Here is a 72,089-nt window from a genome sequence, read left to right as displayed (position 1 = left end):
GCGTCCGGGATCGGAACCGGGGCCTCCACTGGACTAACCAGGCTTGCCGGGGGTGACTCGGGAACTGGGGCCTCCCCCCCTGCCGCCCTATTCCTGGCCCTTTTACCTCTCCCAGCGGGGACTACTCCCGGCAATGCTGGTCCGATTACTTTCTTCGGTCTGCCCGTATTGTTCATTGCCGCCATCTTTTTTTTCATGCTCGCCATATCCTTCATTAACATGCGAAGCATCTGGTCAGTCCCTGCCTTCTTTCCGGCCTTCTTGCCAGGCATCGTTGTCAGATATTCGATCCTTGTTGCTTACGAGGTCCTGGATCCGAGGGTACGGAGTCGCTGAAAGAGAAACACAAAAATTACAAGTTCTCAAAAATTCCTCCTTGTTCCGTCGAGGGCTCACGTGCAACGAGAGGATGCAGCTTCCAAGCACAGGAACAAGAGGATGCTTCTTTGGATTGTTGCTCCTTTTATTCTTCTTCGGGAGGGCGTGTATCCTCCTCCGGTACGCCTACGGGGCGTGGCCAACGGTGTAGGTGTCTAGGACAACCCTTCTTGGGCGGGAAAAAGGCGCGCCCCGGCTACGCCGCTTCGGGCATACCAGCCGAGACACGCCCCCTCCCAAAATGGTTTCCCGTGGGGATCCGGGCCCCCTACCATACGTTCGGGGGGACCGAGTGGTCACCCCTTTCCAATAGTAATTTAACCGATTGCGAAAGGAAAAGAGACAATATGTTTTTGTATGGTCATATGCTTATCAATAAGATCTATTAATTGACGATCTTGAGCGATTTTAACATGATATTATTTATAAATATTTATATATGTATTTATTTATATGCCATGTTGCACAGAATACCTTGCGTTTTTGCACACTGCATTTGCACTTTATCTGCGCACATTGCACTTTCAAATGACAGATGACCATTAGATATACTGTGCCTTTAAACAATGCAATCTATTGAATCAAAGCATTTATGCGGATATAATGTGTCACTTTAATTGGACACTCACAGCACTTGTCCTGTATGAATTTTACATTGTATCAAACATTGCAACTTTCTATAAAATGATTGCAAGATATCTGTTAAATGATATGTAAATATTGGAAAAAATACTACCTTTTGCTCCACTTTTCTATGTAACAACTGTGGTTTGGAAAACAGACTCTCTAGGTCGGCCATATGTAGTGTGTCCTCAGTTTTTACTTTTTAATCACATGGTGTTGCAAATGAAGAAAAAAATCACTAATTGAATTTGTGCAGTGTACCATTTAAAAGGGATGTCTTTTCATTAACCTGACGATCTGTGACCAAGGGCGGATGCCCGAAACACGTCAGATTTGGTAAACTTTCCTTGTTAATAAATCTGCCGAATGAAGATTGGGACTCGTGTGGTTTTTCCTATTCTCTGCCTGCCTGGTAGTTATGTGGTGAGAGACTACTGTTCTTGAATACAATTTCGGAAGGAGGTTGCTTCCGAGGCGAGTCCACCCCCCACAAGCTGGCTGTCTACATTCAACCTTTGCTTTTCGTTTTCCAGGATGGAAACTCTTTAGCGACAACCCCTGCACAAACGGGAACCTTCACTGCACCTAAAATCATCTGTACAGCAGCGACGGCTTGAGATAACACAGACGGCGTGTTCTGCTGAAAGCGGAAATCAATCTTCTGTTTTCCGCGGTGGCAGTGTTTCCGCAAGAGTACGAGGCTGCTGTGTATCGGCAAAAATGAGAGGAACTAACAACGGCGGCACGTCTGAATCATGAGACAGTGAGAAACGCCGAGTACTTTCAGCAAAAGCAGTGGTGAGTGTTCCCATGCACACGTGCGGTGTGGGGGAATTACAAACGGCAAAAACGGTTGGACTTTGTTTTAGACCGGTTAAGGTCCTCCGCTTTGTGAAAACATATATCTGAAGGAAATCATAAGCATACCATAATATCAGAGGAAATTCTAAGGGGAAGAGAGGCAGCGGCAGATGCCCTATATTCTCATCTCCCCAAAGTGACTTTGAATTCCACAACAAGTGGCAAGAATGTGTCGAATGAACAAGATAACACTGAGAAAAATCGAATAAAATGGCCTTAAAACGTTTAGCAAAATGCATGCGCCAAGAAATGACAAAATGGTGGGAACATAAATCTCTCACTAAATATCTGGAGGAAGGACGTGTCCCACGTGGTTTGCGCATTCTTCTAGCCCCAAGCTATGAGAACCCTAATCCCGAAATGTTTAGGGAATGGGGCAGGACCAATCTAGAATCATCAGCCAAGCTGGTTCAAATCCTCATAAAATATGCCTCTATTGACAGAGTTATTTTAATGAAGGAAATCAATGAAATCAATGAATTTCTGGAAAAATTTGAACCAAAAGACATCATTACTAAAACGCGCAAAGAAATTCAAGAAAGACTTTCCAAACAGGAGGAAAAAATAAAAGCGCGCAAAATATACAAATTTGCCCGAGACAAGGAAGATTATGCGCAGGGCAGGATTTATACCTTTGCACGCAAGTTTGAGAAAGCCAAAAGTAATAAACTTGCACAACAGCAAACAAAATCAATTCAACAAACCAGCCAAGCTGAAGCCACGACATCAGTGGCCACTGACTCCACCAATATCATCAGTGATGAAGAAATACTCACTAGTGGTCCATCATCTGAAGATGGTAACTATATTGCAAGAAATCCAAATGCCATGATTCTGGACTTGGGAGAAGAAGTTGATTTTTTAGTCTCGGACCGCCTACAAACACTCAGGCCTCTAACGAGGCAGCAGAAAAAAAGTCAAGACGTAACAAAAGGAGGAGGGAGCACAGAAAAAAGCGCAAAGTCGCCCAAAAAACCAAAAAAACCAAAAAAGTAATACTGGCGCAAAAAGCGGTAGAAGATAATGCTATAATTAATCTATCCAGCCTGTCCCTCAACAAGGCTGAAAGACAACTACTCAGCCTTGGCCTTACCTATTGCAGGCATCAGATTTTAATCATGCCAAAACCCGGGTTGACGTCTACTGCTATATTAGAAAACTTAAACTACAAAAGTTTTTTAATATCAAGGACGGTTCATCAGGCAACATACAAAGCAGCAACACCAGTGGGGCCACCACAAATTTAAATGTGCCTGCTCGAGACGCCAAGGCATTTCTTACATTACGCCAACTGGCCAAAAATGACACACCCAACACTGTTCCCACCTCTACTCAGGAAGAACTTAGAGAGGCCTCTGTGGCGCGAACAGTAGTCCATTTAAACCCAAATCGAAGTTCATGCCTATAATGCCAAGAGACTCGATTGACGGTTTGTCATGACGTGGTTGTGTGAGATCTAAAACAACTGCATTATAAGATCAAACATAAAAAACGCTACAAAAGTCAACAGGAGGAACAATATCTATCTTTCGTTTCTAAATTGAGTAAAGACCACAAAAACATCGTCACCACTGCAGACAAGGGAGGCAATGTGGTTATTTGGCCCCAGGATCCCTACATTGAGGAGGCCATGAAACAACTAAATGACTCCTTGTGCTATACCAAATATACAGGCAAGGATTATAATCTGGCCAAGGAATCACTGTTGAAATTGCTCCACAAGTGGAAGAGGGAGAGCATGATCTCAAAACAAGAATTTGACTTCCTCTACGTGGAATTCCCCATATTACCTAAACTCTACCTCCTCCCAAAAGTACATAAACAGGTAATGCCAGTACCGGGTCGACCCATCATCTCGGCCATTGGTGGAATAGTAGAACATGTTACCGAATACATTGATTACTTCCTACAGGACTTAGCGAAGGAATTACCAACATATATGAGAGACACAGGAGACTTCATTGCTAAAATCAAGGATATTCCATGGAGTGATGATCTACTATTGATCACTTTAGACATTGAATCGCTCTACACCAGTATCGTGCACACTACTGGTTTGGCAGCACTGGATAACTTCCTTGGGAACAGACCTGTGGAATGCTATATGCATAACAAGATGATCTTAGAACTTACTGGTTGGTGTTTGAACAACAATTTCTTTTTATTTGGCAACAATATCTACATACAACAAGCATTTGCAATGCAATAGGTCTCGCATTAGGAAAGTTTGAGCTATTGGTATTGTAACTGACAATTTTTTTATTTATGTGTTGGTTTTGAAAATAGCGAAATGAATAGCTTTGTCATTTACAATGTCAATAGTTATACCTTTCGCAAATGTGACACCTATAGCATTTGTAATGCAATATGTGTTGTATTTACGTGAGTTAGATGTATTAATATTACAAATAACAATGGTTTTTATTTCTTTTAAATAATTAATACTTAAAGTTATTGTAATTTATAATGGCAATAGCTTAACTTTTGTAAATAACTTTTGTGAAGATAATGTTCAGTGTATTTTATTGTGACGAAAATCCAAGAACAGAAGTGAAATATTAACTTTTTTTGTGACATTTGTAATAAAGCTTGAAACATTGAGAGAACATATTTGAACCAGTTGTTGTTGAATGGTTGCACAGATTGATGCTGTGGTGGCGCTGAGTGATGTTGTTGTGGTGACGAGTGGGGGCTAATGTGTGAGGGGGCAGTGTGTGAGGGTGCAGTGTGTGAGGGTGCGGGGTGTGATTGTGTTGTGTGCCCTAAAGTAGTGTGAGTGAGCAATGTGTGAGGGGGCAGAGTGTGAGGGGGCAGAGTGTGAGGGGGCAGAGTGTGAGGGGGCAGAGTGAGAGTGTGAGGGGGCAGAGTGTGAGGGGGCAGAGTGTGAGTGGGCAGAGTGTGAGTGGGCAGAGTGTGAATGGGCAGAGTGTGAATGGGCAGAGTGTGAATGGGCAGAGTGTGAGGGGGAAGAGTGTGAGGGGGCAGTTTGGAGTGGGCAGTGTGTAAGGGGGCAGCCCTATAATACTGAGGTCTAAAGTAACTATTGTTTAGATGTACTACAGTTTATTTATAGTAGTAATTATTAGTTATATATATTATCAAATACTTAACATTATGTTAGGACTGTCCAAAATAATATTTCAGCCCAATACTTTTCTAAAGCGAATTTTATTGGAGCCTCTTTACAACGTTGGCACGTTTAGCTATCAACAGTGCCCGACCCCTTCTCTTGTGCAGTGATCTCACCAGCATGCCAATCATTGAAAAGGAAGCCTCGTCACCACTGCAAACATCCGACAATTTCTATGCCAACTACCATCCAAGAGACATGTGACGCATCACAGACTTGCAGTACAGGCTAGCATTCAGCTACTCCAGAAGAGGGAACCCCTGTATCCAATTAACATGACAGCAGAACCTCGGGACACTTAATGACAGCTGTGGAATCTTACATCCGATTACAAAAGAGGAAGTAGTTGTGGTGCTTTAGACCCACTTCAGTTACATTTTTTCTTATTAAGGACCCAATGCATGTGAAACATCGTAAGCCAGGTTTGCCATGCATTGCATCTCACCTCCTTAATAAGCGCGAGCCGGCACTCCGGGGCTCACGCCCCCCACTTGCAGTCTTCGTCCGGCCAGTACTTCGCAGCGCTAGAGCCCAGCCCAGAGGCCTCCTCCGTCCTTGGGCCCCTACACTCACATCCACGGAGCACAGCGCAGAAGCAGTTTCAGGACACGTTTCCAGGTACATTCCTCCCTCTTCCTCTCAGTCACCCCCGCCCCAAACCGGGAGCGCAAATGGTGTCTGAGTAGAAAGTTGCGTAAGCGGAATGGAGGCCTTACGCATTTCAACTACACTGCTTTCTAAACACCTGTACATCTTGAAAATACATACATGTAATGTGACTGTGTACCGCTTACATTTATAACCTTTGTCTATGTGCATAAAAACACAGGGTTCCACATAGTAATAACAACGCTGGCAGTCCTGCCATCGTGACATTTTTCCGTGATCCTTTTTCAAAACAGCCACAGGCACAGTGATAGCTCTCCCGCTGGCAGGGCCGCTTTCAGCACGGCACTACAAATCCATCCGTAATTACTCGGAGAATGCTGCTTTCACCTCTTCTTGCAGCGCGTTTTAAATCCCAGGCCTTTTGTTTGTTAATATAAAAATACACAGGCATCTACCAGTGCTGACATCAGCTGATTCGTGCATCAGGTGCCGGTACTGGCATCTTCCTTCCCAATGCACGGGAATTCCTGTTTTTACTTCCGGGAGAGGGCATAGCAGGGGCAATTGGAGTGCGCGGTCTGGCATAGAAAAGAAAAACCCTGCACCGACAGCTGTCTTATAAACCAATCTCCACTGGCAGGGGGGCAGGGGGGGAGGAGATGGGAGGTGGTAGCAGGAAGTTAGAGGTAGTATGGTGGGCATGGATAAAAAAGGCTGCCGCATTAAAAGTACACACAAAACTCGAGGCACTTGTCTTTATGTTCAAACGGCTTGGAGTGTTTGTCCTCACTGATTAGTTGTATAAGACTTCGTCTTAAACACATTCTTTTGTGGAGAAAGCTGGGACGACTGTACTATGCAAACGTTCAACCGTGTTTCACAAGAATTTGCTCAAATGCGTTCTAAACGTACCAAACCATGTTTAGATTTGTTCCAGTGGAAATCCTTTTGATTATGTTATACACATTAGCGGGTGGGTAGCAATAGGGAGCTCCGGACAAGTGTTAAGTGCTCCAGTAGAAATGTTTGCTCCCTCTGTCTTCAAATATTCATAACCCCACACTGCATGGAAGCTCTTATTAGTTTGTCCTTTGTGGGATGGGTGCTTGGGGGTATGTGTTCTTGTGTGACGTGTGCCTGTGGGATGTGTTCTCGTGTGATGTGCGCTTGTGTGAAGTGTGTTCGTGGCACGTGTGCTTGCGTGTCCTGCTCTATGATGGCCCTCTGCAGACATGTGGTGTAACACGTGCCTCTCCCTCCTGCCGCCCCACACAAGCCCCTATGCCGTGCTCACCAAGGACACCATGCCGCAGACCTACAAACGGAAGCACTCCTGGTCCTGCGCCGTCTTCTCCAACCTGCAGCGGAAGTGCCAGGAGAAGGCTTTGAGATCCAGAAGTACGTCACCAAGCCGGACAGGAAGTAGCTGGGGCTCACCGACGCGCAGGTGAGAGATTCTTGCTGCGTGGGGCGACCTGCGGCGCCACACTGGAGAGAACGAGGGCCTTGCAAAGGTGACGCACTTTCTCTTTGGCCTTAGCACGCCACCCACCCCCCCCCCACCCCCCCCCCCCCCCGCCGAGGCTGAGCTCGGCCGCCAGAGCCAGAGCTGCTCAAGCCGCTTCCCCAGGCTCCCGCACCCCGGTGCCGCCTCCGCTGCTCCCCGGCCCCAGCATGGTGATGGCCGAGCCCCCGGGGCACCCCCAGTGCGGCCCGGTGTGGGTGGCCTTCTACAACATCGAGAGCACGCTGTGGGTGGCCTTCTACAACATCGAGAGCACGCTGGGGAAGGGCAACTTCGCCTTTGTGAAGCTAGTGAGACACTGCATCACCAAGAGCGAGGTGAGTGCCTGTGAGGACCTAGAGAGGGATTCCTATGCAAGCCGGGCCCCTGGATCACCGAGAGGGAGTGGAGTACACATGGGGAGCGAAAGAAACAAAAGCGGACACTTTGAGGGAAATGAATAAACATGTGTGAAAGTTGCAGGAGGTGTGTGTGCGTGCGCGGGTGTCTGCGTGTGCACGTGTGTGTGCTAGCCTTCGGTCGGCCTGCGTCGGCGCGTCCACAGACCCTGGTCGGCGCGTCCACAGCTCTATGTCCCTTCAGAGCGAACTCGGTGACAATAGGTCTACGAGACCTAAAAACGAGGTGTAGCGATGGGGGCCTGTTTCTCCTTCAGCTATGCGTGTTTGCACGTAGGCTGGTGGGAGGAACAGGTCCTCCTGCGCACCCATAGCGCGATGTACAAAAAACATGTCATACAGTGGATGCGTTTTATAGACGATGTTTTTATTTTGTGGAGAGGAAATTCGGAAAGTGTCAATGATTTTCTTTTATGCATCAATGAAAATCAGGAAAATTTGAGATTCACTTCCAATGTAAGTGTAAATGAAGCTGAATTCTTAGATGTAAAAATATATGTCAAGGATGGTCGTCTTGTAACCAAACTCCATAGAAAGAACACTGCTGGCAATAACATCTTGCACGCCAGCAGTGCTCATCCTCGACACACTATAGACAATATCCCATTTGGGGAGTTGCTCAGATTAAAAAGAATCTGTAGTACTGATCATGATTTGGAGGTCGGTACAAATGAAGCCCTTGATAGATTCAGATGCAGGGGATACAAAGAGTCAGTCCTTAAAACTGCCATCCAGAAAACCAATGCTAGAACTCGTGAGTCCTTGTTTTCCATCACCAATAGTGAATCAACAACAACAATTGATTCAAGGGATGAACAAACTCCCAGGTTAATTACCGGGTATAGCAAACAGGCCAGACAAATTAAATCCATAATAAAACAACGCTGGCCTGTTTTAAAAACAGATTTGGTTCTGGCCCCCAGGCTTCCAGACAATCCTGTGGTTACTTATCGGAGGGGACCCTCCTTCAAAATCCAGATCAGTCATGAATTCCCTGAGCTTGCTAAACAAGAGGATTGGTTGAAATCCCGGCCGGGATTCAAACGTTGCTCTACTTGCAGAGCATGTAAATTTGGAAAAAATACCTCCCAATATTCGACTCCATTCAGTCCAGTTGCCAAAGATATCAAGGGTACATTCAACTGTAAAACTGACTTTGCTGTCTATGTCCTGACATGCACCTGTGGCCTTAGATACGTGGGCAGCACGAAGCTACAGGTGCATGCCAGGATACTCCAGCACTTACGTGCCATCGTTAACAACGATGGCACATACCCAGTTGCCAGGCATTTCAAAGCAAAACATAACAACAACTTACAATGCTTGGAATATTATGTCATTGCCTCTGTAACAAAATCTAGGCGGGGTGGCGACAGGGAGAAAATGCTGAGGAGACTTGAATCTCCAATTTATTATTGAACTAGACAGCAGATTTCCCAATGGATTGAATACAACGGAGGATTTACATGTTTTCTTATAACCGATCCTTATTCTATGATTTGTTTATATGTTATTATCTGCTTTGATCTGCCTCATCCTTGTAAATTTTGTCTTTGTTGTGGCATTTGGCAAAATGCCTAGCCACCGGATAGGTAGCATCATTATGGAGAATGGCCCTCAGATGTTGAAGGATCCTGACATGCACCTGTAGCTTTGTGCTTCCCACATAATTTAAACCACAGGTGCATGTCAGGATATAGACAGCAAAGTCCGTTTTACAGTTGAAATTCCCCTTGATGGACACAGGGGATGTATTGAAGGGGTCTCATATGTAGATTTGTTGCAGCCAAATTTACAAGCCCGACAAGTGGAACATTTTTTAAACCCCTTCGTGGGTTGAAGCCATATTGTCGGTTTTCTGGTTTCTGGTGAACTTTTATCCAGATCATTGCCCATGGATCTTCCCTTTCTAAAAGTTACAGCAGGGGGAATAGATAGTCTCTCGCCCAGAGTACTGTCAGTGAGGACAATCGGCCAATGTTTGTGGATAATTGACCTGATTTTCCTTTCCTGATGTGAGTAGGTCAAGATTAATCTGGGATTGTCACAGATGGTGTTTTCAGTGGTGGATTGGTCCGAGTCATCTTTGAACAGGCTGCTTCTAGGGCGTTCTTCTGCTCTATGAATGGCTGTATTAATGATTTTGTTACTGTAGCCTCTTACCCTGAGTCTTGTGCGCATATTGTCAACACATTGTTTGAAGTCATCCTCATCGCTGCAAATACGTTTAAGACGTAAGACCTCTCCGTATGGTATGCTAGCGATGAGGTGTTTCGGATGTGAGCTATTTGCATGCAATGTAATATTGCCCGCCGTGCTCTTCCTGTGTAAGGTGCTCTGTATAGAGTTGTTAACAATTCTTAACTTCACATCCAAAAATTCTATTTCCGAAGTGTGAATGTGGTAAGTGAAAGTCAGGTTAAGATCATTTTTATTGATGCTGTCGACGAAACATTGTGCGGATACTGTGTCTCCGCGCCAAATGATGAAAACATTGTCGATGTATCGAAGATACAACATCACATGTTGATCTACAACCTGCATATATTCATGCTTAAGGACCTGCTCCTCCCACCAGCCTACGTGTAAACACGCATAGCTGGGGGAAAAGCAGGCCCCCATAGCAACTCCCCTGCTCTGTTTATATAAGATGTTATTAAACAGGAAAAAATTGTTATGTAGGCACCAATTAATGAGCTCTACAATCACCTTGTTGTGCGCATACATTTCAATGGGTCTAGTGGCTAAGAAATGTTTAACTGCAGCTAGTCCATGCGTATGATTAATGCTGGTATATAAGGATTCTATGTCTAAGGTCATTAGACATAGATCATCAGACCAATCCACATGTTTGATTTTTGTAAGGAAATCACCAGTATCTTTTACATAACTTGGGAGCAATTTGACCAAATCCTGTAAGAAATGGTCGATGTATTGACCAATATTCTCGCTAGCACTATTAATGGCGGAAATGATAGGTCTGCCAGGTACAGGTATTACCTGTTTATGTATCTTAGGAATAAGATACAAAACCGGTAAGAACGGATGTTCTTTATACAGAAATTTGCTCTCCTCATTGGAAAGCAAACCTTCCCTTCTCCATTGAGCTATCATTTTTTGTACCAATAGTCTAGCATTATCATATTCTTTGGAGGTGGTTTTTTGGTAACATTGTGTGTTGCCCAGTTGTTTTTCAGCTTCCTCTATGTACTGTTTTTTAGGCCATAACACAAGGTTGCCTCCTTTATCAGACTTTTTTATCACGATATTACAATTGTCACCAAGTTTTTTAACCAATTTGTTGTATGCAATTCTCCTGAACATAGCACCTCGATGATATTTGTTCTTTTTAGTGCTAACATTTAGCTGTTTGAGATCTCTTACGACCATATCATGGTAGGTGTCAATGGAGTCTTTTGGCATTAGGGGTACAAATTTAGATTTATTTCTAAAAGGACTCAAGCCCGCCCCCTGTTGGACAAAGTCAATTTTTCGCAATCTGTCTTGGGTAGATACATCAATAGGGTCAAGAGTTTGACTGTTGGGCTCCTCTTCCTCTAGAAGATCGTGCATAGTTGCTACCCCCCCCAACATCTGCGGCCTGTAAGAATGGAGTTTCCCCACTTTCTTGCACACTATTATCAGACACATGATTTAGATTTTTGTCTGCTTTTAATGCATAATGTTTCATAAGTTTGAGTTTTCGTATAAAACAGAAAACATCAATTCTAGTGCGTGCATAGTCAAAATTCTCTCCAGGACGAAAGTTCAAACCCAATGACAAGAGTTGTTGTTCAGCCTTGGTTAGAACTACGTCAGTTAGGTTAATGACAGTGTTGTCTAGTTGCGTTTGTTCTTTCTCCAGAATGTTTTCTTTTTTGTTGCGGTTTTTGAGCCTTTTGCGATGTTCTCTCCTGCGTTTGTTTCTGAACTTGCGTCTTGCTTTTTTTGTATCCTGGGACGCTGTGTCTTCAGTCTCTCCTCGACTAAAAAATCGAGCTCCTCACTCATGTTAAGGATTGGACGATTTTGAGAGATTGTGTCCCCAGATGCACTTGAAATACTTGAGCCGCTGGTCACTGACACTGTGTCATTAGATAGGTCTTCATTAGTACCATCCACTTGTTCTACATTCCTGGTGGTCGAGGTTTTTTCACAGTATTGTTTCCGTTTGGCAAGATCATATTTTCTGGAAAACGTGAAAATCTGGCCGTTTTCATAGTCCGCCAGATCCCTAGCGAACTTATGGGCTTTTCTCGCCTTGATTTTATCCTCGTGCTTCTTAAGTCTTTCTGCAATGTCCAATTTGGTTTTACTGATGAACTCTGTTGGGGGTAATTTTTCAATTTTGGCAGTGATTTCTTCCAATTCTTTTAAAATCTCCAAACTATCTATTTTAGCATACTTGCACAAAATACGAACTAAGTTCATAGAGGCTTGTAAATTGCTCTCTCCCCACTCACGGAGCATTTCTGGATTTGGTCTGTCAAAGCTCGGGGCCAACAGAATCCTCAGCCCACGAGGCACACGCCCCACCTCACTGTATGCAGAAAGAGATTTGTTTTCCCACCATTTTGTAATCTCAAGTTTGGATTTTGTCTCAAAGAGTTTTAGGAGATTCTTTGCATCGTTGTCTTTATCAGGCTCTGGGACCGGCCGCTGTAGCGTATTACGCGCCCCCGCTGGTTGGATAGAGAACATGCTCTCTGCCGCCAACTCCCTTTCTCTCTCCTGTTCTGCCGTCGCTGACATGGCAGGCTGTGTTGTGAAACGCTTTAAGTGTTCGTATAAAATGACAACAGTCAATTTTATTCCTTGTCTTTACCCACTAGCTGTAACTCCCTTCCTGACGTCTTCCAAAAATGCCCCCACTCACCGGCGTACGCAGTCTTCTGGCGAGCCCTCCGACTCGGTAGAACACGTACCGACGCTGGTTCGTTCTTCACGGCAATTACTGGAATCAGGGAGAAGCCGCTGTATCAATTCCACCACGGATCCTGCACAAATGCGGTTGAAAGCGGCTTCCAGCTTGTAGGGAGGTGGTCTGGAGACAGAAGCAACCGACCTCCGTATCGATAGGCACCAAACAATTTCCACCACTTCCGGCGTGCAGCGAGGAAGGAACTCAAACCACCACAGCGAGTCAGGCAAGATGCAGATTTTATTTGCGTTTCTTTTCCAGCCTGCAACGACGCGTTTCGGGCTTCAAGAGCCCTTGATCACATTCAGCAAATATCGCGACCGTTTAAAGTTTTATACGTTTTTTCAACACCAAATGTACACCCCCCCCTGCACTGCATGGTCAGTAGGTCACATGATTAATAAACATGATAAAAAGACTATCACATGGATCTACGTCTTTCCCAGGTTAATTTACAAAAATATATATTTTTGATTAAAAGTGATGTTTTACTAACTGCTTAAATGCAGGTTTAAACAATTATTATGGCATAGTGGTTTTGTAATATGCAAGTGTGAGGACCACTGATATATGGCATCAGGCTTTAAATGACAGGTTAAATCCATTTATAAAGTTTTTGCCCGCTATGGGTCATTTATACAGCCTCCTAAAAAAATATATATTTGCTTAAACCACTAGTATATGCCATATGTACATTACATCCTGCAATCATGTGTTCAAAATTAGAATAATGCGAGTACTGTTAAACCATGACAGATTCCCAACAAATTTCGACATAAAGTGCTTCCTGTGATAATAGTGCAAAAAGAAAAATTGATAAAAAATGTGTTCGGCGTGTAATAAATACTCACTAAACTGGTCAATTAAAATTTCTATAGTCATACATTACTATGCATACATAAACATACAGTATTGTAAAATTCATTATTGCAATCGATATTTGCCAGTGTATGTCTTACATCTGGAATGAAGTTAGATACCATATGTTATGTTTTGTCAAAAGTAAGTATAGGCTATTCTGAGGACAGGAGGGATTCATGGGAGCTGACATGGTAGAGGGAATGAACATAGTTTGTAATTGGGCAGAAATTTCAGTGCAAAGATAGCTGCATCTTATGCCAAAACTTATGGGCACAATGTTTTTCTATAGATATGTATACATATCCTCCGAATTATTAAGGCCCCTAGGCCACTTGCTGTCTAGTTCCAGTATAAACTTGGTCTCCAGCTGTCTAAGCTTTCTCTCTCTGTTTCCGCTGCGTTTAGATTTTGGGACTGCGGCGATAACAAAATAAGAAAGTTATGAATTTCATCACACATACCGTATACCACCCCTTTTTTCAGTACTTTATGCACAACTAGTTCTTTTCATTATTCACTGGTTCAAAGGATTCACATTACTTTCCCTATTTATTTTGGGACACAGACACTAAGATAAATTTTTTGGTTTGTTTTCACTAGAAACATTTAAGGAGAGCAATTTTGGGAAGGTGGTTTGAGGAAGTTGAATTGTCAAAATGTACACAACTAAAACATATGTTGTGAATCAGTGCTGTCAATATTGCAGTCACACTGTTAATGCATTTATGCAGTAATTTAACCGATTGCGAAAGGAAAATAGACAATATGTTTTTGTATGGTCATATGCTTATCAATAAGATATATTAATTGACGATCTTGAGCGATTTTAACATGATAATATTTATAAATATTTATATATATATTTATTTATATGCCATGTTGCACAGAATACCTTGCGTTTTTGCACACTGCATTTGCACTTTATCTGCGCACATTGCACTTTCAAATGACAGATGACCATTAGATATACTGTGCCTTTAAACAATGCAATCTATTGAATCAAAGCATGTATGCAGATATAATGTGTCACTTTAATTGGACACTCACAGCACTTGCCCTGTATGAATTTTACATTGTGTCAAACATTGCAACTTTCTATAAAATGATTGCAAGATATCTGTTAAATGATATGTAAATATTGGAAAAAATACTACCTTTTGCTCCACTTTTCTATGTAACAACTGTGGTTTGGAAAACAGACTCTCTAGGTCGGCCATATGTAGTGTGTCCTCAGTTTTTACTTTTTAATCACATGGTGTTGCAAATGAAGAAAAAAATCACGAATTGAATTCGTGCAGTGTACCATTTAAAAGGGATGTCTTTTCATTAACCTGACGATCTGTGACCAAGGGTGGACGCCCGAAACGCGTCAGATTCGGTAAACTTTCCTTGTTAATAAATCTGCCGAATGAAGATTGGGACTCGCGTGGTTTTTCCTATTCTCTGCCTGCCTGGTAGTTATGTGGTGAGAGACCACTGTTCTTGAATATATATATATATATATACATATATATATATATATATATATATATATATATATATATATATATATATATATATATATATATATATATATTACCTACTGGCGGTCGCCAGTAGGTATATTTAGTTAGGATTTTTTCTCTATGGGACTTTTGAAAATTCTATGTCTAATAACTTTGGCGTTCGTGGACGGAATCGGCTGAAATTTTCAGGAAAATGGCACATTTTGTTTCTGAGCAGCCCCTGAAAATTTGGTGGGGTTTCGTCAAGGGGGGGCTGAGAAAAAAGGGGGGTCCCAAAACGCGTTTTTTGCATTGAGTTTTCCATAGGGCGGTTGGACTCACTTTTAGCTCGAACGGCTGAATGGATTTGCACGAAACTTGGCAAAATTGTAGGGACTGTTAGCCCGATGTGCCTTTGCTAGGTCTCAATATATGTGCTCCAGTAGTTTTTGAGAAATTAACGTTCAAACCAAGATATATATCTGTAACAGCGCTCTGGGCAGCGATCCGGTCCGCTTACTTTTCGCTTATCGGAACTTTGCGCGCAGAAAGCTGATTGGCTCTCCGGTGTCTGTCAACATTCTAAACAGTCCGGAGCGGACGCCATCTTGTCTCTCGGTAGGATCGAGAGAGAAGAAGAGGTGGAAAACGAAAGGGGAATTTAATGAAAGGGGGCAAGGTATCCCCCTCTTGACCCCCTAGGAATGTTGTTGGGGTTATTAAAGGGTCCCGTGGGGAAAATAAAAAAAAAATGATTTTTCACGGTAGAAGCGCGGCCGCGAACTGGTAGCGAAACGGGAATTCGCCATTTTGTGCTTCGTTAATTAAATTACTAGTTATAAGTGGGTGCGGGAGACGTATCCTAATCCCCTATGTTTCCTGAGGGTGGCTGAGGAGGCTGATATATGTTGATACATCTCTTCCAGCGGCTGTGCGTGAGCTTTTTTTTTTTTTTTGCTGCGTGACAGTCCGGAGCGGCCGCCATCTTGTCTCTCGGTAGGATCGAGAGAGAAGAAAAGGTGAAAAACTAAGGGGGAATTAAATGAAAGGGGGCAAGGTATCCCCCTCTTGACCCCCTAGGAATGTTGTTGGGGTTATTAAAGGGTCCCGTGGGGAAAATAAAAAAAAAATGATTTTTCACGGTAGAAGCGCTTCACGGGCCGCGAACTGGGCCGCAAACTGGTAGCGAAACGGGAATTCGCCATTTTGTGCTTCGTTAATTAAAGTACTAGGTATAAGGGGGTGCGGGAGACGTATCCTAATCTCCTATGTTTCCTGAGGGTGGCTGAGGAGGCTGATATATGTTGATACATCTCTTCCAGCGGCTGCGCCATCTTGCCTTTTTTCGAATGCCACAATTTTGTCGTGCACGGCAGCCATTTTAGATGCCAGGCTGGTCCCAGGCTATCACCTAACCCTGCGGATGTAGTTTATGGCCCCAGCTGTAGAGAATTCAGACATGCCAATCCTCCTGATTCAGGCGTGTGAGTACTGATTTCAGTGCTAGTCTCCCGCCTCCCGATTTCTGCAAGCAAAAACCCGGGGGCATATTACGAACAACTAGCGATAATTTTTGTCTCTAACTTGTTTAGAGACAAAAATTATCGCCGCACATCGGCGATTTTTATCGCAGATAAACCTTGCTATTATCGCTGAAAAGTCAGCGATATTCATGTATTATCGACCTAATGCTCTTAGCCATGTTATCCACCTCCCATTGGATAACATGGCTAAGAACTGCTCAGGGCAGGTGTTAGATTTTGGAGATATTCGCGCTTAGCGCGAATATCTCCAAAAGTTGGTAATAGAAGGTAGCGATGTTAGGGACTGTTTCCAGTCGCTAACATCTTGGCACGCCACTTTGCATGTCATTAGTGATAAGTATCACTGACATGCAAAGCGGGGCCCAAGATGGTCGCTATCTCCTTTTAGCTGTCACTAACTGGTGTTAGCGACAGCTTGGTAATAGGGAAATAATTTTATCTCAGCTTTCATGGCTTTTAAAGCCAAAAAAGCGGAGATAAACCCCCTTGATAATATGCCCCACGATTCCTTGGGGTTTCAGCTGACAGGGCTTGGTATTGTGTTACATGGTAATTTTTCCATGAAACGTCAGAGGGTCGATGCAGGGGTTCTAGAAGAGGTGATAAACCATTTAAGCCTCATGAACAAGCGCATGGTCTTTTAAAGATTTGTGAAGTACTCGGGGCGGCGGTGTGTGTGTGCCCTCTTTCAGGAGCGGGCGGGGGGGCACTGCCAGCAACTTGCCAGGTCAGGTAGTGTTCAACACGTGCATCACCCTTTCTCTGCCTGCTATTGCGCTCCATGCTTCGGAAAGGTAAGAAAAAGAACGTGCATTTGAGTTTGAAATGTCTGATCCTGCAGCAGCACACTTCCAAAGCCCACACATGACAATAACCCGATTCAAGGCCCCATTCACCCGTTTTTAAAAAAATAGATAACACTCCAACAAAGTAAGGTTATAAAACTTTATTAACTACTAACTTTAACGAACGGAACAAAAACTAAAAACATTTAAACATTTCTCAACACAAAAAGCAACAATGGTTAGAAGCTGTCTTTTGTGCGAATAGTCCCAAGGCAGCACAACGTGCAGAGTTCTGGACGGCACCCAGGTGATGTCGCCTGGGTGCCGCACTGGTTTAGGGATCCTACAATGCTGCTCCGAAAATTGGCGTGGGGCGTCCCGGGTGGGGCGGGGGGAGGCCTCGTCAGTAGCGGTCTGTTGTGCGAATAGTCCCAAGGCAGCACAACGTGCAGAGTTCTGGACGGCACCCAGGTGATGTCGCCTGGGTGCCGCACTGGTTTAGGGATCCTACAATGCAGCACAGAAAAACAGCGTGGGGCGTCCCGGGTGGTGCGGGGGGAGGCCTCGTCAGTAGCGGTCTGTGTCCAGTGTCACATGGCTGACTCAACATGTACGACAGGCACCCAGGTGATGTCCAGTAAACTGCCGCACTGGTTTTGGTATCCTACAATGCTGCTCCGAAAATTGGCGTGCGGCGGCCCGGGGGGGGGGCGTGGGGGAGCCGGCGTGAACGGGCCTTCCCAGGTGGCGGCCATCTAGCTGAGTTGCGCTCGCTCTTGCGGCCACAGCGTCTCGCTCACCATGTTGTTGAGTTGCTCCCACTCTTGCAGTGCAGCGATAGGCGGCTGCCACATGGCTCTTAAAATGACGGACAGCTCCTCGGTTTTAGGCCTGGTCCACTGAAATAGCCCTGGGACACTTTGGAACTCGGACGCTTGCCTGCTAGGGCTTGGGCTCCATTCTCGAAAAGCGTCCCCTCAGCCGTGAAGATTGTATAAAAGTCTTGGGGGCCCCCGACTCCCGCAGGCTTCCGGTGGGGAGCGGCTGCCATGATTGCTCGCGGAATGACCACGACGGAGCCACGAGATGGTGGTGCTCTCATGCTGACGCCAGCTTCAGTCTGAATGATCCAGAAACAAGGTGGGGCTTTCATCGTTTGGGAAAAAAAAATGTTCTAAACCAATGAAAAGTGTTATTTTTAGGTCATATGACCAAGCCTTCCATCTTTAGGAAACCAAAAGTAAAATGAACCAATGAAAAGTTTTATAAACAAGTCACATGACCTGTTATGCGGCATAGGGCTACAAAAAGCGTAGAAAATCCGTTGGCACGTGAGGCGGCGTCAGTAGCGGACCGATGTGCGAATAGGCCGAAGGCAGCACAACGGGCCGAGATCCGGATGGTACCGAGGTGGTGTCCAGCAAATTGCCGCACTGGTGTGGCCATCCTACAATGCTGCGCCGAAAGACGGCGTGTCCAGCTGAATTGCGGTCACTGTTGCGGTACAGTGACTCGAACGCGCCGAGATCCGGATGGCACCGAGGTGGTGTCCAGCAAATTGCCGCACTGGTGTGGCCATCCTACAATGCTGCGCCGAAAGACGGCGTGTCCAGCTGAATTGCGGTCACTGTTGCGGTACAGTGACTCGAACGCGCCGAGATCCGAATGGCGCCGAGGTGGTGTCCAGCAAATTGCCGTACTGGTGTGGCCATCCTACAATGCTGCGCCGAAAGACGGCGTGTTCAGCTGAGTTCCGGTCACTCTTCCGGCACAGTGACTCGAACGCGCCGAGATCCGGATGGCACCGAGGTGGTGTCCAGCAAGTGGCTGCACTGGTGTGGCCATCCTACAATGCTGCGCCGAAAGTCGGCGTGGGGTGCCCCGTTGGCTTATGAGGTGATGTCAGTAGTGAACTGATGTGTGAATAGGTCGGAACCAGCACAAGGCGCCAAGATCCGAATGGCAAGTCCTGGATGTTGAGTGCCTCAGTTGAGATTTCTGAGCAGTGCTTGTAGGACTGTCTGAAGCTTATTTGCACCTGCTGCAGCTTCACTATTGCCCTGGTGTGGCCAAAGGTGGCACATGACATAGGCGGCCGGCTCCCGAGGTCCGGCGGAACTTTTTTCCTTTTCCTTTCTGCTTCTTTTCCTACAATGCGTTTCATCTGAAGACACGACCAGGTCCCTGAATGTGTGCAGGGGGACGCTATTGATTGAATGAAAATGGCGGCTTGACACAAAGCTGACTCAAGCGTTACTGTTGGTGCTATATAGACAAAAATTGGTTTTCAGTTTGTACATTCTTCAGGTTTTTTTTTTCCATCCAAGTCTGATTGAGAGTTTGTAGAAAAATGGCTTCAGATTTTCCACATACTACTCTTCAACATTCTTCCTAAATGTAACAATGTGAAACTCACTAGGAGAATGGCTGTTTCTGTTTGTTTTCAAAATGCTGCCACCAATATTTTCTGAATGGAAGACACCATCTTGTAGCATAAAGGGCCGAAAGGGGTTCTGGTCTGGCCGATGGTTGGTGGAGACATTTTGACTATATCTTGGACCTGCCCGGCCTCGCCCAAAATGGCGCCGGTATAAATGGGACTCGTAACTCCTTGCCCGCAAATGTATATCTAGAAAATGTTATTGTAAGTGGCCCTGTCGTATTTTAATTACAAAATGTACGTCCACCGATTCCGCAACTGTTAGACACCTTTGTTCTTGCAACCTAATGGTCCGCTCGTTACGTTCTTCTACAGTGTAAATGTCTCCTCATCATATACGATTTCAGTTTGCTCCGTGGCCGGCCCACGTGGTTATAGGCCCGTATTTGTATACTGACATTTTCACAATAAAGGTTTTTAAAACAAAACACGGTAGTAGTATTTACATTTGTAAAGTTTTTACTTTTAGTGACTGTTTTCGAATCAGTAAAAGGCAAGTGAAATAAAGCAGTCCAATTACATGACGGATAAAAGGTATAATATGTAGGAACGCAGTAAAGATAAATGGTCAAGGGCAGTTGTGTTTTTCATGTCTGCAACATAAAGTGATCGATAAGAATCTGATAATCAGGCGTATCGGCGACTAAGACAGCAGGCCGAATCTCTTTTACTCAACGGCTCCGTCATGGAAGGAAGAAACGCCCTTTTTCTCGAAAAAGGAATATATTTTACTTGCAAGACAGTTGTAAATTTTCCGGGAAAGTACATTAGCCTGGAATATTATAACATATGTTTGAAAAAAAAATATTGTTCGAAAATAATAAAAAGCGTAATTTTTAGGTCATATGACCAAGCTTTTCATCATTAAATTAACAAAAGTAAAATGAACCAATGAAAAGTTTTATTAACAAGTCACATGACCTGTTATGCTTACGTTACGCGCTGCGCGCCGCGCCTCGGATCACTTCCGGGTGCGCTAACGCGGCGTGTCATAAAACGCATTACGCGACAACGTAGGTCAAGAATATAGTCTAAATGTCTCCACCAACCAGCGTTCAGAACACAACCCCTTTCAGCAGTCCAAAAAGTTCTGTTAAATGACAACAGAGGGGACAGGCAACAAGAACCATCAGTCAAAGAGGGGAGGGCAAGTTCTTCTCTTCCGGTTCATGTTGGGGCGCTACCGGAACTGATCGAATTGGTAGTCTATAGTGTTTCTGGATGTTTCAGACTAAAGCTGGCGTCAGCATGAGACCACTACCATCTCGTAGCTCCGTCGTGGCCATTCCACGAGCAATCATGGCAGCCGCTCCCCACCAGAAGCCTGCGGGAGTCGGAGGCCCCCAAGACTTTTGTAGAATCTTCACGGCTGAGGGGACGCTTTTCGAGAATGGGACCCTCTAGGGCGTAAGGCAGCCTCCCTCACACAATATAGAAATCTCCAGGGGGTGGTCGTTTTCGTGTTTTGACGGGCGTCATTGAGGCCTACACAGTTAATTTTGTAGGGGGGTAGGTTTGCAAGCGAAAATGTCGCAAGAGGTTTGTAAATGTGGCACACATTTTTTTGTTTCACTTTGATTTCCTTTCTATGTTGTAGTCCATCCAGAGAAAATATAACTTATTGTACAGCCAGTACTTTTCAATCCTACTGTCAAACATCTTACTATAGTACTTCAAATTATAAATATTATTTTTGTTGTGGACCTTTCCCCCCCCCCAAAAAAAACCAACAAGTATATCGTTTTTTTAAATTAACTTTTATTATAACAACAATACCTGTAAACGTAACTTAAAGATATCATAATAAACCACTAGAAAAATAAAACAGTATTATAAACAAATTGTGATGTGGCCTCCAAAAGACGTTGGGTAGGTAATGTGCAAATCAAAAAAGAAAAAAAGAGTTTAAAGTTATGTAGATGTGACTAAATAAGGTGAAGCATTACAAGTTAAGGTACCTATTAGATTTTTTCGAGTAAAGTGTTCCTAGTACATTTCACTTCTGTTATAGCCCAGCGTTCAAGTGGTGTCTATATGGAAGTGCCTAGTGCGTTACTGATACAAAAGTGGCACAATGGGATTGTAAATACACCGATTTATTTCTAATGCATTGCAATGGAGGCATTGTATATCCAGGCCGCTGTGCTTACCTTAAACACTGCGGCCACCGGAGTTCACAACTTCAATTCAACTCTGCTTCTACATGTCAAAGTAGACAGCAGTGTCTATAAGTTTCAAAGAGAAAGAGAAATTATGTCACAGAGAGTGAGAGAGAGAAAGATAGAGAAAACAACATTAAAACTGTCTCGGAGAGTCTGGAGTTGAGATTTTTTCTTGAAAAATCAGACGCAGATTTACAAGCTCCTTGCGCCACTTTTCCCATGTTAAAAGTGACATAAAAGTGACGCAATAAGCTTGTAGATCTGTTTCTCAGACTGTTGTAACCTATCTGTTGTCACTGCTTGGAGGTAATTATACATTTCTACACAGTCAAGCTGCTGCACACTACCCACTCTCTCCTTTCACCAAATTTTTGTTGTTGTTTCGGAAACAAGATTATTTGCTCACCAAGTGGCATTGGTGTGATTGAAAGAGGGTGCTCTACGTGTCGAAGAAGACTTCAGTGTAACCAAGAGAGTTCACCACTTCAACTCAGTTAAGGTTTTATACAGCAGACTGCAGATAGCAGCGTCCAAAAGTTAAACAAAGAAAGAGAAACGATGTGAGAGAGAAAGAGCGAAAAAAAGACATTAAAACTTGGTAGAGACACATATGACAGGGGGGGGTTGCCAGAGGCACACCCCCATTCAAAGATATATGAGGGGGGTGGATTTCTTTTTTCAGGGGGGCTTAACTTCAAGCAAAAGGAAGAGTGGAGCTGCAGGGGCTGTAAGCGGGGGGGACATCAAAGCCTCATTAACAAGCAAAATGTCCTTAAAAGACCTGTGAAGTACTCGGGTGCGGCTGTGTGTGGGCCAAGGAAGCTATCTCATCCTAGCTGAAGTCCCATTAGCCCAATGTGTGTTTTGCGTGCCTGCTGCATACTACACATTTTCTCCTTTCATAAATAACTTGTCGTTCTTTTGGAAACAAGCTTCTTTGCTCACCTTGTGCCATTGCCGTCGTCCTTGTTACATAATCCATCCTAAAGGTCTACATCTTAAAGATATTAAAGGAAAGATGTTATGATTGGTAATTGTTACTATATTAATTTGGAGTTAGATAACATTGCGCTTTTATACATGTTACTTTTCACATTTCTACGAACTGTTTGTATTGGTAATATTCCGGACATTTTAGCGATTATAAAAACGTTCCTGCTATTGGGAGAAAACGTATCCATGTAAATTAATACACTACACAGAAGTGCATTCTTCTGAAATACCAAGTCGCGATTTTGTATCTAGTCTGCTACAACCCTTTGACTCCTTCCGATGCGTACTCAAGCCTCACTGCTCACCTTTTCGTGGAAAAGACACCTTCTTCAGGATGAAGTTATGATCTCCAACAAAGAAGTCTCATATAGGTGCAGAGTATTGATATCAATATGGCTAAAGACATACTCCTGCTCCCATCATCATCATCGCAGGTTCTTCACCCGCTCAGTGCTTCGGGCACCACTAACTCAGTGACCAAAGAAGCCACGCATGTTGTAGTAGGCCCCTTGTTCGGTACTTTGGGAACAACTCTAAAATGGCTTACAACACATTTGCTCTGTCTTTTTTATACATAGGTTCAAGTGTTTAGTGACAAATGCGCTGGATGGGTGTGGTGTGGTTGTATACCAGCCATGAGGGAGTGTGTGTGTCGATCTGACAACTAGACCTGCCACTAAGAAATCCCTACAGTACTGTTGTTGTGTTTTCCTGGTAGCGTAAGCACAGTAGGCTGTACTAACGTATTCAGTGTTGATTAATTTACCACCTCCCCTAGGGTCTTTTAAATGTTGGGAGAGGGGTCAATATTGTGCTGACTTTTCCCCTTTAGTGTGCAGTACTATATTGTTTTATAAAATGTATAACTCTTCAAACCATCTTTGCTCTTACAACATACGGCCGGGATTTCCATAATTGCTTTTAAAAGTAATATACGCTTATTTAAAGTTTTAAAAAACTATTTGTATGATTACCCCAGATAATGTCTTTCCTTCCTGTTGTCAGTGATATTGTGATGCATTTTCCAAAGGAGTATGGAGAAAGAAAGTAGTAGAGGGCAGGTTAGGAACACTATCAACTCTGTACAGTGCCCATAAGGTGGTGGAGAACGATTATGAGTGGAACAATTTTTTTTATATGTTTCAAGGGCCATTTATGTAATTGCAGTGTGGTGTATAAATCAGGGCGGAAAAATGACAGTGTCTTGCACTGTTTTTTGTTATCAAGTTTGTAGGTGACAAACTTCTTAGGAGTACTATTTACTTATAATTTGGTGTTTACTTTCCTGATGGGGAGGTGTGGCTGCGCAGCAAAAAAATCAGTCTAGGTTTGAAACAGTTTTTATTAAGCAAATACAAATAAACTTTCTTCAGAAACTGTTGCTGTATATATGAAAGGGGTGACAATTAAAAATGGAATTTCATAAAATATCATTTAAGCGTGGCTATATACTTCTTTTTTGTGCTACAGTTTGTAAAATATTTGCCCCACATTCTTGATGATGTAAGAGGGCATCAGTTACTTTTAGATAAAGTAGAATAGAAGTGCTACAACAAACACTCCCGCACTACATTATCTCAGATCAAGAGAACAAGTAAAAAACAGTTAAATACAAATGATTTCATATTACATAGAAATGCATGCATTAATATTTTTCAAATTTGTATTCTGTACAATTCAGGAACGTGCTGTCGTAGTGCTTAGAGGTTGCAAACTGTTCCGCTAATAAATCAAATACTCAATAAAGAATATATAGGATGGTACTGTTATAATATAAAGTACAGGTCCTATATATTCTTTAGGGAAAAGGGGAATGGGAACCGCAAATAAGAATAGAAATTAGAAAATAACATTCAGAAATGTAGGGTTTATTAAATCTTTAAAGTAACAAAGTATGCATGATAGCTATATTTTTTTGAAAAGCAGTTTCGTAAAATATGTTTCTTGAAAAAAATATCTGATCAAGTACTTTTTAATATTTCAAAGTTATATTATAGATGGCGCTAAAAAATCTCCCATTCCTCTTCTGTAGCAATAGGACAATCTATTATAATATAACAATTGATACTATTGTTACAGTAAAAAGAAAAGGAAAATAAAGTTTTGTATTTAACAGACCATCCATAATGAAATACTTTCGAGCAGTAATTATTTACTGAACTTCTTTTCTCCAGGAGATGAAAAAGTTTGATCTTCTTGGTGACGTGTCATAAACTCCTCTGAGATCATGACTGTTAGAATAATAATATGTATATATTCTCACAGCACATGATCACAATGGGAAAATAAACTGAAAACCGCAAGCCGGTATCGTTGCTTACTCATCGTTACTCTTTGTGACGACAGATCGTGAAGTCCACTAAGATCACCAAGACTGTTAATGTTATAATATACATATTAACAGTATGTGATCTCTAGGGGAAAACACAATATCAAGTGGAAGATGGTGACGTTGATTGTAATTGTTTAGGGTTTGTGTTGACGGGTCACCAACACCTCTAAAGCTAAGTACAGTGTCAATATTATAATATAAAAACTCACTGTATATAAGGTGAAAGGAGCCAGAAGAGGAGCAATATTTGGTATAATCTATCTGTTTCTAAAAACGAGCTGCTGATTTTACAAAGAAAAAGTGGAAAACATTCAATAACATTTTTTTGTACATATAAATGTTTAAATATTGATAAATAGCCACAAATTATAACTAAGTACTATGCCTATGCCATATTGAAACAACTTACAACTCCGGAATATGTTTGTTGATGCAAAAAGAGAATCCGATGTTAGAAAACGGAACCTGCAACACAGATTGCCGACTTAGAAACGAAACTAACTGCACAGTAGGTGCGGTTTATATAGTTTTTAGTTATGTAGTAGTCTACGGAAGGAGACTGTGGGTCCGCTTATTTAGATGGCACGTTTTGCAGTTTACATGTGCTCACATTTTAACTGTTTTTCTTCTACACGTGTTCGGAAAAGTTACAAACTGTGAAGCTGTAAAGGTTTTGATTTCGATCGTAACACGTATAAGGTATTATTATCTACATACGTTGGAGAGATTAAAAAGTCTTACTCGGTAAAATGTGTTCTTTGCATTTTCATGATTAAAAACATGTACATAGAAGACATAAAAAAATATTGTTATCATTAGAAGAAAAACAAAGGATTAATATTTGTTATTATGATGCTTCTTAATTTAAAAAATGCTAGCATTTGTAAATCGTAAACCTACCCTCGGAAAGGTGTGCTGGCGCTTCGGGCGTTGGGAAGATTAATAAATAATAAATTACTTTTTCTATGCACCTGCAAACTTGGCTTTTAAACTTTCAATTGCCCAGTCTGTATCTTTACACTTCCTCCAAACATTCTGCTACTGCTATTTTAGGATTGTAGTGAGCCATACAGCAGAATGTGTTTATCTATACACTGTTTTAAAAGTGAAGCAGTTATACATTCAGCTCGACAGTCTCCTTGGACAACTGTTATCACCCAGTCAGTATCTAACTAGTCATGGAGCAAAGTAGGCATTAGGCCATGGACTATTTTAAACTCTTATAGACTATGATTGCAGTCTTCTATGCACCTGCAAACTTGCCTTTTATATGTTCAATTCCCCAGTCTAAATCCTTACACTTCGAGCAAACACTCTGTCACTCCTGTTATAGTTTTGTAGTGACTTATTGATCAGTGTGTACTAATTCATTCACTATATTAAAACACTTATGGGTAGATGTACAATAACTGCCATATCCCCATGGGTATGCCAGTTATTGTGCACTGTGACATCATCACTATGGATGTGCCATATTTAGAATGTGGTGCACTATGGGGCAAAAACAGTACAGATATGTGATGTATCTGTGCCGTGAAGGCGGCGCATGGCTTAAGTTGCGTTGCAAGTGCAACGCATTTCTAGCAATGCTCAGGGGCTCAATGCTCACAAGCCTGAGTCAATCCTTTCACCTGCTTCGAGCAAGTGCAGGGTTTTGACGCAGCATGAGTTCGAATGTGACAAAGTGAAATCTTGTGTATTTCACTTAGCCACTTTTAGGAGGTGTTCCTGCACCGGAACGCCCCTCCATCCCCATGCTTCAAATCATTATAGACTATGCATTAACTGTTGTATACAGCAGCAAACTTGCCTTTTATATCTTCAATTACCCAGTGTGTATTGTTACACTTTCACCAAAAACTCTTACACTACTGTTTCAGCATTTTAGTGAACCATACAGCAGTATATGCTTATCTATACACTGTTGTAAAAGTAAAGCTGATATACATTCAGCCACACACTCTCTTGCAGAATTGTAATAATTCAGCCAGTATCCAAGTACCCATGGTGAAAAGTGTGCCATAGGGCATGGACTGCTTCAAAAACCTATAGACTATGCATGCAGTGTTCTATGCACCAGCAAACTTGTCTTTTATACCTTCAATTTCCCAGTCTGTATCTTTACACTTTCACCAAACACTTTCAAACTACTGTTTCAATATTGTAGTGAGCCATTCAGCAGTATGAGTTTATCTATATACTGTGGTAAAACTGAGGCTGTTATAAATTGAATCAGGCTCTTTCCTTGCAGAACTGTAATCATCCACTCACTACCTAAGTACTCATGATTTAAAATAGGCCTTAGGTCATAGACTGCTTCAAACCCCTATAGACAATGCATGCAGTCGTCTATGTACTTGCAGATTTGTCTTTTATACCTTCAATTCCCCAGTTTGTATCCTTACACTTCCACCAAACACTCTGTCACTGCTGTTTTAGTTTTGTAGTGACTCATTCATCGGTATGTAGTAATCCATTCACTACATTAAAACACTATGGGCACATATACAATAACTTGCATATCCTCAGGAATATGCCAGTTATTGTGTACAGTGACACCACCACCATGGATGTGCAAAATTTGCAATGCGGTGCACCATGGGATGAAAACAGCACAGATATGTGATGTATCTGTGCTGTAAAGGTGGTGCATTGTTTGAGTTATGTTGCAAGTGCAACGCATCTCCAGCAATGCTCTGGGGGCCCTGTGCTCGGAATGCTGTGCGAATCCTTACAACTGCTTCAAGCTAGTGCAGGGTTTTGACACAGCATGAGCCCAAAAGTGACAAAGTGAAATCCTGAAGATTTCACTAAGCCACTTTTAGGAGGTGTTCCTGCGCCGGAACGCCCCCCTACCCCCCATGTAGGAATGTCTGCTTCTGGTACAGGAATTTACAATGTGACGCACCTCCCAGATACGTCACATTCTAAATACCACACACCATGGCATATTTTTGCACCGCCGCTGCATCAGAAAAGTGATGCAACGGCAGTGTAAAAGTAGCACAAAGGGGTTGTAAATCTGCCCTTAACAAACACTTGCAAATTCAGCCAGGCAGTTTCACTAGCAGTGCATTCTTTTTGAATTTAATTTTGTTATTATTTTGCATTAAAAATATGAAACGTAACTTGAAAAATAAAATAAATATAAGTATTTATAATAAAAATGTAGGAAATTACTATAAAAAGAAAGAAATATATTAATTAATACATTTTAAAATGAACATTTACAAAACCTTTCAAATTCACTGAAAAAACCGTAGGTTTCAGCAACGTTATAGTTAGGAATTAGCATTTAAAAAACCTTAGAAATTCACTGAAAAAACCAGAAGTTTCAGCCACGTTACAGTTAGGAATTAGCATTTAAAAAACCTTAGAAATTCACTAAAAAAATATAGGTTTCACACATGTTATATAAACACCATTGAAATTCCCCCGTTATAGTTAGTTCAGCTAACTATAACTCGCGTGCCCGCAATGCACTGCTGATGACGTCACATACTACATCACTCATGACATGGTCAGTGACATCACTCATGGCATCACTGGTGACATCTCAAATGACATCACTGATGACATCATTGATGACATCTTCCAGTGAATGTGTGTTTTTCTGAAATTTGATTATGTTTTATATTTTATTTATTAAACAACATTATATATTTTTGGGAAAATTTCAAAAAAAATTTAAAATACATTTAAAACTGAAATATTTTTAATTATTTTGTTTCTTTTGTATTTTAATATATTTATATAATTGTCTTTTTGAATTTCTTTCAAATTTTTTGGGGGAGTCGCGCACCCAAAGCTTACCTACCGCAGCGAGTTCGCGTATTCTAGCTGCCATTTTGGAAAAGTCGTGAAGGATCCGTATATGGTGAGCGACGAGTGCGTGTTTTTTTCAATTACGTGATATACGTACAATGTTATGTGGTGTACTCGACCGGTATGCGACTGGTCGGCGATTCCTACTCCCGCGCATTCGCAGCACATGCGGATTACAGTACACAGCACTTGCGTGGTGGAGGGCCCCACGTGACGTCATATACGTGCTGGGTGCATGACTCCCACAATATTTTTTATGATCTAAAATTATATGTACGTATCTTTACGTATGAGGGCAAAACATTAATTAAGGTATTCATAAAAATAATATATTTCTACTTGTAATAAACTTATATTATTTTTTAATATATTTTCGCAAAGCTGCGTCGGGTGCACGCTTCGTGACCTCAAAAAAAAGATTAGATTGGTTCATAACATTTCCCACTGTAACTATTGAAGGACCCCACCCATTTTACTTATTCTGTTTGGAACAGTTGATGAGAGACACCTCTTCTTCTTCCAGAGCTGGTTTTGGAATTTTTTTGGTGTTTTTAAAAAATTGCATTGGAGAAATGGCATCTGGTTCGCAAGCTCCTCATAATTCTTCAGATGAAGATTTCTTGGAGGAAGATCCATCCAAGCAGAGGCTTGAATCAGTGGTAAGGAGATTATTCACTTTTCCTGCCGGAGATATAAAGGTCTAAGCAAGAAAAGTCACATGCTTGCTGTGTGACAGGGTCATGTTGCAAGCAGTGACAAGAAATACTCCTGTGGAACAGCGAGTATGTATAAACATCTGCAAACTATTCAACCGAAGAATCTGACACAAGAAGAAATGAGGCGAAACAAAAGGGAATGATGGACGGAGCGCTTGAGAAAATCAAACACTCACCCCCAGTCAACTGATCTGGGTTTAATCCATCACCATTCTTTAGCTCACACAGCCACCCCAGTTCAGACATGGCCATATGCAATTCAGTCTGACCCTGTGCCTCATGGGAACAGTCCAGCCCGAACTACCAAGCCATGTCTTCCCTGGACCGGAAACAAGCATCCTGGGACCGGTTTCGGATTCATAATCCTCATCAGCCAGGCTATCTTGAATCCAGTGGCCAAGTGAGCAAGGGACTCACGTCTGAGCATACCCTGCCAACTTAGGGCGAACAAAGCGAAACAAAAGGGGATGATGGACGGAGCGCTTGAGAAAATCAAACACTCACCCCCAGTCAACTGATCTGGGTTTAATCCATCACCATTCTTTAGCTCACTCAGCCACCCCAGTTCAGACATGGCCATATGCAAATCAGTCTGACCCTGTGCCTCATGGGAACAGTCCAGCCCGAACTACCAAGCCATGTCTTCCCTGGACCGGAAACAAGCATCCTGGGACCGGTTTCAGATTCATAATCCTCATCAGCCAGGCTATCTTGAATCCAGTGGCCAAGTGAGCAAGGGACTCATGTCTGAACATACCCTGCCAACTTAGGGCGAACAAAGCGAAACAAAAGGAGATGATGGACGGAGCGCTTGAGAAAATCAAACACTCACCCCCAGTCAACTGATCTGAGTTTAATCCATCACCATTCTTTAGCTCACTCAGCCACCCCAGTTCAGACATGGAAATATGCAAATCAGTCTGACCCTGTGCCTCATGGGAACAGTCCAGCCCGAACTACCAAGCCATGTTTTCCCTGGACCGGAAACAAGCATCCGGGGACCGGTTTCGGATTCATAATCCTCATCAGCCAGGCTATCTTGAATCCAGTGGCCAAGTGAGCAAGGGACTCACGTCTGAGCATACCCTGCCAACTTAGGGCGAACAAAGCGAAACAAAAGGGGATGATGGACAGAGCGCTTGAGAAAATTAAACACTCACCCCCAGTCAACTGATCTGGGTTTAATCCATCACCATTCTTTAGCTCACTCAGGCACTCCAGTTCAGACATGGCCATATGCAAATCAGTTTGACCCTGTGCCTCATGGGAACAGTCTAGCCCGAACTACCAAGCCACGTCTTCCCTGGACCGGAAACAAGCATCCTGGGACCGGTTTCGGATTCATAATCCTCATCAGCCAGGCTATCTTGAATCCAGTGGCCAAGTGAGCAAGGGACCCATGTCTGAGCATGCCCTGCTAACTTAGGGCGAACAAAGCGAAACAAAAGGGGATGATGGACGGAGCGCTTGAGAAAATCAAACACTCACCCCCAGTCAACTGATCTGGGTTTAATCCATCACCATTCTTTAGCTCACTCAGCCACCCCAGTTCAGACATGGCCATATGCAAATCAGTCTGACCCTGTGCCTGATGGGAAGAGTCCAGCCCGAACTACCAAGCCACGTCTTCCCTGGACCGGAAACAAGCATCCTGGGACCGGTTTTGGTGATGGATTAAACCTAGATCTTTTGACTGGGTTTGAGTGTTTGATTGATTCAGATGCTCCGTCCATCACCACCCCCTTTTGTACCGCTTTTGGCCGCCATAAGTGTGGCAGGGTATGCTCAGACGTGAGTCCCTTTCACTTTGCCACTGGATTCAAGCAAGCCGGGCTGAAGACGGCTGGAATGCCAGAAACCGGTCCTCGGAAGCTTGTTTCCGGTCCAGGGAAGACATGGCTTGGCAGTTCGGGCTGGACTGTTCCCATGAGGCACAGGGTCGGACTGATTTGCATATAGCCATGTCTGAACTGGGGTGGCAGAGTGGGCCAAAGAACGGTGATGGATTAAACCCTGTTCTTTTGACTGGGTGTGAGTGTTTCAATTGATTCAGATGCTCCGTCCATCACCACCCCCTTTTGTACCGCTTTTGGCCGCCATAAGTGTGGCAGGGTATGCTCAGACGTGAGTCCCTTGTTCACTTTGCCACTGGATTCAAGCAAGCCGGGCTGAAGACAGCTGGAATGCCAGAAACCGGTCCTCGGAAGCTTGTTTCCGGTCCAGGGAAGACATGGCTTGGCAGTTCGGGCTGGACTGTTCCCATGAGGCACAGGGTCAGACTGATTTGCATATAGCCATGTCTGAACTGGGGTGGTAGAGAGGGCTAAAGAACGGTGATGGATTAAACCTAGATCTTTTGACTGGGTGTGAGTGTTTGATTGATTCAGATGCTCCTTCCATCACCACCCCCTTTTGTACTGTTTTTGGCCGCCATAAGTGTGGCAGGGTATGCTCAGACGTGAGTCCCTTGTTCACTTTGCCACTGGATTCAAGCAAGCCGGGCTGAAGACGGCTGGAATGCCAGAAACCGGTCCTCGGAAGCTTGTTTCCGGTCCAGGGAAGACATGGCTTGGCAGTTCGGGCTGGACTGTTCCCATGAGGCACAGGGCCAGTCTGATTTGCATATAGCCATGTCTGAACTGGGGTGGTAGAGTGGGCTAAAGAACGGTGATGGATTAAACCTAGATCTTTTGACTGGGTGTGAGTGTTTGATTGGTTCAGATGCTCCGTCCATCACTGCCCCCTTTTGTACCACAAGAAGAAATGTGGCATGCAGCAAAGAATCCACCACTAGGCATTGCTAGCACCTCCGGAGCATCCACTTCAGCACCACCAGTAGGCAGTCGCCCAGAATTTGTTTTTCTGCAGCAGCACTGCACTAAGTGAAAACCCATCATCTGCTATGGTGAACAGTCAGTGGCCGCTATTTGTGCAGCTCAACGGAACCACTAATGCAGATTTTTTTGTTTTTGGAATGATGTTGAATTCCAAAAGCTAACTGTTTACCTTTTTTGTTCAATTTTAAACAAAAACACCATAAAAAGTACAAAATTGTTAAAAAACTACAAAAAATATAGAAAACAAAAACAGAAGAAAAAAATTTCAGAACTACCTTATCTGGTTTAATAAAAGAACTATAATTGCATGGTAATATCTGAAAGTATGTGTAGAGCATGATTGACTGAAAGAATGCATTAGTACTGTTTGGTGAATTTATAGGGGCAGATCTATGAGGAAGTGCTGCAGCGTGACACTGCAAGCCCTTTAGCTGCACCGTGCTGTGGCACTTCTAAAGCACAGGGATGTGACATATTTACATGAATATGTCACAATTCTGTGCTTTCTCTGCACTAGAACACAAACTGCAGCCATGCAGTGACGCAGGCACTCTTGCACCATGGTGCAAGGATATCTGTGACGTGGGGAGATTGTTTTGGTGCAGGAAGGGACTACTTCCTGCACAAAAACAATCACTAAAAGCATTTTCCTCCTTGAATGTGTGCTGTGGAATGCAGAATGCATTGAAAGAGGAAAAAACAAGGAGAAATATTTTCATTTCTCCTTGTTGTGCCTTGTTGAGCCTCGCTACACCACCTCTAGGGTGGTGCACAATACACACGTATCTACAGATTTACACTTTCTCGTAAATATTGAGATGTGTTATTCCATGGGTGTTGTGTGGGAACAGACATAGCAAACACCGACGGAACGCCCCTTCAATGCAAAGTACTGTGTTTGAATGGGTTATATTATCAAGGAGAGGAAAAGTCACGCAGGGTGGCTTTTCCTCTCCTTGTAAATATGGAGAAATCCTCAGCACCATCACTACATAACAAAATTTGACATACTGGTGGCGCAGGGGGCTTGTAAATCTGCCCCATAAGTGCTTAGGTATTGGCAGAGTGATACAATAAGAACATAGTGCTGGATGGGTGATTGACGAACTGCATGACACTGACAGGAGGTATCCTAGACTGAATGAGTACTACTTGAGTATTTAGTGGAGTGTACCAATAGTATGTATCTGCTTCGAGGTTTGTAGGGATTGTGCACAGAATATTGTAAGTGTACTTGTGTTGGTGCCTAGGTCATTCTATAAGAACATCACTAGTAACTAAAATGATGACAGTGCTGCAAACACAGTGCTCAGTTAATTTATAAGTGCTTAGGTATTGTCTTGATGCCTGAGTCATTCTGCAAGTGCATAGACAGTGACTAGGTTCCTAGAATGCTAGTAGTTGACAGCAGGATAAGTTTATACGTGCTTATGTTTCAGCAGAATGATTAGATAAGGACAGGATTCTGTCAAGATGCTTGTCGGAGTGGACACAGACTCACAGTGTGATTCAAGACAAGCATGACTATTACCTGGACTTTTGTAGGACTGACTCAGTAGTCTGCAAGTGGTTAAGGGACTGCATACATTGTGCACATTTGACTGTACCACTGCTTGTTTCAATGCCTGAGTCCTTCTTTAAGTGCATAGACAGTGACTGGGTTCCTAGAGTGCTACTTGTTGACAGCACGGTGAGTTTAAAAGCGCTTATGTTTCAGCAGAGTGATTAGATCAGAACATACTTCTGTTGGGATCCTTGTAGGAGTGGATAAAGACTCACAGTGTGATCCGAGACAAGCATGACAATTACCTGGACTTTTGCAGGACTGACAAAGTAGTCCGCAAGGGGTTAAGGGACCACATACATTGTGCGCATTTCACTTTACCACTGCTTGTCTCAATGCCGGAGTCATTCTGCAAGTGCATAGACAGTGACTGGGTTCCTAGAGTGCTAGTAGTTGACAGCACAATAAGTTCATAAGCACTTTTGTTTCAGTAGAGCTATTAGATAAGAACATGCTTCTGTTGGGATGATTGTAGGAGTGGACACAGACTCACAGTGTGATTCCAGACAAGCATGACTATTACCTGGACTTTTGCAGGACTGACTCAGCCATCTGCAAGGGGTTCAGGGACCGCATACATTGTGCTCATTTGACTGTACCACTGCTTGTCTTAATGCTTGAGTCATTCTGCAAGTGCATAGACAGTGACTGGGTTCCTAGATTGCTAGTAGTTGACAGCAGGATAAGTTTATAAGCGCTTATGTTTTAGAAGAGTGATTAGATAAGGACATGCTTCTGTCAGGATGATTGTAGAAGTGGACACAGACTCACAGTGTGATTCCAGACAAGCATGACTATTACCTGGACTTTTGTAGGACTGACTCAGTAGTCTGCAAGGGGTTAAGGCACCACATACATTGTGTTCATTTGATTGTACCACTGCTTGTCTCATTGCCTGAGTCATTCTGCAAGTGAATAGACAGTGACTAAGTTCATAGAGTGCTAGTAGTTGACAGCAGTATATGTTTGTAAGTGCTTATGTTTCAGCAGAGTAATTAGATAAGGACATGATTCTGTCAGGAGGATTGTAGGAGTGGACACAGACTCACAGTGTGATTCCAGACAAGCATGACTATTACCTGGACATTTGCAGGACTGACTTAGTAGTCTGCAAGGGGTTACTGGACCACATACATTGTATACATTTGACTGTACCACTGCTTGTCTCAATGCCTGAGTAATTCTGCAAGTGCATAGATAGCGACTGAGTAACTAGAGTGCTAGTAGTTGACAGCAGGAAATGTTTATAAGTGCTTATGTTTAGGCAGAGTGATTAGATACGGACATACTTCTGTCAGGATGAATATAGGAGTGGACTAACCCTGGGCGTAGTGGGCGTAGTGGGGCTTCGCGGAGCTACATGAAGTGGGCGAGAAACTATGCCCACCTCCGCACTCCGCGTAGCCCCACTATGCACCGCAGGCCTCCCTCCCGCCCTCCCTAAATACTTTAAATTAAATGTGTAAAATAATTAAAAGGCACTTACCTTGCCCGCCGCTGCCCGCCGCTGCCCGCCGCGTCCCCGTGGCTCGCTATCTTCATTGCTGCCGTCTTGTTTACTAATGCGCATGCGCGGGCGGCCACGCATGCGCATTTTTTCGTGAGAAATGCGCATGCGCGGCCGCCCGCATTAGTACACAAGACGGCAGAATGAAGATAGCGAGCCCCGGGGACGCGGCGGGCAGCGGCGGGCAAGGTAAGTGCCTTTTAATTATTTTACACTTTTAATTTAAAGTATTTAGGGAGGGCGGGAGGGAGGCGGGTGGTGGCCAGCTACGCTCCGTCTGCGGAGCGTGCGTAGTGCCGCCTGGCTACGCCCGCTACGCAAAATGCGGAGTAGACGGCACTACGCACACTCCGTGCACGGAGCGTAGCTGGCCGCCCACCCTTAGAGTGGACACAGACTCACAGTGTGATTCCAGACAAGCATGACTATTACCTGGACATTTGCAGGACTGACTCAGTAGTCTGAAAGGGGATAATGGACCACATACATTGTGCACATTTGCCTGTACCACTGCTTGTCTCAATGCCCGAGTTATTCTGCAAGTGCATAGATAGCGACTGAGTAACTAGAGTGCTAGTAGTTGATAGCAGGAAAAGTTTATAAGTGCTTATGTTTCAGCAGAGTGATGAGATAAGAACATACTTCTGTCGGTATCTTTGTAGGAGTGGATACAGACTCACGGTGTGATTTCAGAGAAGCATGACTATTATCTGGACTTTTGCAGGACTGACTCAGTAGTCCGCAAGGGGTTAAGGGACCACATACATTGTGCACATTTCTCTTTACCATTGCTTGTCTCAATGCCTAAGTCATTCTGCAAGTGCATAGACAGTGACTGGGTTCCTAGAGTGCTAGTAGTTGACAGCACAATAAGTTTATAAGCACTTATGTTTCAGCAGAGTGATTAGATAAGGACATGCTTCTGTCTGGTTGATTGTAGGAGTGGACACAGACTCACAGTGTGATTCCAGACAAGCATGACTATTACCTGGACATTTGCTGGACTGACTCAGTAGTCTGAAAGGGGATAATGGACCACATACATTGTGCACATTTGACTGTACCAATGCTTGTCTCAATGCCTGAGTTATTCTGCAACTGCATAGATAGCGACTGGGTCCCTACAGTGCTAGTAGTTGACTGCAGGACATGTTTATAAGCACTTATGTTTCAGCAGAGTGATTAGATAATTTCATGTTTCTTTCAGGATGATTTTAGGAGTGGACAGAGCTGCTTTAGAGCCATAGAACAGGCCATCAGAGCTGCTTTAGAGCCAGAGAACCAGGTCAGCAGAGCCGTTTTAGAGCCAGAGAACCAGGTCAGCAGAGCTGCTGTAGAGCCAGAGAACCAGGTCAGCAGAGCTGCTTTAGAGCCAGAGAACAAGGTTGGCAAAGCTGCTGTAAAGCCAGGGAAACCAGGTTAGCAGAGCTGCTTTAGAGCTAGAGAACAAGGTCAGCAGAGCCATTCTAAAGCCAGAGAACCAGGTCAGCAGAGCTGCTCCAAAGCCAGAGAACCAGGTCAACAGAGCTGCTTTAGAGCCAGAGAACCAGGTCAGTAGAGCTGCTCTAGAGTCAGAGAACCAGGTCAGCAGAGCTGCTTTAGAGCCAAAGAACCAGGTCAGCAGAGCTACTTTAGAGCCAGAGAACCAGGTCAGCGGAGCTGCTCTAGAGCCTAAGAACTAGGTCAGCAAAGCTGCTCCAGAGCCAGAGTACCAGATCAGCAGAGCTGCTGTAAAGCCAGGAAAACCAGGTCAGTAGAGCTGCTTTAGAGCGAGCGAACCAGGTCAGCATAGCTGCTTTAGAGGGAGAGAACCAGGTCAGCAGAGCTGCTTTAGAGCCAAGGGACCAGGTCAGCAGAGCTACTCTGGAGCCAGAGAACCAGGTCAGCAGAACTGCTTTAGAGCCATAGAAGCGGGTCAGCAGAGCTGCTTTAGAGCCAGGGAACCAGGTCAGCAGAGCTGTTGTAGAGCCTAAAAACTAGGTCAGCAGAGCTGCTCTAGAACCAGAGAAGCCGGTCAGCAGAGCTGCCATAGAGCCAGACAGCCAGGTCAGCAGAGCTGCTTTAGAGGGAGGGAACCAATTCAGCAGAGCTGCTTTAGAGCCAAAGATCCAGGTCAGCAAAGCTGCTTTGGAGCCAGATAACCAGGTCAGCAGAGCTGCTCTAGAGCCAGAGAACCAAATCAGCAGAGCTGCTTTAGAGCCATAGAACCAGATCAGCAAAACTGCTTTAGAGCCAGAGAACCCGGTCAGCAGAGCTGCTCTAGAGCCTAAGAACCAGGTCAGCAGAGCTGCTCTAGAGCCAGAGAACCAGGTCAGCAGAGCTGCTGTAGAGCCAGAGAAACCAGGTCAGCAGAGCTGCCCTAGAGCCAGAGAACAATGTCAGCAGAACTGCTTTAGGGACATAGAACTGGGTCAGCAGAGCTGCTTTAGAGCCAGGGAACCAGATCAGCAGAGCTGCTCTAGCTGACACTGACTGGCTGACACTGACTGGTTGACACTGACTGACACTGATTGACTGACACTGACTGAGACTGATTAAATGACACTGACTGACTGACACTGACTGACACTGATTGACTGACACTGACTGACTAACACTGACTGACTGACTCACTGACTGACTGACACTGATTGACTGTATAACTCAACAGGTGATAGTCTAATAATCCAACCACATCGGGGCATATATAAACTTATCAATACAAAAGAAAATGTATGGGTTCAGCGAGAGGCTTTTGGAGTTTTCAGAAATTGATGGCGCTCAACAATTTACATAATATGGAGGAGAGACATATGTTGGTTAGGAAATGTTTTTAGTTTTGGTGCATCTTGGTCAAAGGAAAACCACAACCTCTGAAAAGGAAAGAGTAGGGGGAGACCCCCTCTTCCGATTTGATCAAGCCAAGTCCAGAGCACACAAATAAGGGTAAGATATTGTGAAGGTTATCACATGTTTTCAAACAAAAAGGATAAGATCATAACCAGAACGTTTTCTCAAAGATTTTTATTTCTATTCACTGCTGGTGGTCCCATCAGAAGGAGATCCACCAGGGAAAATGGCCAATCAACACGTGTTTCGTCAACGGATATTTAACCGTAACTCTTCAGGGCTGATCTCTTGTGAGAAAAAACGATATCCGGGGACCGGTGATACTTCCAACCCGGTCCAATTCGTGTTAAGTAATAAAACAGACCGAAATGGCCGTTTTACAGAAGGATAATCTTCGTAAGTCCAAGTACAAAAAAGAGGAGATACGGGCGGGTATTGCCGTCTGTAGAGACCGCTATGGCTGTGTGCTAAGGCTAGGTCGGGGCATGTAGCGGTTGCCGGATACGTATCCGGCAACCGCTACACGCCCCGATCAGCCCTGAAGAGTCAAGGTTAAATATCCGTTGACGAAACACGTGTCGTTGGCCATTTTCCCTGGTGGATCTCCTTCTGATGGGACCACCAGCAGTGAATAGAAATAAAAATCTTTGAGAAAACGTTCTGGTGACGATCTTATCCTTTGTGTTTGAAAACATGTGATAACCTTCACAATATTTTACCCTTATTTGTGTACAAAAGAAAATGTGTCGGAATCAATATTTCTGATACTATTATTTGGAAGAAAAACATGAATTAATCCTTCCTCATCAATACTTTATATGAATAAACGTCACTAACTCAAACAATTTAGTTTTTCTTATAGATTTTATATAGTTGCAGACAATTGCTAAAACATATACATACAATCAACATCACCAATGAGATATATCAACATCGGCTAGTAGCAAGCAAAAGAAATCAAACTAATTCACTGAATTACCCTATTCATTTATACAGATGCTGATTGACTGACACTGACTGACTGACACTGATTGACTGAAACTGACTGACACTGATCGACTGACACTGACTGACTGACACTGACTGACTGACACTGACACAGACTGACTGACAGTGACTGACACTGACTGACACTGACTGACACTGACTGACTACTCTCTACTACTCACGCTCTACTACTCTCGCTCTACTACTTACTCTCTCCTACTCTCTACTACTCACTCTTTACTACTTTACTACTCACTCTCTACTACTCTCTACTAGTCACTCTCTACTACTCTCACTACTACTCACTCTCTACTACTCTCTCTACTACTCAATCTATACTACTCTCTACTAACTCTCTACTACATACTCTATACTACTTGCTCTCTACTACTCGCTCTCTACTACTAGCTCTCTACCACTCACTCTCTACTACTCTCTACTACTCACTCTACTACTCACTCTCTACTACTCTCTACTACTCAGTCTCTACTACTCACTCCCTACTATCTACTGCTTTCTACTACTCTCTCTCTACTACTCTCTCTCTACTACTCACTCTCTACTACTCACTCTCTACTACTTACTCTCTACTACTCACTCTCTACTACTCTCTCTCTGTTACTCACTCTCTACTACTCACTCTCTACTACTACTACTCACTCTCTACTACTCTTTCTCTACTACTCTCTACTACTTACTCTCTACTACTCACTGTAGTACTCACTATAATACTCACTTTTTACTATTCACTCTGTACTACTCTCCACTACTCACTTTCTTATTCTCTCTCTACTACTCACTGCTTCTTACTCCCTACTACTCTCTCTCCGCTATTTACTTTCTACTACTCCCTCTCTACTACTCTCTAATATTCACTCTCAACCATTCTCTACTACTCACTCTCTAGCACTCTCTATTAGCAACTCTCGACTACTTTCTACTACTCACTCTACTACTCAATCTCTACTACTCTCTACTAATCTCTACTACTCACTCTCTGCTACTCACTCTCTACTACTCACTCTCAACTATTCTCAATTACTCACTTTCTTTAACTCACTCTCTGCTACTCTCTCTACTACTCTCTACAACTCACTCTCTACTCTCTATTACTCACTCTCTGCTCTCTACCTCTCTACTACTCTCTACCTGTCTACCTCTCTACCTCTCTACCTATCTAACTCTACCTCTCTACCTCTACCTCTAAACCTCTACCTCAACACCTCTAGCCTCTCTTCCTCTCTCTACCTCTCTCTACACGCACACATATGCACATATAAATATGCATAATTATGCATGTATATATATGTATGTGTATATATACATATATATAAACATATATATACTCTGCATATATATATAAATAATGTGACCTGAGAACAGCAAAAAACATCCAATTAGCGTACTACAAGGAACTAAATGGGTGGAAGAGAGATGGCCTTTTAACAAAAGAGGAAATGAAATATCTGTACAATGAACATCCAGTAATTCCGAATATATATTTCATTCCAAAGGTCCACAAAGGGGTCAGACCGGTGCCTGGAAGACCCATGGTATCTGCTATTCATAGCTTGTTTGAGAACACCTCGAAGTATATAGACCATTACTTAAAAAGACTTTGTGACTGCTCTGCCTGCATACATTAGAGACAGTACGGATTTTCTAAGAAACTTGGACCAAAGTAAGTGGTCTTCAGATTATCTGTTGATCACCATGGATATTGCTAGTCTCTACACTAGTATCTCTCATCAAGATGGACTCAAAGCTTTAAAACATTATCTAGACAAAAGACCAGTAGAACTGCACAAACATAATGTGATGCTTTTGTCTATGGTTGAACGATGTCTCAATAATAACATCTTTTTGTTTGATGATAAAGTCTTTAAACAATTGCGAGGGGTGGCTATGGGGGCATGCTTTTCTCCAACCTACGCGGGGCTCCACGTGGGGTGGTGGGAGGAGCATGTCCTCAGGACACAACACTCGAATGTATGGCAAAACAACATTGTAAAGTATATGAGGTACATCAATGACATTTTCATTATTTGGAAAGGGAGCCAGGAAGAAGCTGAGCGTTTTGTCAAAGCTATCAATGAAAATGATTCCAACCTTATTTTCAGTGCTGAGATCAGTAATACCAAAATCAGCTTCTTAGATGTGCAAGTAACTGTAGTGAATGGTATTTTAACTACAAGCCTGTATAGAAAAAACACAGCAGGCAACACAATACTGCACGCACATAGCTTTCATCCGGGTCACACTATCAGATCCATACCGTATGGGGAGTTCCTCAGAATTCACAGGACATGTAGCTCATTAGAGCAAAGGGACTTCCACCAAAAGGAAGCTATGAAAAGGTTGGAAGCTAGGGGCTATAAATCCAGTGCCCTAAAAATAGCTATGAGCAAAGCTAACAAACTAGACAGAACAAGTCTCCTGCAGGCCCCGTCCAATCTTGTTCCTATATCTGAGAACCAAAAAGAGAACAGCAATACCATGAGGTTGATTACTGGGTTCAGTCGTCAGGCCAACCAGATTTCCAAACTTGTCAGAGGACAGTGGTCTGTCATACTTACTGACCCCATTCTCAAAGACATCCTGCCCAAAAAACCAGAAGTGACCTATAGACGGGCTTACAGCATGAGAAATGCTTTAGTGTCCAGTTCACCAGAACTAACCAGAAACGATGATTGGTTGTCACCTCGAAAAGGCTTCTTTCGGTGTATATCGTGTAGAGCGTGCAAATTTGGCACCAACACTAGATCATACATGACACCATTCGATTGTAAACCAACCTATATTAAAGGCCACTATACTTGCAAAACCGAGTTAGCAGTATATGTACTCACGTGCTCATGTAATCTGAGATACGTTGGTAGCACAAAACTACCAGTGCACCAACGAATCCTACAGCACCTACGGGCCATAGTGAACTGTGACAAAAATTATCCTGTAGCTCGGCATTTTGACCAATTCCATAGCAGAAATCTATCCCATCTGAGCAATTTTGTGATAGATGCGGTCAGAACTACCAAGAAAGGTGGGGACTATGAAAGGCAGCTGAGACAGTTGGAGTCCCTGTACATTGTTCGCCTCAATACTAAGATCCCAGGAGGTTTAAACATGGGTGAAGATCTGAGCACCTTTCTTTGAGATCTTGAATCTGCATTATGTTATAGGTCACCATTGTATTTAGTAATGTCAGGGCAGGTTAACATCCGTACCTATCTAGCGAAATGTTTTCTGTTAGTTGCTTTTATGAAGCGCTACCATTTTCCCTCAATTACACTGTCAATTTTGTCAAACGTGTATAATCTTGTATAATACATAACAGGGAAGTCGTTGGTCTGTGGCAGGGACTTAAGGCTTCATTATGTGTATAATGGATTATACCACCCTGAGTAACGTTTAGGCATTTTGAGAAATATTAATTGAACTGGTTTACTATGCGATTGCATATTTTAACACGTTTTTGATTCATTAATTTATTGTTCCCCATACCCCACGATGTCTTTTCTGTGTTGATCAGGACATCCTAGCACTCCTTCACTTTAATATTATTTAGTCATCTTAGCGGTTTGTAAATACATTGTTCCTTGATTTTCAAATGTGAAATATGGTTACACATCGTTTTCGAAATTGATATCCACTTGCCATTTCCCACATTTTATCAGTGGACTACATTCTTTGGGCCTAGTCTCTCAACTTGTCTACCAATGTGTTATCTGCCACAAAATCACCTTGTAAAATAATTGTTAACATAGGCAATAATAATACCTTTGAGGAAATTCATTTTATTTTTGTATATAGATATAAAAAGAGTATCTGTTTACAAGCGTATTTGCACATGTCAAATTTTGCGTATTTGCACAGTAAAAATTTGCACTGTTATCATATTAATGCATTTGCACTTTACAACGAAATTTCCCTGTATTCAGGTTTCAATTCTTGTAACAATGCCTTTGATTAACATATATCTAAAGCGATATTATGTTTTTGGCAGTAATGACAATATCGGAATCAAACTATTACCATTCTAAGATGGCCGCCAAAAAATGTATGGTGTAAACTCACTTAGCAAAGAATGCAGTCCTCTTTCCATGTTACTTGGCTATTGGTGGAGTTTTGGCGCAATGTGGTAATTGAACTATGCATTATTTAAACTTGTATCCATCCGCTTACCCGCTGACAGTGAGCAAGGGCGTTCACGCCCGAAACGCGTCTGTTTGGCAGTTTGTTGCACCTCTGCACTTTATCATGCAATAAAGAAAGAAGAATATCGAAGTAAGACTGGCTGTGGATTTATTCACCTGTGTCTGCGTACTGGGCTTCGTGCGAAGGCGCTGCACGAATTTTCTGGTTGGAGTGTATATATATGTATGTGTATATATACATATATATAAACATATATATACTCTGCATATATATATAAATACAAATATAAATGCATGCATACATATACCTATATGCATACATATCCATGTTATGTACATGAAAGTTTGAAAAACACTGATAAAAGCAAAGCTAAAAAGCCACCTAATTACAAACAGAATTTCTTTAACTTAAATGAGGGAGAGACCCACTGCATTTTCAATGCTTGTATACTTTGGTTCCATCAAGAGGGCATTCAGATGTGTCAACCATTTGCCAAAAATTATGAATGTTAGCACTCTAGTTGCTCATTAGATCACTGTAGTAAAGCTACTGCTCACCAGGGAAATCTGCTGCTGGTATTGAAAGTGCAGGTTTCAGTCTGCATGTTAGATTTTTGTTATGAAATAGAAGACGATTTGAGAAGTCAAAATGTGCCCTAATTTTTCTTTCTTCAGCGCTAATCATAATTTCTATGGCAAACTGTAGACCCTCAATTTGTTCCTTTGCAAATTAAATGTTTTAAGTGTTACCACTTTATTACAATCAAGATGGCTTCAGGTGTACTTTACTGTTGTCATAAGTAAGGCTGTTAGTTCTCTAGTTGTTCTTTAGAACACTCTGGGAAGCTGTAGTAGAGCACAAAAGAATCAACTGACAGTCTCTGCCCTTGTTGGATGTACATGTTTTACTGAGAATGTCAGACTTCATTCTCACATGACTGAGAAAGATATTGTGAATTTGCAGAAAACATGCTCTCAGTTTAGCTTATAGATCACCTTCCCAACTTCTGTGGGGAAATCATGAGAAAATAGTTTTCTCTCAAACATGATTCATGATATCCCATCAGAAGGCTTTTTCACATCGAAAAATCACCTTAGAACACACCACAATTCCTAAAATGAGTATGGTACCATCAACAAATGATTTATAATGTAAGTAAAGTCTTAAAACCTTCTGTTAACTGCAATGCTTTTTAATGAGGTGCTATCATGTATATTGGTCCCAAGATGGCTGACAACACTTCTTGGGTGAAGTGCTGACAGCCAATCAGATCTCACAATGAGATGTGTGGTTAGGCTCCGCCCAGATATATATATATATATATTTTTTCCTTTAATATCTAAAAAACTGCTGAACAGATTTACACCATTTAATGAAAAGGCACGAGTCTGAACCAAGTACTACCTCTTTGCCAAATTTGGTGTAATTCCGTTGAGCAGTTCGGGCTTTAGCTGCGACTAAAGGTTCCTATGAAAAATTGCATAGGGAAAACACGTTTTGGGACCTCCCTTTTTTCTCAACCCCCGCTTGACGAATCCCCCTGAGACTTTTAGGATAGGAGCGGACCGGAGCTGGCCAAAAGTTTTTAAAATTTCGCAAAGATTCATCAACCGGCGTCAAAGTTATTAGGAATAGAATGTTGTGGATTTCCTATGGAAAATAAGTCCTAAGTATAACTACCTACTGGCGACTGCAAGTAGGTAATATATATATATATATATACTTTGATAGTACGGTAGATTAGAAAGCTGACCGAGGCAAAAATAAAAACGCACTTTTAGATTAATTATGCACTCACTCAAAGGTGCCTGAGCACACTATGGGAATCGGTGCTCCTGACACATTGGGCCTCACAAAGATAGTGTTTGTCGGGTTCTGACAAGGTTAACCCATGCTATGAGGACCAAGCCGATCCCCAGAGCACGGGTTATACATGCCCACACACACATAAATAAACAGATAGTGTTTGTGATTGAGGGTTTTGAATCAGGATTCATGAAATATTTTGTCCTTGAACATAGGTGAATAAATGTGAACAACATATATAAATCTTGTAATGATCAAGCTACTCGTGAAGAATTAAATGTCTTAAACAGATATGTTTTTTTGTTTTGCAGATTTTTGGAATACCTATTTGAGTCATGCTTGTGAATGAAAAATTCTTAACAAATAAAGTTGGTTTAAAAGTGAGTTAAGGAGTACCCAAATAACACTCCTGTCAATGTGTTAAATATGTGAAAAAATCTTTAGAAAAAGCAAATTCAACTTCACAGAAGAGGAAACCTTTCCCCAAATAAGTTTGTTAATAATAGAAACAAATATTTTGTAATCAAATAACAAATAATATTTCACATATTGCCATTATCTAAGTAGGATGCTTTGAGGCATCAATACATGGGGATTGCAGAGGAAATGAAAAAATGTGGCATGATGACAATATCAGGGTCAAGGAAAGATATTATTAGGTTTCACTCAGTAATCATTATTTATCAGTCTTGCACCGCTCCATGTCGATTCTTTTATCCTATGATGATTCTGCATGCTCCTCACGTTGGGGTTGAGAGGAAGGCATAGAAGGACCAGTGCCTAAAGCAGAATCACCAGAAGAGGAAGATGTATCTTTCAAGGTTAAATAAAATGTTAGAGATAAAAGTGAAGGCTGCATGAAAATGCTTGGCAAGGGTATACTGAGATTGAAATACAGCTGTTGTCAAAAAAATTAAGCAGTCCACCATGATCACCATTCCATGGTGGAATGCCTGGATCGAGGAATTGATGAGCTCTAGCTGCTTTGCCAAATCAATAATCCTAGATGGAGATGGCAGTTGTTGTTAGTTCCTTTCCCTCATGACACCTGCAATGCCAGCTAGAGACTCATCAATTCTATTGAACCAAGAATGCATCTCTGTGATAGCCTCAGCCAAAGACCTTGTTGGGTTTTAGATACTTCAAGACTCCTTCTAACGTGCCTGTAAGTGTCTACAGCCTAACTTGAACTCTTCCGTCAGCCTCAGCTGTACCCTGTACACTTTTCATTCACAGTAAACTTCTGGATCATAAGGCTCTGCAGGAGCACATTGGACATGTTTTGGGTAGTAAGAGGTCTTGGTCGGGTAACTTGAAGACATAGTAATGTCTTCATCCCTTGTTAGGATGGTAGGTGAACCACGGATACCTTCAGCGGTGTCCCTAAAGTTGTCATTTTTCAAGGAGGGAAGTTTGGAGTTGAGGTTAGAAGACACACTAATGGCAGAAGAAGTTGTTCTTTCCCTAAACAGAAGATGAAATACAAATGTACGTTTTATTTTACTAATGCGCTAATACCTGTGTCCCATTTCTGTCAAATCAATTCAAACATTACTTCATTACATGATATATTCAGAATATACAAACCAGTTCAACATTAATCAATAAAATTTAGAATGACTTCACATATAGAGCAAAATGTACAAACACTTTGAGTTGCTTTTGCATTACTTTTGATGGTGCAATACCAATGCAAAGTTTTGTGTTGGTAATTAAAATCCAACACAAATTTCTATGTGAATTTGATTCTCACAAAAATAGATGGAAGGTTGCACAATCCACTTCCCTGCTTTTATTTTGTCAATGGGATATTCCATGTGTAAGAAATGGGGTTACTTGTTGAGGGGTGTGAACCCCTACTCAAGCGGTAACCACAATCCTTTTCAGGGCGAGGTCACATGTAAAACATACATTTACCTGTGCTTCACCCTTTGGTAGTTCTCAAAAAGCAGTCAGGCTTAACTTACAGGCAATGAGTAAGGTATATATGCATCATTTCAAACATTAGTGATGTGAAGACATAATACAAGAAGAATCCCACAACAAACTAGAAAAATAGAGTAACTTTTAATGAATACAACAAGACCAAAATGACAAAATTTAAATCAGTAGAACCAGCAATATGCAAGTTTAAAAATTCCTGAAAAATAACACCAAAAAGAAAAAAGTGGCAACTGAGTTTCCTGGTCATGCTGGACCGGAAAAAAGTCAGAATTCTGAGTTAACTACAATGGAGCATGGGCCGGTACAGGCACCCACTTAGATCCACTGAACAGTGTACCTTAATCCTGGTTGCGAAGAGATGTGGAGTTTCCCATTGAGGATGCATCACTCAAAAGAGACCGGATGTGAGATCTGGGTGAGTAGATGCATCGTCAAGTGGCGTTTTCAATGGCCTGCATTAGGTAAGGCAATGTCCTTGTGTAGGGATGCATGATGCACCAGTGGTTTTGATCAGTTGCAATGGGCAATGTGAAGTCCTGGCTTCAGGGAAGTACACGCAGCAGCGATGATGCATCGGTTCCGGGGTGATGCGTAAAGCAGCAGTGGTGATGCTTTTGTTCTGCAGGAGATTCACAGTGCAGCGAAGGCAATGAGCCGATTCTGCTGAATCTATATATGAGCTGACAGAGCAGCTTCAGGTCCACTTCCAAGGGTGGAGGACTGGCGTGACACCACTTGGGAGGGCAGGACTCCCAGGTGGGATATTTCAGGTGCTTTGTTCAAGGTTGTTGGAAGTCTATTCTGTTCTTGAGGCTTTTGATCAGGAGGCCAGTCAATTAGCCCTCACCATACTCGACTTCACACAAGTGGTGGCGTCCGATATCTGGAGGAACTGGAATTAAGCCTTTTGAAGACGGGGTATACTGGAAACCTGGAAAATTGATAGGAATACTGACTTTGACGCCGCCTGGAAAGAAACACTTTGTGGGTTGGAAGTATCCCCACAAATTGAAGGTTTTCTGCTGAGGAGATATAGCCTTGATAAGGTCGTGGGATAACCTCCCTGTTTGCGATGAAACACGTGTTGACTCTTGGGAGCTGTTTAAAGATCTACACTATTAAAAACAACCAAGAAGAGAAAGAAAAGAATCATGTTTCTTATATATGTTTTGTGCTAACTATGTACACTGCTTAATTGAGAAACTTTAATTATACTCAACGTGTGCTGAAGAGTGTTAGTTGTTCTTTTTGGCTCAGGCCTATCTTGGGGAGGTTGTTGGTTCTCCTCACTTTTCAGCACCGTCACATGAACTTGGTATATCCAGATATTTTATTGTGCGATTCTTCTTAGTGGCGCAGTTCACCTAAATTGAATACCACTGTCGGGGGTTTGGACTGACACCACTTGGGAGGGCAGGACTCACAGATGGGGTATTTCAGGTGCTTGGTTCAAGGTTGTTGGAAGTCTATTCTATTCCTGAGGCTTTCAATTCGGAGGCCAGTCAATTAGCCCTTGGAGTCATTCTGGGGTTCTGGGCTTAGGGAGGCAGGTCCAGTCCTTCTCACCCAAGTAGGAGGGTGACAGAGCAGCAGATTACCACAGTAGGGCAGCAGTTCTTTTTAGCAGCACAATAGCCCTTCTCCTGGCAGAGACCACAGGTCTAGAAGTGTACTGAAGAGTTGAGTCTAAGGGTCCAATATTTATACTCTCTGCCCACTTATAAGTAGAGGAAGCTTCCAGAGGTTTACACTCCCCCTGTGGTGTTAGACATCCCCTTCTCCATCTCCTGGCTCCAGATTGTCGCGGGGTCACAAAAGACTAGTGACAAACCCTTCTTGAGAGTGTTCAGGTAGAGCCTTTGTGATGTGTAAGTATGGTAGGTAATAGCATCACCCCCCATTAACTCAGAATGGCCCATCCTAACAAAACCTAACTTTTCCTGTGTCTCACTGTCTGGGATCAATACACAAAGACCAACTGTCAGCTATATCTAGTCATGTGACCCAAGATCTAGGCAGCAGGCACCAAGTGGTTAGGACAAGAAAAAGCCAACTTGTTAAAAGTGGCATTTTCAGAATGGTATCTAAAAATCTAACTTTACCATTAAAGAGGGCTTTAAATAGAATTCTTTAGATACCAAACCTAATCTGACTACCTGCTCCGAATTGTAAGTTACAGCTTATTAAATGTAATCTGGTACATTATCCGTTTGAAAAGGTAGGCCTTGCAGTTGTAAAAGATGAAGTAAAGAAACATTTTTACTACCAGGACATGTAAAACTTAAAAGTACATGTCCAGTTTTTTACATACACTGCACCCCGCCTCCTTGGCTATTCATGACCTACCCTACGGTTGACTTATATGTACTAAAAGGGAAATTTGGCCTTGGGAAGGTTTTTTTGCCAGGTTGAACTAGCAGCCTAAAACTGCACACATAGGCTGCAATGGCAGATCTGAGACATGTGTACAGTGTTTAAATAACACTGTAAACCATATATAAACTATATTAAAGGGCCTGCAGCACTCATTGTGCCACCCACTTTAATAGTGGGTGGCACAATGAGTGCTGCGGGCCCTTTAATATAATTTAATGTACAGGCCCTGGGTACATGTAGTGTCACTTTACTAGGGACTTACACGTAATTTAAATGTGCCAAATGCTTGTAAGCCAATTCTACCATGTTTAAAGGAGAGAACAGAAGCATTTTAGCCCTTGTTATGTGTGGTTAAGTGTGCAGAGTCCTAAAGCCAGCATACCCAAACCCAGCAGAACAGGAGGGTTGAAGGCAAACAGTTAGGGGATAACCAAGTCAAGCATGTCAGGTCTAACACCATGAAAAGAACATAGACATTCACATGCAGCCCACCTGTGTTTTTGCTCAGATACCTAACTCCTGATATTTCGATAACAAGGATTAGCACAAACATCCTACACCTACTTGAGGTAGGGGTGACAGGGAGAAATATTCACATTTCTCTGACGTTTTCCCTCTTTAAATGTGGTCTACATAATAGAGCACATATACATACCATGATAGTGCCTAAATGATTGTAAACGAATGGACACCTTCCTGTTACAATAACTATGCTTACCACAAAGCATAAGGCGTACCATTAGCAAGGGCACAGCACAACACCATATTGTGCAGTTCTGCACTATCATGTCCAGCCAAAGTGGCGCAGCAAATTAACCTGCTGTACACTGTTGCATACTTCTGTTGTACACATGGGTGTTAAATTAAATAAATGTTAAGATGTATAAAAGATAATGATGACATAAATTTCATGTACATCTCTCTGAGTTTACCATATCATTCTTAACATTATATATGTAAAATAATGTTTCACCTTGGGAAACATATAACTGAAGTATATGGCTTAAAAAAATTGTTGTAAAAAATGTATCATAACCTTGGTGCTACATAGCCTTAATGTTTGACTGTGCACCACAGCAATAATGGGTTGGGGTAAGACCCACTAAACATCAGTTTTAACCAACATTATTTAATCTTTGCATGTGTGCTGCATTCTTTAGCAGACATATTACATGGGAATAGCCTCAAATTATAGTTTATGTGCATAAAGGATCAACTTCAGGTGTACAAACGATCCAGAACACATTACAGGGACCCGTGGGTCATAGCTCTAGGGTGTCTGTATTGACACTAAGCAAGAACAAATGAACCAGAAGGAGGAGGAAAAAAACTGCACCATAACATTCAGTAGAGGGTCCAATTCTGCTCTCTCCCTTTCTTGGAATACACATCATAAACTACACTCTCTGTGCTGCAATGCGTAAATTTTTTGTGTCCAATGTGCAATACAGTGTAGTAAGTGTAATTGTAGAGACATTTTCATTGGTCAATAATTAAAGTATTTTATACACTTGATCATCAAAAGGAGAACATAATGATAAAAACATAAACATTATGGTGAGAGGCAAAAACATACCAGTCCATTTAGATAGAGAACAATGATTATTTATGTAGAATGACTTTGTTTGAGACTTACACTGAGCAGTAGGTAATGTCTCAAGCTCAGTGTTTTGGTTGTACCCTCTACTCCGGCAACCAAGTCCATTGAATTCAGTGATAAGACTTCCTCCTCAATTAGGGTCATCTCCTCCTGGAGCTCTGGTCCTCCTCCTGTGGTAATTGCCTGCTTTAGTTTTCTGGCTCATTCCTACACTTATGTTCATGCCTCCTTTTCTTTCATTTCACAACAGTACTTCTGGTTGATGCTTCAGTATTAGTTGTGCCCACATTTTCTTGCCATAAAGCATTCTTCTTAGAGTATTTTAGAGGTAAAAAAGAGATATTATTCTTGTTTTGTGGCCTCTGAAACAGAAATCTGGTTTTCCTATTCTATAAAGTTGAGTTTTATCTTTTGGCTACCCTGCAAAAGAGCACCTCACTCCCTGCTTGCACCCTCCTCGCTGCTTGAAAATGCAGAGTTTTTTGTACTGGAGTGTGACACATTTGGCTCTTGCATGATGGAATTACGATTTGCTTCAGGCAAGTCTGTCTTGTGCCATACAAATCGCTTTGTGACATGCTAGAAGGAGTTGCATTACAGCATAGGATAGGATAGGATGACAATTTATAAAGCGCTCTAAACCAAGAAAGTTTGAAGGCGCTAAGCGGGACGAAGGATAAACTTTGACCAACTATAATGCAAAGAGCAAGGTCTTTAGGATCTTCTTAAAGGATGTGAGTGAGTTTGCCATGGTGATAGAGACGGGTAACGTGTTCCAAAGTCTAGCGGCCACCACAGAAAATGAGCGGCCACCCCACCTGGTCCGATAAAATCTAGGTGAGACAAGTTTCTACTGAGTGGAAGACCTCAAGGTTCTACGTGAGATGTACCAATGGAACAAGTTTTTAAGGTGTGATAATCCTGTACCATGCATGGCCTTGTACACCAAATTCAGAGCCTTAAAGATGATGCGCTTCCTGATCAGAAGCCAATGCAAAGCACGGATTCCTTTTCTGACGGACTGAGGTTTAGGGATATTAATTTTAAGTCTACCTGCAGCTTGTTCAGGGAGCCTTTGCTGACACTAATAGTCTAGCCGAGAGGTGACTAGAGCAATGATAGTGGGCTGATGAAGATCCGAGGGAATATATGGCAGCACTTTTTGAAAGAATTTTAGGAATATGGAAACAAGTGCTAATCGTGCAGTTCACCTGGGCATCGAAAGACAGGCCCTTATCAAAAAAAACTCCCAGATTTTTAGCAATTGTCACTGAGATAGGAAGAGGGTAACAAACTTCAGGCCACCATGTGGCAGACCAGATCGAGGGCTGAATGCCGAAAACCAAAACTTCGGTTCTACGATGTACGATGTAGTGAAACAACTGGCTGGGAAATCTCCAGATATGGTCCCTTCTCCCTCTCAGGCCTTTTGCGACTCCGTGGCCAATTTCTTTTTTGCTAAAGTAAATGACATCTACTCAGAGTTCTCAGCTAAGGACAAGTCCGCTACTCCCATAACTAACATCACACCCCCTGATTGCTCACTAATTCAATTTAAAGAAATGGAGGACGAACAAATAACGGACATTATGAAACTCATAAAAACGGGGTCGGCATTGGACCCGTGCCCTCCCAAAGTCTTTCCTCCTGTAATGGATTCTATAACCGAAGTCATTACACAAGTTTGTAATGTGATGTTCAAGTCAGGGATCTATCCGGACATGTTGAAGAACACCCTTTTAAAACCACTTCTCAAAAAACCTTGTCTAGATAAAGACGTGCTGAAGAACTATAGACCAATAGAGCTTGCCGTTTCTAGCTAAAGTGGTTGAGAGGGCAATGAACGGTTAACTGTCCAAATACATCGAACAAAACAACCTGCTAGATGACTCACAGTTTGGGTTTCGCAAACTTCACGGCACGGAGACGGCCCTTATTAAAGCCGCTGATGATATCAGAGTCATCAGAGACCAGGGGGGGGGACAGCAGTGCTCATACTGATGGATTTATCAGCGGCATTCGGCACGGTCGATCACTCCCTTCTGATTGGCATGTAGGAAATTTGGGCATTCAATCCAGAGCAAAGGACCTGCTTGCTTCCTTTCTATCTTGCAGAACACAGGCTGTAATTTTAGGACCATTTAAGTCGGCCGAGCTGGCTTTTCCCTGAGGGGTCCCCCAAGGCTCATCCCTAAGTCCGACACTTTTTAACATTTATGTGTCGGACTTAGCAAGAGTAATTAAAACCCACCGGATGAGCCTTACCTCCTAAGCACACTACCAAGAAGGCATGCTAGCGATCAAAGATTGGATGGCCGGTAATGGCCTCAAGCTCAATTCTGAGAAGACGGAGGTGGTCATCTTCGGGAAAATTTCCCCGGTATGGTGGTCAGTCTGGTGGCCTCCATCATTAGGAGCTTTACCAAGTCCCGTCCCAAGGGTCAGGAACTTTGATGAAAAGCTTAATTTTGTCACCCATGCAAACCAAACAGCATCCACTGCATTCCACAAGCTTAGGCTTATAAGAAAAATAATCCCGTTCCTTCCAGAAAGTGCAGGAAAAACTGTGGTGAGCTCATTGGTGCTCTCCTCACTGGATTACTGTAATGGCCTATTTGCCAATGCCCAAGCCCGGGTGGTCGCCAAATTACAAACGATTCAGAATGCGGCAGCAAGACTGCTTTCCAGGACCCCCACATTTAAACCGATTAGGCAAATAATTAGGAACTACCACTGGCTGAAGATTAAAAATCGGATTAAATTTAAAACCCTATGCCTGACATTCAAAGCGCTTCACAAACAAGGGCCGGAGTTTCTTAGAGAGCAGCTCATTTCTTACCGTCCTATTAGACAACTAAGATCTATGACACGGCATCAACTAGTGGTACTGCGCACGAGGACTGTCACCTGGGGAGACAGACGCTTCGTGGTTACAGCAGCCAGACTCTGGAACTCTCTTCCACTAACGATTAGGTCAAGTCACTCTCTTCTCCAATTCAGGAAATTGTTAAAGACATTGTTGTTTGTAAGCATGGGGGAATTTTGCGAATTCGCGATCCACGAATTTGCGAATTCGCGATCCACATAATTCCCAAATTTGCGGATTATTGTTTTTTTACGTGTTCACGGGGTTTTTGGCGTGTTCGCTGGGTTTTTTGCGTGTTCGCTGGGATTTTTGCGTCTTCGCGAGCTGCTTGCATAGCGAAGTTACCCATGCAGTCGTTTATGGGAGAGGGAGAGAGAGATAGATAGATGGATAGATAGATAGATAGATAGATAGATAGATAGATAGATAGATAGATAGATAGATAGATAGATAGATAGAAAGAGAGAGAAAGAGAGGGAAAGAGAGAGGGAGAGAGAGAACGAGAGAAAGAAAGAGAGGCCGGATCTCTGAAGGGCCAGATTCCTGAGTTGCCCCTACGGAACATACAGCTTTTTATTTTTAGCAAAATGCATATGAAAATTGTGCTGTAAAGGTCTCTTTTTTTTTAACCCCTCCTGACAACTTAAAATGGGTGTATTTGGCATCCTCTCCCTTCTTTCTGTTTTTTATATCTGTAAGTGCTTCCTGATGAGGTTTAATTCCTTGGACAGGTGCCTCGTTGCCTACTTGTAACTATTCTCTGACCCTGCTTCAAGGGTCGGCGCAGGGTCAGAGAATAGTTGCAAGTAGGCAACGAGGCGCCAGGAAGCAATTAGCAGCAGGTGTCCAAGTTGAAGTTAATTTGTTTGTAACCCTTTTGTAAAAGGTTACAAAGAAATTAGGTTCAACTTTTGCACCTGCTGCTGTAACCCTTGCTTGGCTGAAAATTCGTCCCCGCTGATTCCTGGATTTTACCGCGATTTTGCAAGATTCGCGGATCGCGAAATCGCGGAAAATCCGCAAATTGCCCGCGAAACGGATTTTACGCCCACCCTTAGTTGTTTGACCAGTAACTTGTCCGCTCCTAACTACTACTGACAGGTTTTTCCATCTTTTTTCCTTAGAGACATTAACTGAATTCATAGCGCCAAGACGCCCACGGGCATTCGCTGCGCTCTATTAATAACAATAATAAATAAACCCGTATTATTCTTAAGAGAGTTGTCCTTCATCCAGCGTATTATGCTGGTCATACATAGATTAAACCTTTGAGCAACTAGCTGCAAATCATCAGAGATGGAGATAATGATTTGTGTGTCATCCACATACGAGAGCACCTGGAATGCAAAAGATCTCACCAATGAAGCCAAGGGGGTTACATAAATATTGAAAAGAGTGAATCTAAGTGAGGAGCCCTGGGGGACCCCACAAGGAAGACTGAAGGACTTGGCTTCGAACACACAGTAACTGACAACATTGGTTTGGTCGTGCATAAAGGAGTGGAGGAGCTGTAAGGCCTTCTCGGTGACACCTACATCCTGCAGGCGCTGAAATATGCGAACTGGGGAAATGGTGTCAAACGCCGCTGAGAAGTCCAGCAGGATCAACACTGCTGATCCGCTCCGGTCAACCTGCATGCGGATACAATCCGAAGCTGCAACCAAGGCGGACTCAGTGCTTTGACCTGCTCGATACCTATTCTGGGAGCTATCCAAGATGTTTTGAATTTCAATTAATTTCATAAGCTCAATATTGATACATTTTTCTAGCATTTTGGCATGGGAGGAAAGAAGGGAAATAGGCGAATAGTCCTTCAGTTCTGAAGGATTGGCATTGGGCTTCTTAAGGAGAGGTGAGACTGTGGCTTCCTTCTGTGGTGGCATAACAACAACTTTGTATCCTGCTGTGTCATGGTTGCGTCACCCTTGTCTCATGGTACATGGTTGTTAGAAATGGGATCTCTGGTTGGCTTAGGCTTGCGCCCAGGGTGGTGTGGAGTGCAAAAAAATGATGGATTTAGGCCCAGATCCTTGTACTGGGGTGAATGGATATATGATGTTACCACGCGTACTTTTAGCACGCATACCATTACCACAGATTTTTTACAACGCAGGTCATTTTACAACGGAAACCTTTACAACGCAAAATACTACAACGCCGATACTATTACAACGCATACCATTACAAAGTAAGTATAGGTAAGTATATAATATTAATATATAATGTAAATAATTATTTTTGTATTATTTAATTTAATTATTTATTATTTAATTATTAAATAATTTTATTAATAAAATTAATTTTAATTTTATTATTTTTAAATATATATTAAAAATACCCCTGTACCCCAAAACCCAAACCCAGCCCTAAAACCTAAAAATACCCCTGTACCCCAAAACCCAAACCCAGCCCTAAAACCTAAAAATACCCCTGTACCCCAAAACCAAAACCCAGCCCTAAAACCTAAAAATACCCCTGTACCCCAAAACCCAAACCCAGCCCTAAAACCTAAAAATACCCCTGTACCCCAAAATTAAAACCCAGCCCTAAAACCTAAAATACCCCTGTACCCCAAAACCCAAACCCAGCCCTAAAACCTAAAAATACCCCTGTACCCCAAAACCCAAACCCAGCCCTAAAACCTAAAAATACCCCTGTACCCCAAAACCCAAACCCAGCCCTAAAACCTAAAAATACCCCTGTACCCCAAAACCCAAACCCAGCCCTAAAACCTAAAAATACCCCTGTACCCCAAAACCCAAACCCAGCCCTAAAACCTAAAAATACCCCTGTACCCCAAAACACAAACCCAGCCCTAAAACCTAAAAATACCCCTGTACCTCAAAACACAAACCCAGCCCTAAAACCAAAAAATACCCCTGTACCCCAAAACACAAACCCAGCCCTAAAACCTAAAAGTACCCCTGTACCCCAAAACCCAAACCCAGCCCTAAAACCTAAAAATACCCCTGTACCCCAAAAGCCAAACCCAGCCCTAAAACCTAAAAATACCCCTGTACCCCAAAACACAAACCCAGACCTAAAACCTAAAAATACCCCTGTACCCCAAAACCCAAACCCAGCCCTAAAACCTAAAAATACCCCTGTACCCCATAACAAAATACCACTAATAAATGTTTTTAAAAAAAGATAAACTTACCTATAATTATACTTACGTTGTAATGGTATGCGTTGTAATAGTATCTGGGTTGTAATGTATTGCGTTGTAAAGGTTTCCGTTGTAAAATGACCTGCGTTGTAAAAAATCTGTGGTAATGGTATGCGTTGTGAAAAATCTGTGGTAACAGTTACATACCGGGGTGAATGTATGACATTGTTCTACATTATGTCCATCAACTGTGTTTTTTGCAAATTGCACCAAAGCAAGGCAGAGACCACCACTCTAGTCAGGGCTTGGGAGTTACACGCCAAAGATAACCCCTGCTCACCCCCTTGGCCCCTTGGCACGAGCAGTCAGGCTTATCCCGGAGGCAATGTGTAAAGCATTTGCGCAACACACACAACAGCAGCAACACACTAGGCACACCACAAAAGGAACTCCACACAAGGTTATATATATAAAATAGCCTTTGTATTATCATAAACACATTAGATCATAACCACACAATGTACACTATGCCAGCTGGCACTGGGCAGTATTTAAAGGGGATTATATACACCTGAGAGGGCCAATTGGGCCACTGTCAGAACAATCACAAATCACCAATTGTAAATGTAACACAAATACTAAATGTAGAGCACAACCAGCAACTACTGGTAAAAGTTAGGAACACACTATGCAATAATAATCACATTAGACATAAAACATTTTAAAAACCCTTAGCATAACCATATTACACACTAACCTCATAACCGTAAACGTCATTAGAGGCATAGATCAGGGCATAAAGGTATTGTGCAGTAGACATCACATTTAGGCATAAACACTGTGTACCCCAAGCGGAGGCACAACACATGAAAACTGTCCCCCGGCCAATTGGCCTCTCACAGGGCTCCAACGCCCTATGTCCAACAACAGTCAAGGCTGGCTGCAATGCAGCGAAGTAAAAGTGTGCAACAGAGTAGGCCTAAACGTGGCAGCTGCCCACTAATTGCTGGGCAATTGTAAAATCAAAAGTATGGGCATGGGCATTCACTGTGCCCTCTGTCCGCCACTGGGACTCTAGCCGAAACCAAATGTGCCCCCAAACGTTGCAGCTGCCAGCGCACCCGCAGGGCAGCTGAAGATGGCACAGGCACCACTGTGCCCTGTTGGTCCCCCCACAAGCCAATGTTGGAGCGGCCCTCTGGCAGGCGATGCCTCTCAAGGAATATGCACTGGCACCAACTGTGCCTCAGGGATCAATGATTAGGGCACAATGGAGGGGGCAAGTACCGAAAGTATGCCTCGACTCACCCCCCTGCCAACAAGACTACGGCCCCACTCACCGGGACTCTTCCGATGCAGAGAGGCAGGGGCCGCCACTGTGCCTTGGCCGTTCCTGCTGCAGGCGCGATATACAAGTTCTCCCTGCCTTCGCCCGGGCCTCAGCTGCTCCGCTTTTTACCTGGTACTGGAGCACAGGGTAATCTCCCGTCCGGTCCTCCTCTGTTCATGGGCCCCGGCTTCACTCCCTTTTCTTTTGGTCCAGAAGCAGGGGTAGGTTCCCGTCTCCTTCTTCACTGCCCGAACTTCCGTCTGGCCTCACGTTCCGCTCATCTCCTGGTGCTGGTTTCCCCCTCGACTCTCTTGTTGCTACTGCAACTCACGGGGGAGCCGTGCCTGGCCTCAAAGGCAGAGGCAACTTCTTCCGGCCGATTTCAGGCCCTGCCCGCAACCAGGGCTGCACAGACTACTTCCGGGTCACTGCGGGCAGCGCGGGGGCCCTCAGTTTTGGCTCCAGTGGCTGTAATACCGGGTAGGCTCCCGTTCTAAGACACCAAACTGCGGGGTGGGCACCCGCTAGTAGGAATCAATTACAGAGGGGCAGCCATACCGCAGGGTGGCCTCCCACTTGTGGCATATGCAGGAACACGTCAGAAATGTGGGGTGGGCTCCCGCTGTATTTTTCCAGCACTCAGATGCAGGCTGGGCACCAGCTCGATCTCAGCAAGGCGGGGGGATCCCACACAAGTCAGCTTCGCGCTGCAGGAAACCAGCTGTCCTCTTGGGCACAAATAGAGCACTCACCAGGGCATAAGTCCAGTGCTCTGCCCAGAAATAAATAAAGCTCTTCTCCAACTGCAGAAAATAGTGCGCTCACAGGCGCTACAGTACAAAGTCCAGGAAAAGTCGTTTTAGAATGAAGGGGGAGCAAAGACTGGGCCAAGGCAGGCCAGCACACAGGGCCCTCCAGCAGGGAGGCAGTTCCTAGTGGCGGTTCCTCCTGGCGCCCAGCAGCAGTAGCAGCCCCCCCTCACATTAGGAACACCAGAGAACATTTTCATCGTGTCACAGCCCCTTCTTTTATACACACTTTTCCTTTGTTCACCCAGCACAGGGCTGGGGGAAAACCAGATGCAACTGGTTTGGGGGAGCTTTGGAGCACTTTGTTGTGCTCAGCTCCTATCCCCTTTGTCAGTTGGGGCTAGGTGCTCAGACGCACCACAGGGGGCGGAGCCAGCATTGTGGAGGAAAGGCACTGTCCTATTCAGGTCCCAGGTGCAACCCCCCTCCCATCAACATGCAGATCTCCATATTCCCCACTGGGCATACTCATACTGGCTCCTGGAGCCAAGCACACCATCCAGCCCCTGTCAATCACAAGCCAGACATGCACTCCCTATCAGCCAGATAGACACACAGCACACAGAAATGGCAACTTCTAGAAGTGGCACTTCTCCACTAGTCACAATAAATCTGCCCATACCATTGCGCAGCATTTATTCTCACGAGTTCGCACATACCAAACTCGCCCCTGCACTCCTCTCACTTCAGGAGTTACCAGGGACACACATATCCCCCATGCATTCCTATGGGAGGGCAGGCCAATCTCACCACATGCACTCAGAGTGCGAACGCACTTTACACTGGTACACAGTGCTAAAGTGCGCAGAGGACAAAAATAACTAACATCAGGTCACATTAAAAGACAAAAAGTTTAGGGGTGAACCTGCCAAAAGGGCCGAATCCAACAATGGTTTAGTAATTAGGTTTGTCCACAAGGCAACAAAAGATCATAACGTAAGAAAACAATTTCTTATGCAATGCACTACCGTGCAAGAAAGTCTTAGTAGACCTGGGCCTTAACTTTTAAGCAAGGTCACAATAATGTTGGATGGTAAAATGCACCAGTCCTTCAAAAGTAAAACCGCATGTGGCTGTAAAAGTGAAATAGCACATGTGACTGTAATAATATTCTACTAGTCCTGCTACTAAAGTCCGGCACCACTTTATGCAGTGTCTAAAAGCAGGTCCAATCAAAATAAACAATCAAATATTTAGGTTGCTATGTTCCTGATGTGACGGATACATAAGCTGTTCTGATTTTATAGTCTAAAGTAGTTGTACTGATCGTCAATTTGTGTATGAATACAAATCATATTTTTTATGCCACACCATGCAAATAAAGCAGAGCTCATCCATATAGTGTTTTAGTCAAAAACTCACTGGTGTACATAGAATTTTTTTTTTCAAACATGAAAGGATTGTAAATATGATTTACCTAGGTTATATCTGTCTGATTAGTCTGTACCTTAAGCTCTGCTGAGGTCCATCTGCCACCACCCTGCGCTAGTACCTGTCACTTTGTTGAGGTGCAAAAGAAGTTTCAGGGTGAGAACATCGGGGCATATTACCAAGCAATAGCGATAATTATCGCTATTGCTTGGTTAGAGACAAAAATTTACCCCAGCGCTGCGGCGATTTTTACCGCAAGTAAACCTTGGTATTACCAAGGTTTAATGCAAATGAGGTAAAAATCGCCGCAAAGCATGAATATCGCTGAAAAGTAAGCGATATTCATGCATTAGCGAGCTAATGCTCTTAGCCATGTTATCCACCTCCCATTGGATAACATGGCTAAGAACTGCTCAGGGCAGGTGTTAGCTTTTGGAGATATTCCCGCTTAGCACGAATATCTCCAAAAGTTGGTAATAGGAGATAGCGATGTTAGCGACTGTTTTCAGTCTCTAACATCTTGGCACGCCCACTTTGCATCTCATTAGTGATAAATATCACTGACATGCAAAGTGGGGCCCAAGATGGTCGCTATCTCCTACTAGCTGTCGCTAACTGGTGTTAGCGGCAGCTAGGTAATAGGGAGATAATTTTATCTCCGCTTTCTTGGCTTTTAAAGCCAAAAAAGTGGAGATAAACCCCCTTGATAATATGCCCCATCATCCCTAAGCTGCTGACAGGAAGGATAGCCGGGCCCAAAGTTGACTGTTTATCTTTGATTTTGGGAAATAGGAGTGCACAGGAGCGACATGCCAGAGTAGCAGTTAATAGTGGTATAAATGTTGAAGAGGTGTTACATTCTGTGCCGAGAATGTAGTTGAGAGCTTACCGGAGGCCTTGCCTGCGCTGAGGAGGAAAAAGCATTTACCGCTCTATTACGTGACATGTTCTGAAACACCATGCACAGTGCATAACTGAGTGCCTTCACTGCCAGAACTATCCCATTAAGGATGCCTCTCAATGTATTTGTTTCCTTATTTTTCATTGTGTTCTTCACCCCATTGATTTCATAGTTTTCCCTGATTTTTATTTTTGCTTATTGTAGCTGGAACTACAACTGAATTTTTCTCTTGATATTCAGCCTGGTTATTCTCTCATTTCCAATGATGTTTTTCCCTTTTGGGGGTTGCTTTAAAGTTGTTGACCGTCATCAGGAGACTCTTGACGCCTTTCACTTGTAATATTCTGTGCAGGAGTATTCCCTTCTTCAGGCAGACTGTTCAAACTTCCAGTCCATGACAGTTTGCAATGACAAAAACATTTTAAGTTATGCAATGCTGTGGGTCCTTCCCAGGACCAAGCACAGGTTTTACAATTACATCTGTACAATGTGGCACTAAAGGAAACTTTGGCAATGCAGATTTGATATATTCCTGTAGTTCCTTCAAGTGCCATACATGTTTTTTGGGCTCCTTTTTGGATTTCTTTATGGTGCATTCTGTTTTTTTGCCCTACAAAATGCACCCTGGACTAAGTCTGAAGTGCGTTACCTAAATAGGTGTCTTACTGGATTTGCTATGGCCTAGGTCTCACCCGTAATAACAAGTTTTGATACCTCATTGCAGTCCTACAGTGTCTTCTTACTAGCTTTTAGAATGTGCAAAAGCGTTCTGATTTGAAATAGTTTGTAGAGGACACATTGTGTGATATTCAACAAGGTGAAATAGATGTTTTGATATATGTTACTCATTTTCCTCACTGGCAGCTGAAACTACCTTTGTAGAAATAACTCAGATGAATTTTGTACAACATGGATTGAAAAAGGAAATCAGATATGAGCTCATTCACTTTCAACATATTACTTCATTTAATAAACGTATTGATTTGGTGCTGTTAACTGAACATAAAAAACGTTTTGAGGAAGTCAATCTAAGGCCCCTATGGCTTCTTTGTCAGGTCGATCAGAGAACACAGTGAAATCATATCACAGCATGCATTGGGGCATCTTTGTGTTGAAAAAGTTATTTTTTTCTGGTTACCATTATCAGTAAAATGTGATAACACTAACCCTGGGTGTAGGACTACGCCACACACGCGGAGCGTGCGTAGTTTGCGCAAATACGTGCTACACAAATTGCACGTAGCACAGTGCAAAAACGCATAGCGGTAATTTTTTGCTTGCTCCCGGTACTCAACTTCAAGTTGGCGACCGCGAGCGAGGAAAATAAAATCCAGGTGGGACTTTTTCCTCATTCACGATCAGCAACATCAAATTGATGATCACAAGCGTGAAATATAAACCTCCCGGTGAGAGTCTCAACGCGCGGAGGTCAGGTTTCTCATTGCGAGTGGTCGCGTATGCTCGTGACCGCTCGCGATGAGAAACTACCCCGTTGAGAAAGCTGCGGCTCGAGTACAAATCTACTCGAGCGGCAGAAAGCGACCGCTTGAACTGTGCAAGATGCGGTTTGCAATGATTGCACAGTGAGGACAAGCATCTGTCACTATGCAATCAGTGCAAACCACATTTTCCCTACCTAACTATGCAGTTTGCGTACCTTGCGTAGTGCGAAGTGCACTTCGTGTAGTTACGCGTAGTGCTACTACGCGAACTAAGCCCAGGGTTAGATAGCACAGAGGCAACAAATGAGAGTCCGGAGCTATATCTGTGCTGCTATTGTGGTCCTTCTCAATATAATTGAGCTTCATAATTGCCAGTAACAAACTCTCCTACAACAAATTGTTTTCTAGTACTGTTAAAGTTTCCCCTTTTTATGAAGGCAATGATTTAATTTCAAGAGTTTTTCATGTTGATTCTTTGATTTCTACAAAAGCTGATTATTTGTATTTGGTATTTGATGCAGTTATAGGAAAGCTTTGCTGATTGAAAAGACAATATGCCGGAATGTGCTGATAAATTAGGATCAAATCCCACTTCATTTCTCCTAAAGACAAGGTTTTTTAGCTTATTGTTTCTTGTCCGACCATACTTTGCCAGTCAAGTTTCAGACTTGATTTTTGGTTCATTTGTGATAGCTCATCAGATTATTCCTTTCATTCCAAGTGGCCCCTAATTTTCATTCGTCTCAGTTGAAGCCATATGTTCCTGATCCATAAAATTAGCTTCCGGCTGAACCTCCACTTTTGCAGAATATGTTTTATCAGTCCATTCTCCTTTATTGGTTCACCACTTATGTCAACAAAATACCAATGTGCCTTGAGTTTCTGGAGGGGATATACTGTAACAGAAGCATCAAGAATAGAATTGATAACTTACTGGAAGCCTTGTGTGGGCCGAAGAGGAAAAAATATTGATCACATTGTCAGGTGCCATGTAGGCCCAAGTGGGTAAAACAAGGTTTTCTCATAGAAACAGTTTTTCCATGCAAGATACTAGGGGCCAGATGTAGGTCGGCCAATACCGGTCGGTAACGGCCGAAAATCGGTAATTTCGTCCGTTACCGACCGGTATCCATGAAATGAGATGTAGGAGTCTAATTTTTACCGAATCGGAAAACATGAGTCGGTATAATTACGAATCGGTAAATATGAGTTGGTATAAATCTGAATCAGTAAATATGAGTCGGTTTTTTACCGATGCAGAATTTTCCGATTTCACATTTACCGAATTCTTATTTACCGAATCAGTAAATAAGAAATGGTAAAATAATGGGCATGGAGATGTCGGAAACACGAAAAATACAGAATTTACGGAAATTCGGTATTTAGGAGTCGTTATTTACCATGGATTGAATGCAGGTGGTAACCAGGTGAAGGCTATAAAAAGAGTCCCAAAATGCAACAGTGTAAGCAGAATGGTGGCTTTCTACGTCATAGCAAGGCGGCAAAGACTACAGGCAGCAGGAGAGAGGGAATGGCAAAGGGAGGAACAAGTGTACAGGCAGAGGATAACACTTTTCCAACTGACAGAGCCAGAAATACTCCAGAGGTACAGGCTACATCCCCAAACCATCCAGGACCTGATCAGGGACCTACACCCACTCCTGGAGCACCCAACACCCAGGGCCCACGCCATCCCACCCCATGTGCAGGTGCTGTGCAGCCTACACCTGCTTGCCTCTGGGAGCTACCAGAGTGTGATAGCTGCAGTGGGTGGTGTGTCCCAGAGCTGCCTGTCCCGTTTCTTCCGGAGGTTCCTTGACGCCATGATGCAGAGGATGGAGCATTAAATTTCATTCCCTAACACACCTGCGGATTTCTATCAACTGGCACAGTTCCCTCATGTGATAGGCTGCATAGATGGCACCCACGTACCACTCTGTCCACCTGCAGCCACAGAACACATATACAGGAACCGGAAGTTGACACACTCCATCAATGTGCAGGTCATATGCAATGCTGGTAACATCATCACAGACATCGTTGCAAAATTCCCTGGGAGTACCCATGATTCGTACATATTCCAGAATAGTGGGATATACACATGCCTAGTTCCCGGAGAATTTGGAAATGTATACCTGCTAGGTAAATTACATTGTCACACCCTGACACTCACAGTAGATTAATGTATCATGTACATGCAACTAATGGCAATCTTTCTCCCCCCTAGGCGTCAGTGCATATGCCCTGCGGTCCTTTGTGCTCACCCCCTACCTCAACCCATCCACCAGGAGTAAAAGGCGTTACAATGTCGCTCACGGATCTACACGCAACATTGTGGAGCATACATTTGGACTCCCTAAGAGCAGGTTTCGCTGCCTCCACAAGAGTGGAGTGGCACGCCAGTACACTCCAATCCTGTGCTGCAAAATCATTGCGACCTGTGCCATGTTACACAGTCTCGCCACCAAGGAGGCAGAGAGGTGGAGATCACACATCATGAGGACATTGATGATGATACAGAACAGGCAGAGCCCTATGCTACAGTAGCAGCACCAGCTACAGATGGGAGAATAAGACGGGCAGAGATTACACAGCAATAATTCTGAGTGAGTAATGAGACACAGACAGGCTAAGATTATGATGTACATAGTTTAATTTGCACTACGCAAGTGCAATGATACCACACAATGGTTACACAAAATATCAATGTCCATGACCGGGTGGTCACAGTTAACACCACCGGGACCTGTCCTTTGGGTGGAGGGCATAGTCAATGTTTACATCCACAGATTACAGGGTGGGACTGATGTGGCTGTGTGTTATGGCTTTTGGTGTGGCCTGTCTCTGTCGATTGACGCCTGCCACTCCTGCGTATTTCTGGGACAGGACTGCTGGTGGATTCTTCACTCTCAGCCACACATGTGTCGCCTCGAGTGGCTGTCTGTTGTGTGAGCATGAGCTCCAAGCCAGAGGTCACTCTGCCCATCCCCACAGATAAATTGTTGCACCACTGAACAATGGCATCCTCCATCGCTACTGACCGTCTGCACAGCAGGGAGTTTGCAGTAGCAAATCGGTTTAAGGCTTTTGTCTGCTGCCGCACATCCATACGAGCCTTGCGCCTCTCCAAGTGGTCCCAGTCCAATTTGTCGCACAGGACAGTCATGCACTGGGTCATGTCTGTCATGCCATTTGCCAGCGACTGCATGCTGTCCGAAATGTTTCATATGCCCTTGTCAATGTTTTCAAGCTTGTTATTGATGCTGCGCGCCTGCCTCTGAACACCCATCATTGCCTTTGCCTGCAGGCGCTGGACCTTGACCATGGTGGCTTCCAGACAGCAGAAGACCCCCTGACCGTACTGCCCTTCAGCTCTCTCCCGTGACCTTCGTCCCCGGACACTGGCCCACACAGCTCTTGGAGTGGGCTGCTGCTCAGCGTTGGCTGACTCTGGTGCATTGCTTGCCATGTCACCCTCCTCCTCTTCCTCCTCAGATGTTTCTAGAATGCGGGGAGGGGGCAAATCTAGCCACCTTGCCCTTTCCTGCACAGGTGACGGAGTTGTTGGTGTGGGGGACTGTGCAGCTGCTCCTGACTCCTGAGTCCAGAGTCCCAAACAGAAGAGGAGACTGAGGCTGTGGTGTGGTTGTGTCCTCAGGTGTCTTGGCTGCCTGCTCTGTGTCCTTCCCTCCTTGTACTGTGCTGGGACGAGCTTCTTCTCTCCTCTTCTCCCTATCCATTGCTGTGCTGCGCGATGACTCTCCTGTGGACAGACATGGACATTGTGTCAGTGTAGTAGTTCACCTGTGTGTCTTGATTAAATCACACTACTATCACACATTTTCCTGCTCCTCATTTGCTTATGCTAGTAGTGTGTCGCATCCCTTGCTGTATTGTATGCTGACTGCATAGAGTTATCTACCTATGACTACGTCTCCCATAATGCATTGCTGGGCATTGGTAAAACCTGTTCTGGAGTGTGATGTAGGCACACAGAGTGGGGAAGGGAATAGGTACATGGGTTAATGATGATGTACATGCATCTTACCTTGTTTCTTTGCAGCTCTTGCGGAGCTGTCAGCGTTCCCAATGCCATGGATGCATTTAGGCTCAAGGGTGGATTCAACAAGCTCCTCAATGTCGGTGAGTCGTGGTCCTCGGTTTCTGCCTCCCCCTGTTGCTGCAGCTTCTTTTCTGTGGGCAGCTAGTTTCTTTTTGGTAATTATGCGGAGGTCATACCACCTTTTTTTTAAATCGTCAATTTCACGGTGGGTGACACCAATGGCATTTACCTTTGCTTGAATATCAATCCAGGTAGTGCGCTTGATAGACTCTGCAACATGCAGTGATGGTTTCCCAAATATTTTGCTGTAATGTTCCACAACCTCTGCAACAAGCATCTGCAGTTCTTCAGGTATGAATTTCATTTTTCTCCTGCACTCTGCTGCATCCCTCCGTCCATCCTGACTCTCCATGGTGCTGTTCAGGTAAGCTCAGGGAAGCCTGCTCCTCTGTCTGTCCTCCTGCTCTCCTGACTGTTGGTTTCTGCACCTGCATGGGTGTGGCCACTCCCAGGTACTGGGGAGGGGTGCTTGATTCTGATTGGCTGATTTCTACTGTAGCTTTGTTGTTGGGTGTGGTTGGTGTTACTGATTGGTTTACAGGCTCATGTGTTTGTCAGTTTCAAATTTCTGATTCGGTATTTACCGAATCGGTAATTTCCGAATCGGTAAATTCCAAATCGGTAAAACCCATTCATTCCTATGGGCCATCGGTAAATTCCGCATCGGTAAAACCCATTCATTCCTATGGGCCATGAGGTAATTTTTACCGAATTTTTACCTACATCTCAATTTTCGATTCTGAAATACCGATTCGGTATGAGTCAGTATTTTAGAATCAGTAAAATTAAATTACCTACATCTGGCCCTAGATGTGTTGGGTCCATAAACAAGCAGTACCTAACAAAACAAAGGAGGCAAACATGTTTCAAAAACATTCAAGGAAGATTTGCTGTGTTGTGTACTGAGCAGGAGAATCTTTCCTTCTAAACAATTCAAAAACAATTAATATTGCCTGCAGTGGAGGGGCAACAGTTTGTAATGGTGCCATGCAATGCACCACATTAAATCTGGATTTTGACATATATGACTAACTACCAGTGCACAGGAAAAAGGTGTGCCAATTGAAAAGCATGCAAGAGGACACACGAGGTAAAGCAATACTGAAGAAGGCTAGTATACTACAAGATTATCAAGTTTCAGATATGCTACTAAAACTATTATATCCAGAATGTCAACTGCAAAGACACAGTGAGGTAAATATATGTAAGTAAAGGCTTACTATACTTAACTCCACATAGTTGTACCTTGACAATACAAGCATCTTCAAGTTGAAAAGGGAGAGTTAAGAATAGCAAATCTATACCGATGAATATGTACCTAATTTCACAAGTGGTTGCTTGTTGATATTTCGGCTACAACATTTTTGCTTTCCAGTACTTTTGTGCTCAACATTCTAATAGGAAATTAGAATGAGAAGAAGCAAATGCAGAAGAAAGTATTTGCAATAGAGTGCTTCCCTCAGAGAATGAAGGGAAGAATGTCTAATGTAAAAACATAGAGGTTTCCAGACTGACAATTACCCTGCATGTAAGGGATCAATGAAGCCTAGTAATACAAATAGTTCATAAGCACACTCGTATAAAGCACCTTTGAGGCAACTCAGCAATCAGATGTTGCTCATGACTTAGAGAGCTATCCCTTTGTTTAATCCTGAGGACCTCCGGAATCAAATTCTCTAGAGTGTACTTCTATTCCACAAGATACTTAGGGGCTGATTATGTCTTTTTGGTGGAGTGGTGGCATGGCGTTGCAAATCACTGCGCCACCGCCCACCAAAGGTTGCCACCCCCGCTCCGACAGATTATGACTAACAAGTAGTCTGACTGCAGGGCGGTGTGGCAGTCACATGGTAGTGCCTCTTTTAAAAGACAGTGTGGTGCCTTTATAAAGGCACCAATATGAGACCGCACTACAAGGATCCTGCAAAGCATGGACTGGAAAGTCCATGCTGTGCAGGATCCTATGTGCATGAACACAGGAGAGGCACATGTTATGCCACCCTGTGTGCACTCATATGTGGTTGAGGCCCTATAGGGCCGTTCTTGTTTTCTCTGGGAACAACTAAATGAATCCTTGTATTGGTGAAACGTGGTAAAGATGCTGGAAAAGATACTCACCATGGTCTCAAATTATTTTGTGTAGACTTCTAAACATGACTGCCCCTGACCATGATCTTCAATAGGTAAGAGGAAACCAGAGTTCTGAAGACATTCATGAGTGCTGCAGAAGTAACAAATATATGGAAATGTAAAACCGCAGAAAGTATTGCAACCTCAAAATACAAATAAATGTAAAAACAAATTATCACTTTATATAAAAAAGGGGAGAAACGAGAGAAAGAAGAGATGGGGGCAGTAGAAGCAAAAAGGAAAGGATGAAAAATAGAAAAAAGGAGGGGATGAGAATAAAACGAGAAATGTTTGATTGAGATATTGATGAGTGCAAGGAAATAAAAGTAGTGATTGGTAACCAGTATATGTTGGATTTAACAAGATTCCGCCATGTTAAAATAGACAATTTAGAAACATCTTTCAAACAAGAAAGTATAACTTTAAAAGCAAGTGTAATAAAAAGATCTAATGAAAGTAGTTTAGGTGAGAAGTGTTAAAACGTAGGTGTAAGGGACCTAAGAAAACATTTTGTAAAGTTAGAGGTATATCACAATTAAACGTTTTTGAAATATTTAGACCTTTTGGAATTCCAAAATTCTTATGAGAACAATAGTATAACATGTGTATCAAAGAAACATTATATGTAGAGCTTAACCAGCATAAGGGAGAAGCAGAAGGATTGAATTTAGAAATTAAGGGATTGAGCGATGAAAGTGGCTTTGAAGGTATTGTATATTTTGAACCAGAATTTATCCCAGAATTGAATGGGGAACAATAGGGATAAATCTGCTACTCAAATTAACTCAAGATACATTTTAGGCATAATAGAAGTAGGAGATAGAAAAGCTTTATATATAAAAGTGGCTTTAGTGACAGAGTCATTAAGGATCAAATCTAGAGGTGTTATAGGAATTAGGAACAACAGGGGAAAAGGAAATGGGTGAATGTGAAAGAAAGAATGGAGAGCAGAAGAAATGAATTCATATTCTTTTAAATTAAATTAGTTAGGTAATTGATATTGTATTTTTAATTAAGGAAAGGGTGTAGCAGAAGTATCATTTACAAACTGATGAACAAACCAATATCCTTTTCTTTTCAGTGCTTGTAATAAAGACATTTATAATGAAATGTAAGAAATGTGTTATACCACATTGATGAGGATAAACCCATTGCTAAAAATTAAGTAGAGGAAGATAATGTATGCTAACAAATGTTGTGAATATTTTAAAATGGGATTCTTAGAGCTAAACATATAGTTGGCCATATGAATGATATCCTTGAATGAGAAACCGTTCATTAGGGATTGTCCAAAGTAATGCATTATGGTGCTGGCAAGTCTTGAAATTCGTTATGAGGGCAAAACACTGCTGGATTAAAAAGGCAGACTTTTTGGACATTTGTGTTTTAAAAGTGCAATATGGGGACTGTTTCATAGGAATTTTATACAGATGCAATCAATATGTGCAAAAACATATTTAGGGATCTCAATAGGTAGCATAGTGTTTGTGCATAGTGGGACAATCATCATTTTGATGGTGTCAAGTTTACCCACCATGACAAGTGTAAAGGAGACAAATGTGAGATTAATGTTCACAATTTGGATGCTAATGCTGTAAAAATATGTCTAAAGATGTGGGATATATATCGAGAAGAACAGTGTAAAAAATCCAGGTGCATTGTGTCGATCCGGGGTAGGTGAAGCAGGTGCTGCATCCATTTCACAGCCATGGCGCAGTTGGTGCATCAATTTTTCAGTCACAAAGCAGATGCTGCATTAGAGCAGGTGCCATGGAGGTCGGTGACACAGTGTTCGGGATTTGGGCTGCAGTGTTTTTCAGCTACACTGCAGCAATGCGTTGATTTTTCAGCCTCACGGCGGTGCTGCTTCAGAAAAACAATATCCCAACAGGTATCAGTTCAAAGACAGTTATGCATGTATGCGGAACGAATTACACAAACAAGAAACAAGGAGACTCAATTGGTTTGTCTAAAGGTTGTTAATCACCAAAATATATCAAATACAGTTACACAGGGGTATACAGTTAAAGCAGCACTGTATAGAGAAAATCATATGACAACCCAAAGGCACTTGGTGTATAGTGATATATACAAGTGAATCAAGGTGACGACGCAAGTGATCAGAGTGAACAGCGTGAACGGTACAAGGTGAACAATAGTAAAAAAATATTATACAGTGGTGGCTCAAAGAGTAACAATTTGCATCAATTATTTTCCATTTTTCGTGAGCCAAACGGAAGAAATACACCAAAAAATTGTGCTTTGGTGTCGACGGCATTTCAATCCTCTTTACTAGGGATCGTCTTCTCTATACAGTGCTGCTTTAACTGTATACCCCTGTGTAACCGTATTTGATATATTTTGGTGATTAACAACCTTTAGACAAACCAATTGAGTCTCCTTGTTTCTTGTTTGTGTAATGCTTTCCGCATACATGCATAACTGTCTTTGAACTGATACCTGTTGGGATATTGTTTTTTACGTATATACTATACCCAATCCCGACGTGGTTTATGGGTCCCACTCCTGTTTTGTTTCACTAGCTGCAGTAAAACAGGCACTGAGAAGTGATTTGTGGATTTTCTTTTTAGATTACCAAATTCTACTTCCACGGGCTCGGAAACTGGATTTGGCATCACTTGGCAAGTCAGGACTCTCAACAGATGAGTACAGGCACTGATAGGTGGCGTCTTTGATAGCCCGAGACTTCTTAACAGGAGGCAAGAAAGCACAAGCCAATGGAGAACCTAGGAAGCAGGATATAGAAAGCAACGTCCAGTCCTTTCACTCCCAGGACAGAGGAAGCAAGCACAGG

The sequence above is a fragment of the Lissotriton vulgaris genome, chromosome 1_1 (genome assembly GCF_964263255.1).
Source record: "Lissotriton vulgaris chromosome 1_1, aLisVul1.2, whole genome shotgun sequence".
NCBI classification, from domain to species: Eukaryota; Metazoa; Chordata; class Amphibia; order Caudata; family Salamandridae; genus Lissotriton; species Lissotriton vulgaris.
Note: the sequence above shows the minus strand (reverse complement) of the source record.